We start from the raw sequence: 72,089 nt of genomic DNA on the forward strand, positions 1-72,089 counted from the left end.
GATGAGGAGCAGGAGGCCTCAATCTGGGCCGGCTCGGGGAAGGCGGAGCTGGGCCGGGGCAAGGCTCTGGGCAAGCCGGCCCACGTTGCCAGCATGGGGAGCAGCCCAGGCGACGCTGGAGCGGGGCGCTCGGGCGGCTCGTCTCTCCCTCGAGAAGACACCGCCATGGCGACGCAGAGCTCGGGCCTCCGGCGGGAATCGCTGCACGAGGGTGGTTGGCGACGGAGGGAGGCACAGCCGGCCGGATCTGGCCGGTCTTCGCCGGATCTGGCCGGCGGCGGGGGCGAGGCAGCAAGGCGGCGCTGGGGCGCTGCTGCGTGCACGGGATGGTCGGCGGGGCTCGATGGGAGAGGGTCTCCGGCTGGCGGCCCCGGGTAGAGGACGGCGCGGGACTCCGGCGAGCTGCTGGCGGCGGGCATGGGGTAGGCGGCGGAGGCGCTACAGGGAGGCAGTGACGGCGCAACGAGGAGGCTCGGCGCAGGGACGAGAACGGGGCGGCGGCGGCGGCGGCCGGATGGGCCTGCCCGGGCCCGATCTGGGCTCGGCGGGCCCGCGGCGGCTGGTGGGAGAGGCTGCAGATCTGGCTAGGGTTAGGGTAGGGTCGCACGGAATTCGAGGAGGGGCCTGTCTAAATTAAGAGGGGATCTATATATAGACAAACGGGGGGGGGGGGGGGCTAGGTTAGCCGGAATCGCGTTCCGGATCCAACCGCGGGGTCGGATTCGGACGATTCCGAACGCGGGTATGGGTACGTGGCCGTGTAGAGGGAATATCGGGAGACGAGAGGGAGAACGGGCGGCGCGGCACGAATTTTAAAACACCGACAGACGTCCGACGGTAGACCGAATACGGTGCCGCTACGGTCGACCGTTCGGGTACTAGACGGTCTCCGATCGCGACGAAATTCGACACGCGGTCTAGCGATAACTAATTAAGACCGCAGGTCAAGCTTCGACTCAATCAGAGAAAGTTTTAAACGCACTTTAAAAACAGGGTTTCGACGGTGCCGCAGGCGCGTGCGAGTGCGGTCGGGCTCAGAACGGACGACGACGCGAACCGGCAACTAACAACGGATGCAAGTTTGAAAACTGGCGGCAACGGAGATCCGATGCAATGCAGATGATGCGCAGGATGTGATGATGATGCGACTAATAAAATAAGCCACACGACGAAAATGGAAAGAGAGGGGAATCTTTTGGAACGTCGGCATCGGGCTGTCACAACTCTCCTACACTACAAGAAGATCTCGCCCGAGATCCAAGAATGAAAGGGGGAGAGGATGAGAAAGAAGAGGTAAAACTTAGTCGCTTCTTTGAAAAACGAGTGAAACGAACGATCCTTGAAGGTTGCAAAGAGATGCGGAATGATATGAGGAAGAAGCAAGAATTCACGGAAAATTTCGGCAGCACTTCGGTAGGAAAATGGGACAAAAAATTCGATAAGATGGAAGAAATAGACGATATTCATAACAAACAACTAAATAGAGCAAGGGAACACCACAATCTTGATAGAACAACATAATAGACCCAAAAGAGCAACATCACCAAGCCTCCGGAACAAGAGAATATGAACTAGCTCAAGCAGAAGAAGAGAATGAAGAAAAGAATGACAACTATATCACAAATGAACTGCAGAGCCTCCGGACAGAGAATTGACTTAGAAGTTGGAAAACCAACAACGAAAAGAACAAGATAGTAGTGGGCTTACGAAAATCATCTCAACAAATATGAGGTGACAACCAACCACTACAAGAACCAAGGATAGAAGAAAGCACAGATATCAAAACTCTTAGACCAAGAGGGTGCATTGAGAACTGGGATTACTGACAAGCACCATGATAGCAACAATTCATAGGAAAAGCTTTAGGTGAAATCCAAACCAAGATAGCTCAATGAAGAAATCATGGGTTGAAATATCTCATGACCATAGAATTGGTGGATTTAATTATCTCATTCTTGAAAGGAAAACTCTTCGAGGCTCCTACACTAACAAGAATGCTATAATACCACCTCAAAGGACAAAGGAAGAACAATTTGCACATAGAAATGCAAGAGAAAGGATACTCGAGGTTCTCCAACAAGAATCTTGAAGAACACTTAAGAAGGAATGAAATCTTGATGAACCACCATGAAGGACCACCGTATACGAATGAATGATGCAAAATTATGAAGGTGGAAAAGAATAAGATTATGAACTGCCAAGATTTAGATGAAGCTACACAAAGAGATAGTTGATAAAACTTGGAACTCCGGAAAAGAAAAGATAAGAACACTTGAGAAAAGAATTGACATCATGAGACACTCCGGAAGAAGAATTCAAAATACTACGAACAAGAATAAGAATTATGTTAAGCTTATCCTTCATCAATTTAAACTGATGACAATCAACGGATTTAGCATACCACTTATTCTTCTTGGAATGATCTTGAAGAGACAAAGAGATAAGCACCACTTGAAGCATAATTGAAGAAAGCACCGGTAAGAATTCACAATTGAATGGGAACACCACGAATTAATGGATATACAAGAGAATGTAAAGATCATGAGCCACCTAACAGAAAACTTGAACAAGGCACCGGATAAACGAGAGACAAACGAAGAGACAACAATTGAGAAGAATTGAGGATGAAAGCTGAAAGCTGAGAACGAAGAAGTCTTCTGAAATGATGGCCTTCGGAGGAACGGGAAATAAAAACAACTCAGAAATGCACCGGATAGCACGAAAGGGATTACTCACGATAGAAACAATTGAGAGGAAAACACGAAGCTGAGATGATAATCTTCACAAGAATGGAGCAAGATTGAGAATGATGACGAGAAACAACCCACGAATAACTGAGACACTCCGGAATAAAGAAAATTGCAAGGTTGAGCCAAACATGAGAATTAATCCAAATTGATCTTGGAGAAAGAATATGACTGATGAAAAACATACTTACGTCATAGTTGAAAAGAATTAAGGATCTACGGAAAAAGATTAAAGAGACAGGTAAGATCCTGGGAAAACCTGTGGGTTATGGGCCCACTCAAAGAAAATCACCGTTGAAACAATAGCTAGAACGAGAGATATTGCACCGGAATAAGAAAACTAGATGAGGTTGAGAACCTTGAAATAATGAAAGACCTGAAACAAGAAACTCTGAGGTATCTTCAACGCTCCGGATGGAATAGCGATAACTGAATAAACAAGATAGGCTGAAACGAATCTCCAACATAGGAAAGAATTACAAGCACGAAAAGGATATGATGAACACGGACAACTAAATTAAATTCACCGGATAAGAGAGAAAAGAACAGACAGCGGGAGCACAATGAAAAGAAAACTCTTGGATGAAAATTGAATCACTGAGAAAAAAGGTGGGAGGGCGGGGAAAAACAAAGACAACTTGGGACGGATGAGATGAACTCCGGATGGAATAAGAGAATGATCTTGCAAAATAGGAGAGGATGGAATTCACTTGAAGAGAAACACACCGGTTGAAAAAGAATTGATATGGCGACTCCGATTGACAAAATTGATGAGGCAATTGATTGAGCAAAAGGATTAGCACTCTCACATAAAAATATGAGAACACCTCTTAGAAAGGTCTGAAATCACCACTTGACATCGAAGCAACTTGAATTACCATATTCAACAAAACAAAGGGTGCGGCTTATGAAGCAAGCCAGAACAAACTCATGAGAAAGATTTCCATTCTATATTTTCGTGGACAGGATCGCACGGGCACGATTTACAGAAGCCATCAAGTGCAAGGCAGTGCACCTGACATACGAAGCGTCCCCGAGTCATAGCAAGCTACAAGGACTCTTTAAGACACAACGTGTACCGCTGTAAGTCGACTGTGAACAAATGAATCCACTAGATGTCGAACCCCAACCTAACATCATTCATTTGTTGGAAGATTGTCCTATAAGAAACTACTTGAATTCCCACCTATGAATTCCCGAAATATCTGGTCATGCAATCTGGTACACGGATACAAGGAGTAATAACACACAACTCCTATACTAACCCGTCACTTGTATCACATCCGTCAACACACGACCAGAATCTCGGACCTTCATCTACAACAGACCCTCGTGATCACAACGATACAAAGTATGGCAGTACTCCCGAACAATCTGCACCAGTACTGGGGACATCGGGGCTATCTCGCCACTACTAGTATTGAAGCAATTACGAACATCCTTCGTTCTGAGATACTAAGAAATCTGAATGATAACGATGTGCTCAAGTATCCCCTGGAGCTCAACTCCCCGGAAGAAAATCAAGTCAGACAGGAGGCACCAAGACAGAACTCCATCACATCGGCATCATATAGATTCCAAATATATCCGCGTGATCCTAAAAAAAATTTGAGTGAGAAAAGGAGTAGAGAAAATTATCACGTCAAGATTCCTCACAAAGCATAGAAGAGGAGAAAAAAGAATCCTACTCTCCGATATATAACTAGACTCAAAGTAGTTTTTTACTAAATTCGACTCGGCCAAGTTCGATCAATCAAGGGGGCTCCTAGGTTGGTACGGCTCTGATACCAACTTGTCACGCCCAAGATGCGACCCTATCCTCAATTTGGCACGAGGGCCTCGTCAGGGATAGAAGCGCATCTCGTCGTGTCACAAGAATGGATATCGTCACAAGTACATGTACTGAAAAGAAGAGATATATATAGGGTTGGCTTACACTCGCCACAAGCTACATCAGAGTCACATCAGTACATTACATAATCAGCAAGAGTAAGAGCAGGGTCCGACTACGGATGAAAACAAACGAGAAAAATAAGAACGACGCCCATCCTTGCTATCCCAGACTGCCGGCCTGGAACCCATCCTAGATCGATGAAGAAGAAGAAGAAGCAACTCCAAATGAACAATCAACGCGCTCGCGTCAAGTAACCTTTACCTGTACCTGCAACTGGTGTTGTAGTAATCTGTGAGCCACAGGGGACTCAGCAATCTCATTTCCAAAGGTATCAAGACTAGCAAAGCTTAATGGGTGAGGTATGGTTAAGTGGTGAGGTTGCAGCAGCGGCTAAGCACATATTTGGTGGCTAACTTACGAGTACAAGAAATAAGAGGGGGGATGATCTACGCATAACGGACGTGAACTGCTGGTGATCAAATGAATGATCCTGAACACCTACCTATGTCATACATAACCCCACCGTGTCCTCGATCGGAGAAGGAACTCACGAAAGAGACAGTCACGGTTACGCACACGGTTGGCATGTTTTAATTAAGTTAACTTCAAGTTATCTAGAACCAGTGTTAAACAAAGTTTCCACGTTGCCACATAACCGCAGGCACGGCTTTCCGAAAGATTTAACCCTGCAGGGGTGCTCCAACTAGTCCATCACAAATTACCACAAGCCGCATAGAAATCCTCAATCACGAAGCTCGCGATCTCGTCGGATTCCCTAATGGAAAACCTCAACTCTGGGATTACCCAAAGCATCACCGGAATCCCGATGCACAAGATATCTCGTCAAAGGTAAAACTAATCCAGCAAGGCCGCCCGACGTGTCGACGTACCCGATAGGAGCCGCGTATCTCGTTCTCAGGACACGACGGATGGAACTAGCTACGAGTGCCAAACCTCGAGTTTCCTCGCGGTGGCCCCGCAGGCAGACCGTTTGGGACCAACACCATCAACACTGGCCCCCCTGTTTATGTGAAATTACTCCTCGGGTAGCGCTAACTCCCTATGCATTTCAATGTAACAGAATTATTATGTTGGGCAAAAGTAAAACCAATGTTGGGCCTTGCCAGACCAGCTTTAATCTAAGACGAATTATCAAGGGGGTCCCCATAACAACCCCGATCGTGTTAGGAGCGCTCGTTTATGGAACGTAACACCGGTAGCCGAAAACTAAGGGGGCAAAGGTGGAACAAAACACCAGGCTAAAAAGGCCGAGCCTTCCACCTTTTACCAAGTATATAGGTGCATTAAATTAAATAGCATTTAATATGGTGATATAACAAGGAACCCATGTTTTCACATGGAAGCAACTGCACCTGCAACTAGCAACGCTATCAACAGGGTGAAGCAAGCAGTAACATAGCCAATCAATGGTTTGCTAGGTCGAACAAGTTGATGGTAATCATGGCATTGTTGAGAGGCTGGTATTTAACAAGTGGTAGGTAACGAGACATAAACGATAGAAGCGATAAACTAGCATGGCAATGATAGTAATGGTATCTGGGGAAATGATCATCTTGCCTGAGATCCCGCTTGGAAGAAGAATGCCTCCGTGAAGCAGACGAACCGACGTAGTCGAACGGGTCCTCACAATCCGGCACGCTGCGGAACTCTATCGAGACGAAGCAAACCGGAAACAAAATCAACACACGAAATTCACCACACGATGCACAACACATATGATGCATGAGCTACTGAATACATGCAAGTCACGGCATGACAAATCACACAATCAAACACTACACATTAAGTGAAGCTCAATATGCACGAGTTGCATATTGACGAAACTCCACGTTAATTATTTAGTTCACTCCCGGTTATCTACACGGCAATATTAATGTTGTCAAACATGCAAGAGGTGAAGCGGAAGTTAAACTACCTATCTAGGCATTTTAAGTGAGGTCGGAAATGACATATAGCACCTCCGAAACGACCTCACATGTTAATTTACAATTCTGTCCGGATCTGAATTAACACCTTTAATTAGTTGTTAAACAGCTAAACAAATAGGTTCACGTGATTCTACGCGTCAAGGCAAGCAATCTACACAAAAAGAACATCTCCAACGGAGCTAGGTTCAAAAGATACAAGCACCGCAAGATATGATGGCATGAGTGCAAAAATGTGTGCAACGGCGGCTACGAGCACTTCAACACATACAAACAGCAAGAGAAAATGAAACTACACGAGATTCTAAGAAAGTTTCATGTAGGACACGATCAAAACGAAGCTACGGTTCGAAAACTACGAGCAAAACAAGAAAACACTACAATCTGCCAAAATCAGCCACATAGCACTTTCTACGCCCCACAACTACGAGCTACACAACTCCGATATGCTCAAGCAAGGCATGACACGGAAGAGGGCAAGAAGCACTACTACAAACAACTAACAACAACTAGCTTGGCAGCAAGGAGCACTAGGAAAAGAAGACACAAAAAGGCATCTCACACACTATTTCACACTTAGTGAAAATTACACCTCATGAAAGTGCAGTTTTCGATCTGAAGCAATATTGACAGCAGTAAAACATATAGCTACAGGACTCCAAATGGCATGAAACTTCACAGCATGCTAGAGAAACACAAGGGTTACAACCTACTCCATTGGACCAACCTGAAAAGAGCTACAGATCACAAGATGCAAGCAAGACAAGACAGCAACAAAATATAACAGATTCCAGACTTAGAAATATTTCAGCACGTCCAAAACAACACTATTTCTAGCAACTTGAGAGCAAGCAAACCACACCTAAACATGCATTTCTATTGCAACTAAAAATACCAGGGGCTAAACAAAACATCCAAGATCAACTCTCTAGTTGACAACTCCGTCAAACGACGCACGGAATAAATCCCACGAATTAATCAAAAGGGCAACATGGCAAAATATCTCCCGAACTAACTTGCTCAAAAGCTAAAACTAATTGCACAGGAAATAAATGCGGGAAACATATAAAATATGTGGGGTTTGCAACACAAAATAAAGCCACACGAAAATGCGGGAAATAAACCTAGACACGAAAAATAATCTAGCGGCAAATCCCTACACGCAAAAAAAAACCAAAGACCGCTCTAAAATGCATGCAAAAATGATTCCTAAAACATGGACATTTCTATCATGGCATTCGAGCAATTCAAACACGCGCGGAAAATAAATGCGGGCACTTTCCTATTGAGACAGCACGGTAAACAGTGCATTTGGCACGTTAAACTAGTTCAAATAATTATGCAAGTTTGATAAACGGGTTCTACTCGAGAAACTGCACGTTTTACATATATAATACTCTCCGATCCGACTAACGGAATAAAAGATACGGCGTTTTAATATCCGACAATTTTCCTGGAATTAAATTAATTCCAAAATCCTAAATAAACTAAACGGGCCAAACTGGTGGGCGCAAAATTGCAACATGGTGCATGGGGCGCTGGTGAGAGGGGCTCACTTTCGGGCCAAAGTAGGCCGGCCTGGGGCGGATGAGGAGCAGGAGGCCTCGATCTGAGCCGGCTCGGGGAAGGCGGAGCTGGGCCGGGGCGAGGCTCTGGGGAAGCCGATCCACGTTGCCACCGTGGGGAGCGGCCCAGGCGGCGCTGGAGCGGGGCGCTCGGGCGGCTCGTCTCTCCCTCGAGAAGACACCGCCATGGCGATGCAGAGCTCGGGCCGCCGGCGGGAATCGCTGCAGGAGGGTGGTTGGCGAAGGAGGGAGGCACAGCCGGCCGGATCTGGCCGGTCTTTGCCGGATCTGGCCGCCGGCGGGGGCGAGGCAGCAAGGCGGCGCTGGGGAGCTGCTGCGTGCACGGGATGGTCGGCGGGGCTGCGGGGCTCGACGGGAGAGGGTCTCCGGCTGGCGGCCCCGGGTAGAGGACAGCGCGGGACTCCGGCGAGCTGCCGGCGGCGGGCATGGGGTAGGCGGCGGTGGCGCCATAGGGAGGCGGCGGCGGCACTACAGGGAGGCAGCGGCGGCGCAACGGGGAGGCTCGGCGCAGGGACAAGAACGGGGCGGCGGCGGCGGCCGGATGGGCCTGCCCAGGCCCGATCTGGGCTCGGCGGGCCCGCGGCGGCTGGTGGGAGAGGCTGCGGATCTGGCTAGGGTTAGGGTAGGGTCGCACGGAATTCGAGGAGGGGGTTGTCTAAATTAAGAGGGGGTCTATATATAGACAAACGGGGGGGACTCGGACGATTCCGAACACGGGTATGGGTACGTGGCCGTGTAGAGGGAATATCCGGAGACGAGAGGGAGAACGGGCGGCGCGGCACGAATTTTAAACACCGACAGACGTCCGACGGTAGACCGAATACGGTGCCGCTACGGTCGACCATTCGGGTACCATACGGTCTCCGATCGCGACGAAATTTGACAGGCGGTCTAGCGATAACTAATTAAGACCGCAGGTCAAGCTTCGACTCAATCAGAGAAAGTTTTAAACGCACTTTAAAAACAGGGTTTCGACGGTGCCGCAGGCGCGTGTGAGTGCGGTCGGGCTCAGAACGGACGACGACGCGAACCGGCAACTAACAACGGATGCAAGTTTGAAAACTGGCGGCAACGGAGATGTCGATGCAATGCAGATGATGCGCAGGATGTGATGATGATGCGACAAATAAAATAAGCCACACGACGAAAACGGAAAGAGAGGGGAATCTTCTGGAACGGCGGCATCGGGCTGTCACACTCCTCCCCTCCCTCCCTCCTATATATACTAGAGATTTTAGAGGGAAGAGCTAACCATAATTGCCACGTGTTCCCTCTATTTCATCTAGATCGGTTTCTCCTCTAGTCTAGTTCGGCGGTGCTTAGGCGAAGCCCTGCTGGATTAGTTCACCACCACCACCACCACCACCACGCCGCCGTGCTGGAGAACTCATCTACCTCTCCGTCCCTCTTGCAGGATCAAGAAGGCGGGGATCGTCATCGAGCTGTACGTGTGCTGAACGTGGAGGTGCCGTCCATTTGGCACTAGATCGGGATGGATCGTGATGGGATCGCATGACGGATCGTGATGAGATCGCGGGATGGGCTGCGATTTGGATCGCGAAGATGTTCCACTACATCAACCGCGTTATATACGCTTCCGCTTAGCGATCTACAAGGGTATGTAGATTCACTCTCCCCTCTCGTAGATGATCATCACCATGGATAGGTATTGCGTGTGCATAGGAATTTTTTTATTTTCCCATGCGACATTCCCCAACAATTTACCTAGGAGAGAGGACTAGGTCCTATGATAGACGAGTTTTTCTGGTTTATGACATTATGTAGTAGTGGTAAACTTGGCATGATTAACATGATGATGACTTGTTAGATGATTAAAAGGATGATAAGTTATATGATATATGAGATTAAAGTGGGTAATGAGCTATTATATGACATATATTAGATTAAAGTGAATGACACAACATCGTATTTTTCTGTAATTCAACTTGGGCACTTGGATCCATTCATTTTACTCTAATGTTCTCAACATTGTAGTTTCCTCCAATTCACATTGGTCTGTTGCATCCATCTACTTTAATCTAAATGATATTTCTTCCATAATTATTATTTATATTTTATATTAATTTGTATAATCGTGTGAAAATATAATATAAATATAAAAAAATACACGCAATTAGTAATGGCGCGGGGTATAGACACACACTGCTAATAGTTAGCAGTAGCGATGATACAAAACATACTATTGTTTTCTCGAGTAGAGTGAGGACGATGACGCGGACGCAATGAAAGCAGTCGGATAAGGTGTGGCTTGGTGAGGCGGACGGCGAAGAAGGAGTGCGCGAGGGCCACTTCTTTTCTCAAGTTCCAATAGCATGTGGAAAAAATCCCTTATAAGGAGGTTCAATGTTTTTCTACACTAGCGGGATATGACTAAACTTCTCACCTTCATCATGACACCTCAGAAGCATAGGGTATCTAATGAAAAATCAGTATTCCAAATATATAAGTCATCATGCGTGGAAGAAGCTCCTCATTTCTACCGATCTTTAATTTTCATTTTATATGTTGCTATTTTCATCGGCTGACCCATTAATAGGAGTTGCATGTTGTTTTTTAGAAATTAATTATATGAAAAATAATAGAGTTGTTGGCTCCTTCCAATTTTCCAAACAGGTCAGATAGAAATCATCATTGTCATTGATTTTTATTTTAATATTCTTTTTAATATTCTCAATCCAGTCTTTATGTATCTAGGTTGCGATGTAACTCTTTAGATGCCCTATGCACCTGAACGAGTAAATTGCCAAAAACTACCACATTTCACGCAAATGTAATAAGTGGCTACCAATTTATGGTTATTAGCGAAAAACTATCAAAAATTTTCTAATCCGTTGCTAAAAACTATTAAAAATTTAACTGTCCGATTTAGCTCTTTTAACCTTTTTTCTGGCAAGGCTGGCCCACAAGTCACATGCCAGCATGACCCGTTGCATTTTATCGAACACCTTCAGCGCGCGTTGAGGTCGTGCTCCAGCCCGTGGCCGACGAGGAGCCGGGCGGCGCCCACCAGCGTCAGTCTCGTCTTGGGCGAGGTGGCAGAGGAGGACGCCAACGCCATGGCCGCGGTAGCGTCGGCGAGGGCGGTGACCTGGAGGAAGACGGACATCGATGCGGCCGCCGTGTCGCTCACGGCCTGGGCCACGGTTCGCGCTACCTCGACCCCTGACGAGGAGGAGGAGGTGGCGTGGGTATGCACGGGCGCGCAACGGGCGACGGCGGCGGCGAGGCCGGCAAGGTCCTTGGCGGCGCGGCGCTGAGCGCGGGCTGCGGAGGCGAGCTTGACGGGGTCACGGCGGCGAACGGCTGCGCGGAGGTCGGCGGTATGGCCGCGGAGCGCGAGCAGGGCGGCCAGGAAGGAGCCGTAGGCGTCCGCGAGGGCGAGGAAGCCGTCGAGCAGGGCGTCAGCCGGGGCGAGCGCGAGCGGCACGTACGAGTGCTCCAGCAGCTCATCGGCTCACACTTGGACAGCGGAAGCGGAGGATGCTGTCCAAGACCGAGCTCGGCGTGCAGTTCGCGCAAGAAATCAGCCGCCGCCGCCGCGTTCTTCATCTGGTTGGTGGGAGATTCGTTGGGGCCTCGGGCGAGACCACCAGGGCCACGAGCGGCATCCTGGAGCGCGAAGAAGGCGCCGGCTTCCTGCACCGGAGCGGCACGGTGGGCGGCGTCCTGGAGCGCGAAGAAGGAGTCGGCTTCTTGCACCGGAGCGGCACGGTGGGCGGCGTCCTGGAGGGCGAAGAAGAGGCCTGCCGGCTGCGGCGAGGACACGCACAGGGACGCACATAACCTGTTCGATGTAATGCACATGAGGATGAAGAGAGGTGGAAGAAAGGTCTAACGTGTGGGTCCTATCTGTAATAACGGTCAAAGCTAACAGTCAATCTGACATGTGGGCTTGTCAGAAGAACGATTAAAAGAGCTAAATCGGGCAGTTAATTTTTTTGATAGTTTTTAGCAATGGATTAGAAAATTTTTGGTAGTTTTTTGCTAATAATCGTAAAGTGTTAGCCACTGGACACATTTACGTGAAATGTGGTGGTTTTTGAACGGAGGGAGTTGTTAATTATCCAACAACATATTAATCAGCACTTATATATGATCGTGGATGCACCAGGTGCAATACCAACCACACTCTTATTACAATAATTTCACAAGCACTTAAGGATCGGGGTTAGCTCTTTGGAGGCCGACGCCGAGGGCTCCATCTGCTCCCACCCCTGCCTCCCCAGCCTCATCTCCAGGCTCGGAGCCATAACCATGGCCACGTCGTGCAGCCCACGGTCGCGTGCACAATCCCCATGGCCATCGTCGTCGTAGCGCCGCGGGGGCAACGCCAAACATCCGAAGCTCTCGGTCCCATCGACGTCGTCGCTGCTGCTGCTGCTGGTGTTGCTCGCTGACGGCTTACGACGGCGTGGGGCTGCTGGCGGCGCCATTCCGTTCTCTGGCATGATGTGTTCATGATCATGAGGTTCGGAGGTCGTCAGGTAAGGTGGCACCATTGCTGCTGCTGGTGCTGCCGCTTGTCTCCTCCAAGCATCGTGATGGTCTTGCCCTCCAGCTGGTGACTCCGACCTCCTGCATGCAGTACGAATCAATCAGTTAATGCACACATATATGAGTCGGAGCTTCACGTCGAGGGGTGTCAGGTGTGGCGTCAGGCAAACACCAGAAACATCACCATACGGTGGCCTCTGTAAAATTACCCTAGACCATAGCTAGTAGCCGGACGTTCAAAGGTACCATCTGGACGGATTCCAGCTTTACAGACTCGTTCCTTTTCCTATTTTATTTTACCGACATATTGAGCATCTTCAACCCGACTCTCAAATTGTCCATATATGTGGGCGAAGACACTTTTGGATCCACCACGGGAGTAACTCTCGGGCGAAAGGAGGCGATCGGTAGGCGATCCCGGGCTGCCGCTAGGGTTAGGGTTTCTCGCCGGGGGTGCGAAGGGTTCCGGTGGGGATCTGGATGACGACTGCGTCCTCCAAGATCACCGACCGACGCGGGATAGGCTCTCCTGAGGGAGGAGCTATGGCGGAGAAGGAAGACAGGAGGAAGACGGTTTCACCGGATGGCCAAGGTACGAAGCCGAGACAGGAGGTAAGCCGGGGATCCAGGAAAATAGGAACGCCGGTGAAGGAAAGGAAGGAGAACGCAGATGGGGTATCGCCGGTGACCAGTAGGACTCCGGACGCATCGGCTAGCCTCTCGGCAAAACTTGGTGGGATGGCATTGACGGAGAAGGAAGCGCAAGGTTTGATGTTTTCGGGAACCAAGGAGGCCGCGCCGGCGGCGAAAAGATGGACGTTGATTGGAAAAGCTTGCACCCCTAGGGTCATGAATTTCGTGGCACTAGAACGATCACTGAGGAGAGCTTGGGGCCTGCATCATGATGCGCAGTTTCGTGATCTCGGGAATAACCTATTTTTGGTCCACTTTGGAGGGGAAGGAGATTGGAAGCATGCTAGGAACAATGGGCCGTGGCAATTTGATTTCAATGTCTTAATTCTTAAGGACTATGATGGGAAGACGAGGCCGTCGGAGATGATCTTTGACACGGTGGATGTCTGGGTCAGAGTAGAGGATCTACCCCTAGATAAAAGAACCAAGGAATTTGGGGAGGTCCTTGGGAACTGGCTTGGGGAGGTTGTGAAAGTGGATGTGGAAAGCGATGGATTTGCTAAAGGGAAATACCTTAGAGTTCGGGCGAAGATATTAGTCTATGAGCCGCTGGTTCGATACTTCAATCTGAAGGAGTCAAAGGAAGATGACGAAGGAACATGGTTTAATTTCTCCTATGAGAAAATTCCCCACTTTTGCTTTGAATGTGGAAGACTTGTGCATGCAGAAGGAAAATATGACCCACCAGTAGACAAGTCTGCCCAATGGGGCGAATGGCTGAGAGCATCCCCTGGCCGAATCTCGATTGGCAAGGGAGGAGGATATGGAGGGGCTGCTAGCAGTAGTTTTAGTGGGGAGAGCTCTCGCACTGGCGCGAGCGACCCGATTAGATTCCCGTCAGCTAGGGTTCGGGATCTCCCAACAAAGCGCAACATTCAGAAAGAATTATCGCAGGCGAGCTACTCTCACACTGGTGAGGGTGTGCAACGAAATAAAATTGAGGTAAACCGCCCGGCTAGAGGGTCGCGAGGAAGCAGTGAAGCAGGATCAAAAGATCTAAGACATGCTCTAGAGAGGAGGGAGCTGGATTTACGTCAGGAGCTGATAAACAAAAAAGGTGGAGTAGATGAGAAGGTTGCTGGCCAGGAAGAGATGCAGAGATCAGATCCTATGGACTATGACGCTCATCCAAAGGCTCGAGAGATAAGGAAGAGGGGTACATTCACACGCAGGCCAAGACCCAACGAAGGGATCTATCGGCCGAAGGTAAGGGCGGAGCACCTCCCCAGAGAGTCACGTAAAAGGAGACTGAAGCAACTCTGGGTGGTGAAAGGTGATCAGGACAAGCAAGTCTCACAGGATACTTTCATTCGGGAAACAAGGCTAAAACCAAATACTGTTTTTGAACGACTCGATGCTCCTAATGATACATCGGCGGACCCTGCGAGCCAGGGCCGCCGGGATCAATGAATTGCCTTGCCTGGAACTGCCGTGGTTTGGGGTTGGACCCGACAGTTGGCGAATTAAGAGACCTGGTAAGGTCCTACAACCCAGTGGTGGTGTTCCTCAGCGAAACTAAGAAGAAAGCACGGGCTATGGAGAGGATTAGATGGAGCTTGGGGTTCCCTAATGGGATCTCTGTTGATTGTGTGGGCAAGAGTGGGGGTTTGTCGCTTTGGTGGAGAGATAATGTGCAAGCCACCATCAGACCATGGAGCCAGTTCTTCATTGATGCAGAGCTTTGCTTTGATGGGAAATCCTTCAGATTCACATGATTCTATGGAGAACCCAGGACAAAGCTTAGAGGCAAATCATGGGAAGCCCTCCGTTATTTAAAGGCACAAAATAATTTACCTTGGTTATGTGCAGGAGATTTCAATGAAATACTCACTCTGGAGGAACAAAAGGGGGGGGGGTAATCCAAGACCTTTTTCTCAGATGGAGAAATTCCGAGATTGCCTGTCCGACTGCGGACTGGCGAACATGGGATCCACGGGTTACTATTTCACATGGGATAATAAGAGACCGGATGGGGATAATATCCAGGTTAGGCTGGATCGAGCGTTGTGTAATGTTGACTTCATGTCCTTATACCCAGCTTCGAGGGTGGAAAACATTGTTACGGAGGAGTCTGATCATATGGATGTTCTTATCCGGGTGTTGGAGACTGCTCCGGACACTGGAAGGAGAAAGGATCGGCCATTTCAATTCGAGGAGATGTGGACAAAGCATGATGGGTATGATCCAATGGTGGAACAAGCATGGCGACAACAGGGACAGTGCATGGGGCCGAATGAACTATGCACGAAACTTGGACACATCTCAAGGAAGATGCAACAGTGGGGTAGCTCGGTATTTGGCTCAGTCACACGACAAATCAGACTACTCAAGAATCAACTGAAGGATGCGAAAGAAAGAGCCCTATTATCAGGTTATACTCAGGAGGTTCGTGACATTGAGAGCAATTTAAAAGACATCTTTGAGAGGGAAGAGGTTATGTACAAACAGAGATCAAGAGTTGCCTGGCTGAAGGAAGGAGACCAAAATACTAAGTACTTTCAGAACAGGGCATCACATAGAAGGAGGAAGAACACTGTTAGGGTTTTGAAGGGAGAGAATGGTGTGAGCTGCTCGTCGGATGAGGGTATGAGGGAACTAGCTGCTAGGTTCTATGAAAAACTTTTCCAAACGGAGGGGTGCAACCAGACGGAACACATTCTGGACCTCTTTCAAAACCTCATCTCCCCGGCTATGAATGAGAAACTTACGGAAGTGGCTACGGACTGTGAAATAGAGATTGCTCTATTCCAAATGGGACCGACAAAAGCACCTGGACCGGACGGACTACCAACGCTATTCTATCAACGTCACTGGGCGTTGATAAAGGAAGAGGTTTGTAGGTCGATTCGTGATTACCTTGATGGAACTGAGCCGGTGGAAGGATTAAACGAAACGGTTCTGGTGTTGATCCCCAAAATCAATTCACCGGAGCTTCTCTCACAGTTTCGGCCCATCAGTTTATGCAATGTTCTGTATAAAATCGCGGCAAAGGTCTTGGCTAACAGATTGAAAATTATTCTCCCGCTCCTTATCTCTGAAGAGCAAAGTACGTTTGTGCCGGAACGCCTCATTACGGACAATGTGCTAATTGCTTATGAATGCGTGCATGCTATTAGAAAGCGGGAGCGGAAGAAGCCACTTTCTGCAGTCAAGTTGGACATGATGAAGGCCTACGATAGGGTGGAGTGGGATTTTCTCCAGCTAGTTATGGCCAAACTTGGCTTTGCTCCAAAATGGATATCTATGATCACGCGATGCATTAGTAGTGTTCGCTTTCGTGTCAAGCTAAATGGGGGACTATCAAGGAATTTCCAGGCTACAAGGGGACTCAGGCAGGGGGATCCCCTGTCCCCATATCTGTTCTTGTTCTGCGCTGAAGGTTTCTCGGCACTGCTTAAACAGGCGCAAAATGAGCAGTGGATCCATGGTGTTCAATTTGGGAGCACTGGCCCCCATGTCACCCATCTTTTATTTGCTGATGACAGTATTGTGTTTCTGGAAGGGTCAGAGGATAATCTAAACACACTCAAGGAGATTTTGCAACAGTACCAACATGCCTCGGGATAGAAGGTAAATCTTCAAAAATCGGCTATCTTTTTTGGCAAAGGGTGTAGGGAGACAGGTAAGGAGGCTCTTAAGCAAGTAATAGGAATTGCATCCGAAGCATTAAGTGAAAAATACCTTGGTATCCCCACAGTAGTGGGCAAATCAAAGGAGGGATCCTTCCAGTATGTCAAAGAGAGTGCAAGGAGTAAAGTATCAGGATGGAAGGGGCAAGGTTTATCCAAAAAAGCACGAGAAATTCTGATAAAATCCGGGCTTCAATCCACTCCAACGTTCACCATGAGTTGCTTCCAACTATCCAAGAAAATGTGCGGGAACCTGACATCAATCTCTTCAAACTTTTGGTGGGGAGCAAATCAGGGCGTGAGGAAGGTGCATTGGATTGCCTGGGATAAAATGTGCTTACCTAAGAGGGATGGAGGGATGGGTTTCAGAAATTTTGAAGCGTTTAACCAGGCTTTGCTCGCTAAGCAAGCATGGCGGTTACTCCAATTTCCCTCATCGCTATGTGCCCGAGTTCTTAAAGCCAAATACTATCAAGACTGCTCGATCATGAATGCTACATGTCCAAGTGGGGCCTCGTTTACCTTCAAGAGCATAATTCATGGTAGGGAACTCCTGAGAGAAGGCATCATCTGGCGGATTGGCGATGGCACGCAAATCAGTATTCACCATGAGAATTGGATTCCTCGTGAAGGTAGCTTAAGGCCTCTCGGGCAGTCCTATATACCGGGAGTAACGCGAGTTTGCGACTTGCTTACTACCGATGGATCTTCATGGGATTATGAGAAACTGCACCTGATGTTCTCGGAGGATGATGCATGCGATATAAAGCAAATTCCCGTCGGGGGACTGAACTGCAGCGACCATCAAGCTTGGAACTTCACCAAATCGGGTCAGTTCACTGTCAGATCGGCCTATCACTTGTGCATGAGGAAGAAATAATCTATTGCCGGACGGCCGGAGCCATCATCATCGCTATCCAGACACCAAAGTTGGTTAGCACTATGGAACACCAATGCACCTGGTAAAGCTAAGGTTCATATGTGGCGGCTGATTAAAAACGGGCTGGCAGTTGGAGCGGAGTTGCAACGCAGAAGGATAAAACCAGGGATCTTATGTATGGTATGTGGCCGAGAGGAAACCACTCTGCATAGATTCTGGCGATGCCCACATTCTGCTATGGTTTGGGAGGTGCTAAACTCTGAGAAGGGTGCCCTGGTGACTTTGCCGCCGGTCCCGGATGGAGATCACCGTGCTGTAGCTTCCTGGCTGCTAAGTTGGCTAGCACAGGCAGGCGAAAGCGAAAAGGAACTAACAATCCAGGCATTGTATGGACTTTGGCTAGCTAGAAACGAGGCAAGAGATGACCAGAGGATTGCTGATCCAAAAAGTGTTGCAAACAACATCTACCAACACACTATGGAGTGGTTAAACATCCACGCTCGTCAGCCTAGGAATGTTACTCCAACGCTGGTGGCGAGATGGAACCCACCTGAACGAGGATGGTTGAAGGCCAACTCTGACGGAGCTTTAGCCAAAGCGCGCAATCGTGGAGGGGGGGGGGGTGTAGTTCTTCGTGATCATGATGGAGCCTATAGAGGAGGCGCCTGCTATGTGTTCAAGGATGTTTCTCATCCTGAGGTGGCGGAGGTACTTGCTTGTCGGGAGGCGGTGCAGCTGGCAATCCAAACGGGAGCGCTGAAGGTGCACGTCGAAGTTGACAGTATGGCAGTAGCGGCTATGGTGAACGAGCAGGCCAAGAATTTAAGTCTGCTGGTACTATCATGGAGGAGATTAAGTTGATGGGTCGTACTTTGCAGGGATTCAAAGTGTCTTGGATTAGACATACGGGTAATAATGCTGCACACTTACTTGCTAAAGAGGGCATCTCTAGGGATAGTAATAGTTTCTGGCCTAATGACCCTCTGATTGTATTCTTCATGTAATATCGGATGAAATCCCTGTGGGAGGAACTTAAATAAAGCTGGATGGAGATTCTCAAATTTTTTTTGTCCATATATGTCCGGTCGGACAGCCAGGACAGGGTCCGAAGAAGGGAGGGAGAAAAATAAAACGTAAGTGTAACTCCAACGGGCCGACCCAAACGGACGGTGATTTTGTCCCTTTTTTGTACGTTTGGATCGACCGCCGGCTCCGCGTCCGCCCACTTTTCTTTTTGGGTCGGCCATGCGCCTAATGCGGGCGATTCATTTTATGTCCGCACATTAGATTAAAAATGCTTCATGTCAACGCCCAAGAGTTCATGCCAGCGGCTGACATACATTGCCAGCCTCCATAAAACCACTACGTAGTTCATGCTGACAAACTTGCCACCGGCCAGCACATGCCAGCACACAAAAAGCCGCGAGAATTCGACCACGCCCGTGGTCATGATAGCACACTTGCCGACATACAAGAAAGCATGACGTGTATGCCTTCGTCCGCTTGCTATTGCACTTCGGCTTAGCCCCGACAGAAGTTTGGTTGGCGAGCTCCTCCTCGAACAAAGGCTCCTCGTCGATGTCCATGTCATCGTCCTCCTCCTCAAGGCCGTAGTCCTCCGAGAACTCATGATCGAGCGGGAAGCCGTCTAGGCCGACCTGATCTTGCATGAAGGCGTCATGTAGATCATTGGTGGCTTGCGTGAACGACGCTCGACCTTTATGACTTTGGGTCTCATCGGGATCGTACGCACCAGCCGCCGGTGCAACTTCGAAGGTCACGTTTTCCAGGAAACGGTTGGCCGTATCATCATTGACGGCCGCCAGCATTCCGTTGGATAGATTGCAGGCACCGGTGAGCATGTCGGCTGGTATTTCGCGCTAGTGTTTCCTCATGCCTCCGGACGATGATCCGCCTACCACTGGCGCTGCGTTGAGGTCGATGGTCACCGACGCGGGCGTGGAAGGAGGCATGATGGTCACCTCCGGCGAGCATTCCTCGGAGAAGCGGCTGCCTTGCGAGGTAGACGTGGAAGCCGGGAATCGATTGCGTGCAAGACGCGAGCGGCGACTCTGGCATCATCATCTCAGGATATGTTGACGAGCCCGTACTGACCACGGCCGTGGCAACGGCAGTGTTGACAAGCCAATGTTGGCCAGGGTTTACCTCTAGGTACAACAAGGCCTCCATTGTTGCCGCCTTCACCCGGGCATTGGTTTCTTCCTGCTGCGCGGCGGCGGCGGCAGCTGCCTCGCTCTTGCATTCGGCGCGTGCCTTCGACCCTTCCTCTTGGCCGACTCCACGGTCTTCTCCTCGGGCGTCAACTCCTTCTTCTTCTTCTCAGGCGGAGCCCCCGCCTTACGGGGGGCGCGGGCCTTTCCTTTGCCTTCGGCGGCGACGACGGACGTCTTCATTGAGGCAATGGCGGCGGCGGCCTCGAAGTCGTCATCCATGACGACGGGAGCGGGTGCGGGAGTGAGGGCGAAAGTTTGGGGAAAATGGAGGAAAAAAGTGGCCGCTTTGTCGCCGACTTGCAGGCCACGGAGGGAAGTAGGCGCACGCTGCGCGCGTCCGTTTTATGTCCGCGAATATGCAAATCAAGCGCAAAATTAGGCCGGGAGTGGGTCGGCAGGCAGACAAAAACGTTTTGTCCATTGGGGTCGGCGCGTTGGGCCAACTTTTTGTCCGCGCCGACCCAAACGAACGGCGACACATGAAATGGGTCGCCCCATTGGAGTTGCTCTAACCTAACCTCCGGCCAATTCTAGCGCATGACTCCAAACAGACGCCCGCTTTGACCTGCTTTTGTCCGTTTGGGGCGTCAATGAGGAAGCCCATGTCTGGATAGGGACGTTGTCGGATCGGTGCACCCAACGGACAGCCGCGCCCCAAATCATGTCGTGGTGGACATGATATAAAAAATATCTCATCTCCTCTCTGACTTTTTTCATGCTCTCTCGCTCGCTTGCTTGCTGCGAGCGGAGGGGGCCTGCTCCGGGCTCCAATGAGTCGAATTGCTCTGCTCCGGGCTGGGACGATGAGGGAGGAGGAGGAGCCCAGCTGGTTCGCTCTCTTCGACGAGGACCTGCCGGCGCCCGACGAGCTCATGCCGCTCTCGCAGTCGCTCATCACCCGCGATCTCGCCGCCACCTTCGACATCCCTATGCACGGGGGCGGCCCGCTCAGCCGCGCGGCAGAGCACCGGCGTCGCGGAGATGAACGGCGGGGCCTCATCGATCGCCGGGTCCAGTGGCGACAACGGGGGCTGCAACGACGAGGATCCGACCAGGACTCTCAAGCGCCATCACCCCATGTGGACGCCACAGCTGCACAAGCGCATGCAGCGCCTCGGCAACGGCGACGGCGGGGGAGGCAGCCACGATGCTGCTCCTCATGCTCTGTGAAAAAGAGGAGAGAAAAGGATGCGTGGGTGGGCCCCATGAGTTTCAATGACAGACGGGCCAGCCCTCACATGCAACAGACACAACTCGGATGAGGAGTGCCTAGAAAGTGTGTGCGTGTGTCCGCTTTGGCCTCAAATTCAGATCAAATTTGGTTCACAAATGGGATAGAACGGACATGAAACAGACAATATGGATCCAGGCCGTCGCGCGCTGAGCCATGAGGTTTGTCCATTTTGCCCCAAACGAACAGGACCGGACGGGATGGGGTTGTGTGCTGGAGTTGGCCTCCCAAATCGTCCCATGTGTCGAGTGGCGAATCTTGAAAGAAAATGAAGGGATGGCTTAAAGTTAACGGTGTGTAGAAAAGTCAAAAAATACCAATTTTTTATTGTAAACAAGGTTAAAATTTTGACAGAAATACTAATAATTGTTTGTTTTCAATTTTTGGAGGGGGGCTTTTTTTTCCAAGGTTAAAATTTTGACAGAAATACTAATAATCGTTCCAAGGTTAATATACTAATAATCGGTTCACCCACCTAGTACTACTTTTTTTTCCCTTTCTTCTTCTTCTTATTCTCTCCCTTTCAATCCCCACCAATCTTATCGGACATAAGGTTGACAAGAAAAATAAAATCCAAGACCTGAAATTGGAGGATCTAGGCAGCTATTCATGAGATATGACCATGTAGCAAGGAGAGGAGAGTTGGAGTCTTGGAGAGACATGCATGGAGGTTTCCTAACAAAAAAGGCCACCACACCACACATCAGTCTGGCATTGCTAGTGTACGTGCTGCCAAGTGGCTTGTCCATGCTCGCCACTATTTCAACAAATGGCAGGGCAGGCTTTCCCCCCTGGTCAAGGCCAATGGAGTTGCCCTTGTCTTCTTCCACCTGTTGTTTGCGAGATTCCAACAGACAATGGCGCAACCCTTGATAGGGCCGGCCACCAGAGGCGGAGGGACAATTGATATGGATCTGAATCGTCTGATCTGATCAACCACAAACACAACCGCACGCACCGCAGCTGCATGCTCTGATCACTCCCGCAGAAAAAACCACGGGGAGCATTTACTTCCCTGCGAATTATAAGATGAGGAGAGGAAATGTCGCCCCGATCATCATGACTCACAAGGAGCATCGTGCAACTCAAAAGGGGGAGAGAGAGGACTGAGAAGGTTGAAAGTGTGCTGCATGCATGCATGCGTGCATGCTTGGGAGTGTGAAACCAGGGGCACACGGTACAGTGGCAGTGCAGGAGACAAGCACAACTGCCTCCCTACAGCTAGCTAGAGGCATGCCGAGGTTAGCGAAAGAAAAATGCTGATCGATGGGGGTGGATTGAGGGGTGACCCGGTAAAGCGTATTATGATTGAGATTTTCATCATTTCAGCTGACAAAAGGAACCGATATGATAGAGGCTGGAAAGGCTGCGCGTCGCTATGTAGGAGTACCTCACAATGCATGCATGGAGCACTCTGACGTGTTCAAGATAGTAATCAAATTATATATGCTCTAGTTTTATTTAATGTCAACACACACACTCATGTTGTTTTTAATGATGTGGCATTAGACGCCGCAGGCCAATAAGATCAACTACACACACATATAGTAACTAAATTCCCGGCGTTCCTTTTCTAAGCAAAAACATTAATTCATGTCAAACCAAGCGCAATATGAAGGTAAAGATCGTTTGCTGTTAATTCAACCGAGTAGCAAATGCATGCATGCGTTTGCATTGACATCGTCAAATAATCAAATAATGTATGGATGTGTGCATCTATTGATGTAGATACCAGGAGTGTTATCCTCCTTTTCCAAAATAAATAAATGCATGCATGGGTACTTGTGAATATGAAATGTGGCAAAGCATACCAATTGTGCATGCCAATCCTTTGTCCAGAAGGCCGTTAATTAACTACTCAATTGTGCATTATCAAAACCCAAAACCTCAGCCTACTTAAGGACTAGCTGGATTCTGCATCATATGATAGATATATAGTCCAAGCTGACCACATCGACTAAATAGTGCATTCAAAATTCCTTTAGATGCCGACATCCCAATTTAATCTCTACACATATTCGGCTGTCACACAAGGCGAACAGAGTATTAAAATGAACACATGTGATGTAAATGAAAGCACAACGCATGCATCCATGCTCCAAATGCATCAAGGTTGCAGACTTGGTGTTACACAAAGACCAAGAGATATGAAACAAAAACAAAACACCATTATTAATTAGTAAGAACTATATTTAATTAATAAATCCAGTCAGATCATACCAGATTAATTTACAAACCTAGGAGTTGTATTACTGGAAGTGGTGTTGACCATGTTGCCGTTGAACCCATCAAAACCATTGATCAGTTCATCACCAGCGACAACCCTTCTCAGAATACCCATACCTCTGGTCTGGCCATGGCCTGCAAACACACCCATATATAGTTAAATTAGTGCATGTGTCTTATCACACTACAAAATACAAACATTTGTGTACAAGTTAGCTATAGTTGTGCCTTATGGGGCACACAGCTAGCTACAGATGACACGCACTTATCCCATTCCAATAATTCACCACTGTGTGTGACATGACCTTGGATAAATTAACTCAAGCCATGAAATTAATTCCAAGGGCATGCAACGAGGTGTGTTAAGGATCTAGGCACCATGTGTTTTACCTGCAACGCATGATCGGTCTGTGCCCTTCACTGTTCTATACATCTGCATGCAAGAAAACAAGTAGAAAAATATGAAGATGGTAATTAATTAGCTTAATCTATTATGCTTCCATTTGGTTTATATTTTCTCAAGGACATATAATTCTAGAATAATTAGTTATGGGGTGTAGATATATTTAGGGCAGAAGACTAGAGACAAAAAAGGACAAGAGGTACTCGGTATCAACTAACAACAAGAAGCTACTATATGCATTCCATCCTTTTGTTTTTGAGTGATCGGAAGATAGCACACTGAGAAAAGGAAGTTTGAGCTAGCACAGTGAGAAACTTGCCTGCAGGTGGCTCTTAACATGAGCGAGTGTAAGATCCTTCACGTTCATCAGTTCCAATACTGACTTTGGTGTTGCTCCTACAAGATGTTGTATCAAATAAAAATGGAAGCGAGTTTTAGAGACCAGCAAGGGTTAATCATGCATAGATGGAGATTAAAATCAGTACAAACAGACAAGTTTGAATGAATTTGTATGGCACTCTTATTCTTTTGATGACAGCAAAGAACCATAGGATATAACCTTCTCGGAAAATCAAGATGTAGAAAACACTAAAGATCAAACAAAAGGCACCAAAGGAAACACCATGCAGCCTCCCCAAAGGCAATTGGCAAGAGGTCATCTGATTATATCCGCTACTAATTAATCAATTACCCGTTCAGGCTGAAGAACCCACGTTGCTCAAATACCAGCAAGGAAACAAAATCATCACATCAAACACTCACATCTACTGGTTTAATAGTAATTAGTAAATACCCTATTGTTAGTTAAACAATCTTGAGTTTGTAAATGAACATACTCTCATGGCCACCAAGGAGCTCCACTGCACGCACAAAGTGTGCGTGCAGCGCTGTGGTCCACCGCATCCTAGGAGCCCTCGAGCTCCTCTTCCGGCCACCAGCTGCTGGCCGTGCCACAGCACCGCCGGCGGCAGGACAGGAGCTCTTTTTGAATCCATGGGCGTTGTTCGGCTGGTGCAGCACCTCCTCCAGGCCACGGTGCCTCTTTGCCGCGGCCTCATGGAGCCCCAGCCGCACCTCGCCTTCGTTGCCCACCGCCGGACAAGGCGACGGAGGGCTGTGAAGGGAGAGATCAGGAGGAATTGCCGTGGTAATAGAACAAGCCTCGGGAAGAGGGGGTGGAGGAGGAGTGTTCATTGTAGCTAGCAATGGAATCTTGTTGTGTCCGTATCAGAAGGAAAAGAAGGATTGGGTGATTAGGTCATGAGTGCAATATCATTTTTGTGTTGGGATTTGTACATGTTGAGAGAAAGAGAGAGATGGTGGAAAGGGAAGATGCTATAGGGATATAGATGGAGATTTTTCAATCAATGCTATGCTGCTATGGTGATAGAGGAGGGGAGAGGGGATGGCATTTGGCAGTGCCCCAGGTTGGGAATAAGGATGGGAGAGAGGGGCAATCATGAAATGGGAAAGGGAGACAGAGCGTTTGGATCGTGACATGCTCTAACGGAATGGTCGTATTTAAGGGATGTACACAACCCTTCCAAAAGTTTAAAAATGGTAATATTGTCCTTTACAACTAATTACTACTCCCTCGATCTTCTAATATAAGAGTGTGTTTTTAACACTAGAGTGTACTGTCAAAAGAAAACTTTTGGTTCCTAGGTGTATATACATCCTATATAAATAAATTAACAACTCAATAAAAAGTTAAAATGTTTTGAAATAAACTTGACCTTCCATTATACTTATGAAAAAGAATCACAAAAGAAAAAGTACACTTTTACTTCTATTAAAAAACAATTTTTTGAAAAATAGTATGAATAGTGACATATAATAATAAATAAATTTTGTCCTTTTGCCAAGAAGTCAATACTGGTGTTTTTTCATGAAAATTTATATACTGATGCAAAACAAAATAAAGTTTAATCTAAAATACTTATGAACTAATTTAACTTTTCATTTAATTATAAAAAAGTCTTTATATAGGGTGCATATATTCAAACCAAAGTGTATTTTCCATTAAAAATGCTTTTATATTATGAGAGGGAAAGTACCTGCTAACTGGGATTAGAGTAAGCTGGCTCCTATACATTACTCATGTGTTCATGTATGGACCCATATAATCGTCACTCCTTCTGAAGTATGTAGTGAGACTCCTGCTTCGTTGGAGTCTTTTTTTTTTCGAGGCCTCTCAATCAGGAGGATGCGGATGCATACAATCATGTATTACTAGTGGCTGGGGCGTGCCATTGGCATGCCTCCTGATTGTTCATGTGCGTACTTATCTAGCTTACGCACTTCTATGGGTATATGTTGATCCTTGATAGCATTTATATATAGCAAAAAGGATTTTCAAACAAGTGAAAGCCTCGATGCTTATGTGCTAGGAAAAGATCAGTCCCATAAAATACGACTTGCTACTTTTGGATGAACACAAGTTCATGTACAGGCATGTGACCGATGTCGATTTGATAACACATTCATTAAGAACAATAAACGTCTTCTGCTACTCTTATGTTGAACTGTTGCGCAGCAAAGACTCCTGCGAGGAGTCACCAGGTCTAGGATAGACACCATAGCAATAGACAAAAGGGCAAGGCTAGTATTCGTTGTACATAAGACTACACAATATTTTTTTAGAAAAAGAGGCAACGCCCCGGCCTCTGCATCGAGAGATGCATGCAGCCCTTTATTAATTAAAAAGAAACTAAATCCGGAATGAGTACAACAATGCTGAGAGTAAAGAACAAGAACAAATCGATACAAAGCGCCCAAAGCGCGCAAGCAGCGAAAGTATAATAAGTAGATGCCTAGCCACCTATCCTATTAGCTTGCCGCCATCCAAACCGGTTGAAGATAACCTGTGCTACCATCTCCCAGCGGATACACCCAGTAACCATAAGCTCCCTGGAATCCGCAGGAGTGAGTAATGACCACGTGCGGGTCAGTGCGGTAGCCCTGTATATAACCTGCAAAAAATGTATAGATGTGCATCTGTTAAAAACTAAATCATTCCTGCAGTTCCAAATTGCCCATAGTAATGCGCAAGCTCCAACCCGGATACTCTTTGCCAAATGACCACCAACTCCCTGTACCCACGTCCCAAACAACGTGTTGACACTAGTGGGGGGGTGATATTAAAAGCAATGTGTATAGAACGCTACAAGATTTTAGCCATCGGACATTGGAAAAAGAGGTGCTTGATAGTTTCCTTGTTGTCACAAAAGTTGCATCGCTGGTTACCTTTCCATTTACGTTTTGCCAAGTTGTCTTTCGTGAGGATAACACCTTTGTGAACGAACCACATAAAGATCTTTATCCTCAACGGAACTTTGACCTCCCAGACATGCTTGGATCTTGGAATGTACACTGAATCGATAAGATGAAGGTACATAGATTTTACCGAAAAGGATCCATCCTTAGTTAGCTTCCAACGAATAGTGTCGGGCCTATCCGACAGTTGGATTTGCATTAATCTTCTAACTAAGTGTAGCCATCTGGTCCATCTTTCACCGACCAAAGATCGACGAAACCTGATATTTAGAGGCGTGTTGCTCAAGACTGCCGCAACCGACGCTTGTCTGCGTTGCACAATATTGTATAGCTGCGGATATTCCAGCGCTATGGGGCACATCCCCTAACCATGTATCCTCCCAGAATCTAGTTGATTCACCATTAGCAATGACAAACCTAGTCTGGTTAAAAAACACGTTCTTACACCGCATCAATCCTTTCCAAAATGCAGAATCATTGGGTTTAACGGTCACCTGAGCTAAGGTCTTATGTTGCAAGTACTTATTCCTTAGAATTTGCACCCACATGCCTTCGGTTTCTACCGAAATTCTAAACAGCCATTTACTTAGCAAGCATATGTTTTTAACCTCTAAATTCTCCACCACTAAACCTCCTTGATCTCTAGGTCTGCAAATTATGTCCCATTTAGTAAGCTTATACTTTGTTCTCACTTCATCACTTTGCCAAAAGAAATGTGACCGATAGAAATCTAACCTCTTCCTTACCCCTTTAGGTAACTCGAAGAAGGATAAGAGGAACATCGGCATACTGGTTAATACTGAATTAACAAGTACTAGACGTCCTCCATAAGATAGAAGCTTGCCTTTCCAGCAACTTAGCTTCTTTTTGAATCGGTCTTCGATGCATTTCCACTCCTTGTTTGTAAGTTTCCGGTGATGGATAGGCACCCCCAGATAAGTGAACGGAAAAGTCCCACACTCACACCCAAACAGTTGGTTGTAAGGATGCTGTTCCGCCTTTGCCCTTCCAAAACAAAATATTTCACTTTTGTTAAAGTTAATCTTTAACCCAGACAACTGTTCAAACAAGCATAAGATGACACAATATGGTAAAGACCTATAACTTTTAAAAGATAGAAGTATAAATAATAAAATATACTCTGTACATTACCATACATGAAATTAATAAATAATAAGGTCATGTTGTTGATGATTAAATTTGTTTCAAGCACAAACACAATAACTGAACCATTTGACCGTCTCATATCAGGTTTGATCATAAGTTTGCTTTCGTAGTTCAGGGCGAGTTGTAACATCATCCTCAATGTGTGCTACCAACTACCAAGTTCTCCCAACTTTCGTCCACCAAAAGCACAAAAAACAACTTTTCGTTTTCTAGTATAATGCACCTTTTAAGTCTATAAACCTTTTACGATCTTATCAGAGAAGCCTGGTGTGGCAGAGCTGGTTATAAATAATCAAGAACTTGTGAACTTATAGTAAATTCGTAAACAAAAAATACTTTTTGAAAAGAAGAAACAATTTGACCTTTGCTAGGCTAAACAAAAGATAAAAGATCATGATAATATTTAAATGACAACAAAGATGGTTAGGTACATACGTTTTTTGATAGGTCACTGCCTATCTCCATGGTACGCAAGCACAGAGGAATTATTTCAGTTTGTAGGAGAAAGCCGATAACCTCAGTATCATCAACATGCATGCATAATAAGAGGGTCAAAAAACTTCTTGCAAAAGCAAGAAGAAAACATTTGGTATTTAGAAACACATGCAACTATTCCAAAATCAAGAAGAAAACATTAGATAGAAAATTGCTTATTTATAAGTCAATTGTAGTAAGCAGCATCTAACCGTTAGTATGCAATAGAAATATGATTGACAACGGAAGTGTGACAATCCGAGACCGACGTTTCAGAAGATTCCCCTTCTATTCCGTTTTCTTCGTGTGTTTATTTTATTTGTCGCATCATCATCGCATCATGCTGTTGGGGAACGTCGCATGGGAAACAAAAAATTTCCTACGCGCACGAAGACCTATCATGGTGATGTCCATCTACGAGAGGGGATGAGTGATCTACGTACCCTTGTAGATCGTACAGCAGAAGCGTTAGTGAACACGGTTGATGTAGTGGAACGTCCTCACGTCCCTCGATCCGCCCCGCGAACAATCCCGCGATCAGTCCCACGATCTAGTACCGAACGGACGGCACCTCCGCGTTCAGCACACGTACAGCTCGACGATGATCTCGGCCTTCTTGATCCAGCAAGAGAGACGGAGAGGTAGAAGAGTTCTCCGGCAGCGTGACGGCGCTCCGGAGGTTGGTGATGACCTTGTCTCAGCAGGGCTCCGCCCCAGCTCCGCAGAAACGCGATCTAGAGGAAAAACCGTGGAGGTATGTGGTCGGGCTGCCGTGGAAAAGTCGTCTAAAATCAGCCCTAAAACCTCCGTATATATAGGTGGGAGGGAGGGGACCTTGCCTTGGGGCTCAAGGAGCCCCAAGGGGGTCGGCCGAGTCCAAGGGGGGAGGACTCCCCCCCCAAACCGAGTTGGACTTGGTTTGGTGGGAGGGAGTCCCCCTTCCTTCCCACCTCCTCCATTTTTTTTTCTTTCCTCTTGATTTTTCCTTCTTGGCGCATAGAGCCCTTTTGGGCTGTCCCACCAGCCCACTAAGGGCTGGTGTGCCACCCTCAAGGCCTATGGGCTTCCCCGGGGTGGGTTGGCCCCCCGGTGAACTCCCGGAACCCATTCGTCATTCCCGGTACATTCCCGGTAACTCCGAAAACCTTCCGGTAATCAAATGAGGTCATCCTATATATCAATCTTCGTTTCCGGACTATTCCGGAAACCCTCGTGACGTCCGTGATCTCATCCGGGACTCCGAACAACATTCGGTAACCAACCATATAACTCAAATACGCATAAAACAACGTCGAACCTTAAGTATGCAGACCCTGCGGGTTCGAGAACTATGTAGACATGACCCGAGAGACTCCTCGGTCAATATCCAATAGCGGGACCTCGATGCCCATATTGGATCCTACATATTCTACGAAGATCTTATCGTTTGAACCTCAGTGCCAATGATTCATATAATCCCGTATGTCATTCCCTTTGTCCTTCGGTATGTTACTTGCCCGAGATTCGATCGTCAGTATCCGTATACCTATTTCAATCTCGTTTACCGGCAAGTCTCTTTACTCGTTCCGTAATACAAGATCCCGCAACTTACACTAAGTTACATTGCTTGCAAGGCTTGTGTGTGATGTTGTATTACCGAGTGGGCCCCGAGATACCTCTCCGTTCACACGGAGTGACAAATCCCAGTCTTGATCCATACTAACTCAACTAACACCTTCGGAGATACCTGTAGAGCATCTTTATAGTCCCCCAGTTACGTTGCGACGTTTGATACACACAAAGCATTCCTCCGGTGTCAGTGAGTTATATGATCTCATGGTCATAGGAATAAATACTTGACACGCAGAAAACAGTAGCAACAAAATGACACGATCAACATGCTACGTCTATTAGTTTGGGTCTAGTCCATCACGTGATTCTCCTAATGACGTGATCCAGTTATCAAGCAACAACACCTTGTTCATAATCAGAAGACACTGACTATCTTTGATCAACTGGCTAGCCAACTAGAGGCTTGCTAGGGACGGTGTTTTCTCTATGTATCCACACATGTAAATGAGTCTTCATTCAATACAATTATAGCATGGATAATAAACGATTATCTTGATACAGGAATTATAATAATAACTATATTTATTATTGCCTCTAGGGCATAATTCCAACAGTCTCCCACTTGCACTAGAGTCAATAATCTAGCCCTCACATCACCATGTGAATTACATTGTAATAAATCTAACACCCATACAGTTCTGGTGTTGATCATGCTTTGGCCGTGGAAGAGGTTTAGTCAGCGGGTCCGCTACATTCAGATCCGTGTGCACTTTGCATATATTCACGTCCTCTCCCTCGACGTAGTCACGGATGAGGTTGAAGCATCGTTTGATGTGTCTGGTCTTCTTGTGAAACCGTGGTTCCTTTGCTAAGGCAATGGCACCAGTGTTGTCACAGAACAAGGTTATTGGATTCAGTGCGCTTGGCACCACTCCAAGATCCGTCATGAACTGCTTCATCCAGACACCCTCCTTAGCCGCCTCCGAGGCAGCCATGTACTCCGCTTCACATGTAGAATCTGCTACGACGCTTTGCTTGGAACTGCACCAGCTTACTGCACCCCCATTAAGAATAAATACGTATCCGGTTTGCGACTTAGAGTCGTCCGGATCCGTGTCAAAGCTTGCATCGACGTAACCTTTTACGGCGAGCTCTTCGTCACCTCCATACACGAGAAACATCTCCTTAGTCCTTTTCAGGTACTTGAGGATATTCTTGACCGCTGTCCAGTGATCCACTCCTGGATTACTCTGGAACCTACCTGCCATACTTATGGCCAGGCTAACATCCGGTCTAGTACACAACATCGCATACATGATAGAACCTATGGCTGAAGCATAGGGGACAGAGCGCATATGCTCTCTATCTTCATCAGTTGCTGGGCACTGAGTCTTACTCAATCTCGTTCCTTGTAGAACTGGCAAGAACCCTTTCTTGGACTGTTCCATTTTGAACCTCTTCAAAACTTTATCAAGGTATGTGCTTTGTGAAAGTCCTATCAGGCGTTTTGATCTATCCCTATAGATCTTAATGCCTAGAATGTAAGCAGCTTCTCCTAGGTCCTTCATAGAGAAACTTTTATTCAAGTAATCCTTTATGCTCTCTAAAAACTCTACGTTGTTTCCAATCAGTAATATGTCATCCACATATAATATTAGAAACGCCACAGAGCTCCCACTCACTTTCTTGTAAATACAAGATTCTCCAACCACTTGTATAAACCCAAATGCTTTGATCACCTCATCAAAGCGTTTGTTCCAACTCCGAGATGCTTGCACCAGTCCATAAATGGATCGCTGGAGCTTGCACACCTTGTTAGCATTCTTAGGATCGACAAAACCTTCGGGTTGTATCATATACAACTCTTCCTTAAGGAAACCGTTAAGGAACGCCGTTTTGACATCCATCTGCCAGATTTCATAATCGAAAAATGCAGCTATTGCTAACATGATTCTGACGGACTTAAGCATTGCTACGGGTGAGAAAGTCTCATCGTAGTCAACTCCTTGAACTTGTGAAAAACCCTTTGCCACAAGTCGAGCTTTATAAACGGTCACATTACCGTCAGCGTCCGTCTTCCTCTTAAAGATCCATTTGTTCTGAATGGCCTTGCGGCCCTGAGGCAGTACCTCCAAAGTCCACACTTTGTTCTCATACATGGATCCTATCTCGGACTTCATGGCTTCCAACCATTTGTTGGAATCTGGGCCCACCATTGCTTCTTCATAATTCCCAGGTTCATTGTTGTCCAACAACACGATTGATAAGACGGGATTACCGTACCACTCTAGAGCAGCACGTGGTCTCGTCGACCTGCGTGGTTCGACAGAAACTTGAACTGGAGTTTCATGATCATCATCATTAACTTCCTCCTCAACCGGCGTTGCAATGACAGAGGTTTCCCCTTGCCCTGCGCCACCATCCAGAGGGATGAGAGGTTCGACAACCTCGTCAAGTTCTATCTTCCTCCCACTCAATTCTCTCGAGAGAAACTCCTTCTCGAGAAAAGCTCCATTTTTAGCAACAAACACTTTGCCCTCGGATTTGAGATAGAAGGTGTACCCAACTGTCTCTTTTGGGTAACCTATGAAGACGCACCTTTCCGCTTTGGGTTCCAGCTTTTCAGGCTGAAGCTTTTTGACATAAGCATCACATCCCCAAACTTTAAGAAACGACAACTTTGGCCTTTTGCCATACCACAGTTCGTATGGTGTCGTCTCAACGGATTTTCATGGTGCCCTATTTAAAGTGAATGCAGCTGTTTCTAATGCATAGCCCCAAAATGATAAATGCAAATCAGTAAGAGACATCATAGATCGCACCATCTCTAATAGAGTACGATTACGACGTTCGGACACACCATTACGCTGTGGTGTTCCAGGCGGTGTTAACTGTGAAACAATTCCACATTGTCTTAAGTGAGCACCAAACTCGAAACTCAGATATTCACCCCCACGATCAGACCGTAGGAACTTGATCTTCTTGTTACGATGATTTTCCACTTCACTCTGAAATTGCTTGAACTTTTCAAATGTTTCAGACTTGTGCTTCATCAAGTAGACATAACCATATCTACTTAAATCGTCAGTGAAGGTGAGAAAATAACGATATCCGCCGCGTGCCTCCACGCTCATCGGACCACACACATCGGTATGTATGATTTCCAACAAGTCACTTGCACGATCCATTGTTCCTGAGAACGGAGTCTTAGTCATCTTGCCCATGAGGCATGGTTCGCACGTGTCAAGTGAATCAAAGTCAAGTGACTCCAAAAGTCCATCAGCATGGAGTTTCTTCATGCGCTTTACACCAATATGACCTAAGCGGCAGTGCCACAAAAATATGGCGCTATCATTGTTAACTCTAACTCTTTTGGTCTCAATGTTATGTATATGCGTATCGCTATCAAGATTCAATATGAACAATCCTCTCACATTCGGTGCATGACCATAAAAGATGTTACTCATAGAAATAGAACAACCATTATTCTCAGACTTAAAAGAGTAACTGTCTCGCAATAAACAAGATCCAGATATAATGTTCATGCTCAACACAGGCACTAAATAACAATGATTTAAGTTCATCACTAATCCTGACGGTAACTGAAGTGACACTGTGCCGACGGCGATTGCATCAACCTTGGAACCATTTCCTACGCGCATCGTCACTTCATCTTTCGCCAGCCTTTGCCTATTCCGCAGTTCCTGTTTCGAGTTGCAAATATTAGCAACAGAAGCGGTATCGAATACCCAGGCACTACTACGAGAGCCGGTTAAGTACACATCAATAACATGTATATCAAATATACCTGATTTTTCTTTGCCCGCCTTCTTATCTGCCAGATACTTGGGGCAATTGCGCTTCCAGTGACCCATACCCTTGCAATAGTAACACTCCGTTTCCGGCTTAGGTCCAGCTTTGGGTTTCTTCGTCGGATTGGCAATAGGCTTGCCGCTCTTCTTCGAATTTCCCTTCTTGCCTTTGCCGTTTCTCTTGAAACTAGTGGTCTTATTCACCATCAACACTTGATGCTCTTTACGGAGTTCAGACTCTGCGACTTTCAGCATCGCAAACAACTCGCCGGGAGACTTGTTCATCCCTTGCATGTTGTAGTTCAACACAAAGCCTTTATAGCTTGGCGGCAGTGATTGAAGGATTCTGTCAGTGATAGCTTCTTGCGGGAGTTCAATCCCCAGCTCAGCTAGACGGTTTGAGTACCCAGACATTTTGAGCACATGTTCACTGACAGATGAGTTTTCCTCCATCTTGCAAGCATAGAATTTATCGGAGGTCTCATACCTCTCGATCCGGGCGTTCTTCTGAAAGATAAACTCCAGCTCCTGGAACATCTCAAATGCTCCATGACGCTCAAAGCGACGTTGAAGTCCCGGTTCTAAGCCATACAAGACTACACATTGAACTATTGAGTAGTCCTCCTTACGTGCTAACCAAGCGTTCTTAACATCCTGATCAGCCGTAGCGGGTGGTTCATCTCCTAACGCAGCATTAAGGACATAATCCTTCTTCCCAGCTTGTAAGGTTAGCTTAAGATTACGAGCCCAGTCTACAAAGTTGCTTCCATCATCTTTCAACTTAGCTTTCTCTAGGAACGTATTAAAATTCAGGATGACTGTCGCGTGAGCCATGATCTACAACACAAATATATTCAAAGTGGACTTAGACTATGTTCAAGATAATTAGAGTTTAACTTAATCAAATTATTCGCTAAACTCCCACTCAAAAAGTACATCTCTCTAGTCATTTGAGTGGTTCATGATCCACTTACACTAGCTCAAGTCCGATCATCACGTGAGTTGAGTATAGTTTCAGTGGTAAGCATCCCTATGCTAATCATATCATCTATATGATTCATGATCGACATTTCGGTCTCATGTGTTCCGAGGCCATGTCTGCACATGCTAGGCTCGTCAAGCTTAACCCGAGTGTTCCGCGTGCGCAACTGTTTTGCACCCGTTGTATGTGAACGTTGAGTCTATCACACCCGATCATCACGTGGTGTCTCGAAACGACGAACTGTAGCAACGGTGCACAGTCGGGGAGAACACAATTTCGTCTTGAAATTTTAGTGAGAGATCACCTCATAATGCTACCGTCGTTCTAAGCAAAATAAGGTGCATAAAAGGATTAACATCACATGCAATTCATAAGTGACATGATATGGCCATCATCACGTGCTTCTTGATCTCCATCACCAAAGCACTGGCACGATCTTCTTGTCACCGGCGCAACACCATGATCTCCATAAACGTGTTGCCATCGGGGTTGTCGTGCTACTCATGCTATTACTACTAAAGCTACTCCTAGCAAAATAGTAAACGCATCTGCAAGCACACACGTTAGTATAAAGACAACCCTATGGCTCCTGCCGGTTGCCGTACCATCGACGTGCAAGTCGATATTTCTATTACAACATGATCATCTCATACATCCAATATATCACATCACATCATTGGCCATATCACATCACAAGCATACCCTGCAAAAACAAGGTAGACGTCCTCTAATTTTGTTGTTGCATATTTTACGTGGTGACCATGGGTATCTAGTAGGATCGCATCTTACATACGCAAACACCACAACGGAGATATATGAGTTGCTATTTAACCTCATCCAAGGACCTCCTCGGTCAAATCCGATTCAACTAAAGTTGGAGAAACCGACACTTGCCAGTCATCTTTGATCAACGGAGTTACTCGTAACGATGAAACCAGTCTCTCGTAAGCGTACGAGTAATGTCGGTCCAAGCCGCTTCAATCCAACAATACCGCGGAATCAAGAAAAGACTAAGGAGGGCAGAAAAACGCACATCACCGTCCACAAAAACTTTTGTGTTCTACTCGAGAAGACATCTACGCATGAACCTAGCTCATGATGCCACTATTGGGGAACGTCGCATGGGAAACAAAAATTTTCCTACGCGCACGAAGACCTATCATGGTGATGTCCATCTACGAGAGGGGATGAGTGGTCTACGTACCCTTGTAGATCGTACAGCAGAAGCGTTAGTGAACGCGGTTGATGTAGTGGAACGTCCTCACGTCCCTCGATCCGCCCCGCGAACAATCCCGCGATCAGTCCCACGATCTAGTACCGAACGGACGGCACCTCCGCGTTCAGCACACGTACAGCTCGACGATGATCTCGGCCTTCTTGATCCAGCAAGAGAGACGGAGAGGTAGAAGAGTTCTCCGGCAGCGTGACGGCGCTTCGGAGGTTGGTGATGACCTTGTCTCAGCAGGGCTCCGCCCGAGCTCCGCAGAAACGCGATCTAGAGGAAAAACCGTGGAGGTATGTGGTCGGGCTGCCGTGGAAAAGTCGTCTCAAATCAGCCCTAAAACCTCCGTATATATAGGTGGGAGGGAGGGGACCTTGCCTTGGGGCTCAAGGAGCCCCAAGGGGGTCGGCCGAGTCCAAGGGGGGAGGACTCCCCCCACCAAACCGAGTTGGACTTGGTTTGGTGGGAGGGAGTCCCCCTTCCTTCCCACCTCCTCCTTTTTTTTCTTTCCTCTTGATTTTTCCTTCTTGGCGCATAAAGCCATTTTGGGCTGTCCCACCAGCCCACTAAGGGTTGGTGTGCCACCCTCAAGGCCTATGGGCTTCCCCGGGGTGGGTTGCCCCCCCCGGTGAACTCCCGGAACCCATTCGTCATTCCCGGTACATTCCCGGTAACTCCGAAAACCTTCCGGTAATCAAATGAGGTCATCCTATATATCAATCTTCGTTTCCGGACTATTCCAGAAACCCTCGTGACGTCCGTGATCTCATCCGGGACTCCGAACAACATTCGGTAACCAACCATATAACTCAAATACGCATAAAACAACGTCGAACCTTAAGTGTGCAGACCCTGCGGGTTCGAGAACTATGTAGACATGACCCGAGAGACTCCTCGGTCAATATCCAATAGCGGGACCTGGATGCCCATATTGGATCCTACATATTCTACGAAGATCTTATCGTTTGAACCTCAGTGCCAAGGATTCATATAATCCCGTATGTCATTCCCTTTGTCCTTCGGTATGTTACTTGCCCGAGATTCGATCGTTAGTATCCGTATACCTATTTCAATCTCGTTTACCGGCAAGTCTCTTTACTCATTCCGTAATACAAGATCCCGCAACTTACACTAAGTTACATTGCTTGCAAGGCTTGTGTGTGATGTTGTATTACCGAGTGGGCCCCGAGATACCTCTCCGTTCACACGGAGTGACAAATCCCAGTCTTGATCCATACTAACTCAACTAACACCTTCGGAGATACCTGTAGAGCATCTTTATAGTCACCCAGTTACGTTGCGACATTTGATACACACAAAGCATTCCTCCGGTGTCACTGTGTTATATGATCTCATGGTCATAGGAATAAATACTTGACACGCAGAAAACAGTAGCAACAAAATGACACGATCAACATGCTACGTCTATTAGTTTCGGTATAGTCCATCACGTGATTCTCCTAATGACGTGATCCAGTTATCAAGCAACAACACCTTGTTCATAATCAGAAGACACTGACTATCTTTGATCAACTGGCTAGCCAACTAGAGGCTTGCTAGGGACGGTGTTTTCTCTATGTATCCACACATGTAAATGAGTCTTCATTCAATACAATTATAGCATGGATAATAAACGATTATCTTGATACAGGAATTATAATAATAACTATATTTATTATTGCCTCTAGGGAATAATTCCAACACATGCGCATCATCCGCATTGCATCGGCATCCCGTTGCCGCCAGTTTTCAAAACTTGCATCCGTTGTTAGTTGTCGGTTCTCGTCGTTGTCCGTTCTGAGCCCGACCACACACGCACGCACCCGCGGCATCGTCAAAACCTGTTTTTAAAAGTGTGTGTATAATATTCTCTGATTGAGTTGAAACTTGTCGTGCGGTCTTAATATATTATAGGTAGGCCGCCTGCCAATTTTCGTCGCAATCGGAGTCCGTCTGGTACCCGAACGGTCGACCGTAGCGGCACCGTATTCGGTCTATCGTCGAACGTTTAATCGGTGTTTTAAAATTACGTTGTCGGGTGTCCACTTCCCTCTCATCTTAGCTAACACCCCTCTACACGGCCTACACCTAAACCACCTAACCCTAGGACGTTTCCGGAGTGTCCGATCTCAATCGGAAGGTCCGAAACCGCTAAACCTAGCTTGTTTTTCTATAAATATGAGTCTCCCCTCTCTCCTCCTCGTTTTTCGTGCCACCAGCAACCCTAGCCGCCACCTGAGACAGCCTCTCCCTCCTACCACCTCGAGCCAGGCTCGCCTGGGCCCGAGAGAGGCCCGCCCGAGCCCATCTGGGCCCGAGCAGCAGCGCCCCTTGCTGCTAGATCAGGAGGAGCCCCGATCCAACAGCCTCGCCTCCCGTGGGACCTCGCCGGCCGGCCACCGGAGCACAACCGCCGCCCCTCGTCCTTCCCGTCAGATCCGCCGCCGGCCCCGCGTCGCACCTCGAGCCTCGTCGCCCCGCTGATGTCCTCTGGTGGTCGCCGTCGTCTGCCCCGAAATCCGCCGCCGCCTCAAGGCCACCCCGGCCGGATCCGGCCAGATCCGGTCCGGGGACCCCATTCCCAAGCTGCGCCGCTCCTTCCCCGTTGGATCCCGCCGGGGACCCGTGCCGCCGCCGCCTGTGAGCCGGCCTGCCGCCGTTATGGCCGCAGCCCCTCCTGTTCGTGCGAGAGGACGGAGGAGAGCCGTCCCGTGACCGGCCTCGCCAGCTCCTGGGCCCCGAGCCGGCCCAGGTGGCCAGCTCCGCCCGGACCGCGCCAAGCCAGGCCGCCTCCTCGTGGGCCGGCCTCCCGAGCGCCTCGCCTTGGCCCAGATCCACCCCAAGCCTCGGCCCACCTCCCTCTCCAGACCAGTCCGGCCCAAGTGCCGCTAAGGTGAGCACCCGAGCCTATCCCCCGCCCTAGGCACCTTTTAGTATGTTGCGCCTCTTAGTTCGACCAGTTTAGATTTCAGATTTTGCGAATTATATTTCAGGAGTTATGTTAGATATTAAACAGGCCATAGAAAACTATCTGTATGTCGGATCAGAGTCATTTAAATACGTAACTTGGGTAGTTTTCCGCGTAGATTAATAATTTGCAACTTGCATGCATGTTTGAAATAATTTGACCCGCCGAATGCCTAGTTTTGCATGGTGTCCCAATAGGTTAATTGCCCCGTATTATTTTTCGTGCGTGTCCGGATTGCTCAAACCCCGTAGATAAAATGCGCATGTTTTTAGGGACCCTTTGCCATGTATTTTAGAATAGTTGTTTGTATTTTTGCATGTAGGATTCCGTCGCTAGTTTATTATACCGCATTTAGGACATATTCCTGCATATATGTGTGGCGTTGTTTTTTTTGCTTTGCAACCCCACATGTTATATATGTTTTCGGGGTAGAAAAATCCATAGAATTTAACTGTGTATTTTGTTTTTTTTTGAGCAAGTTAGTGCGCGTGATATTTTGCCATGTTGCCCTTTTGCTTATTTTGTGGGATTTAATCCGTGCTTGATATGAAGGAGTTGTCAACTAGAGATTTGCCCTTGGAAGTGTAGACTAGCCCGTGGTAATTTTGATTGCAATAGAAATCCATGTCTAGGTGTCATTTGCTTGCTCTCAACTTGCTAGGAAATAGTGATGTTTTGGAGATGTTGAAATATTTCTAAGTCTGAAATCTATTATATTTTGTTGGTGTCTTTGCATGAGTTTATCTGGTGATCTGTAGCTCTTTTGAGGTTGGTGCAATGGAGTTAGTTGTAGACTTTCGGATTCTCTAGCATGCTGTCAACTTTCATGCCATTTGGAGTCCTGTAGCTTATGGTTTTTCTGTTGTCAATATGCCTTCAGATCGAAAACTGCACTGTCATAAACTGACATTTTCACTAAGTCTGAAAGTGTCTGTGAGAAGCCATTTTGTGAGTTCTTTTCCTAGTGATCCATGCTTCCATGCTAGTTGTTGTTAGTTGTATGTTGTAGTGCATCTTGACCTCTATTGCCTCATGCCTGGGTTGAGTATTTTGGATTTCTGTAGCTCGTAGTTTTGGGGTGTAGAAAATGTTATGTGCCTGATTTTGGCAGTTTGTAGTGATTTCTTGTTTAGCTCGTAGTTGTTGAACCGTTGCTCCGTTTTGATCGTGTCCTATATGAAACTTGCTTCGAATCTCATGTAGTTTCATTTTATCCTACTGGTTGTGTGTTTTGAAAGGCTCGTGACTGTCGTTGCACACATTTTGCATTCATGCCATCATATCTTGTGGTGTTCGTATCTTTTGAACCGTAGCTCTGTTGGATATGTTCTCTATGTGTAAATTGCTTGTAACGACACGTAGAATCACGTGAACCTATTTATTTTTCTGTTTAACAAACGTTTAAACGTGTTAGTTCAGATCTGGACAGAATTGTAAATTAACATGTGAGGTCGTTCCGGAGGTGCTATATGTCATTTCCATCCTCATTTAAAGTGCCTAGATAGGTAGTTTAATTACGCTTCACCTCTTGCCATGTTTAACCACATTTAATATTACCGTGTACCTAATCGGGATAGAACTAAATAATTCGTATGTGGAGTTTCGTCAATATGCAACTCGTTCATATTAAACTTCATTTAATGTGTAGTATTTGGTTGTTGTGATTTGACATGCCATGTCTTGCATATATTCAGCTGGTCATGCATCATATGTGAGTTGCATCTTGTCGTGCATATTCCGTGGTGAATATCGTGTGTTGATTCTTGTTTCCGGTTCCCCTCTTCTCGATAGAGTTCCGCAAGCGTGTCGGGAAGTGAGGACCCGTTCGACTACATCGGTTCGTCTGCTTCACGGAGTCATTCTTCTTCCAAGCGGGATCTCAGGCAAGATGACCATTTCCCCAGATACCATTACTATCATTGCCATGCTAGTTTTATCGCTTCTATCGATTATGTCTCGTTGCCTACCACCTGTTAAATATCAGCCTCTCAACATTGCCATGAAAATCTTCAACATGTTCACAACCTAGCAAACCATTGATTAGCTATGTTACCGCTTGCTTAACTATGTGTTAGCGTTGCTAGTTGCAGGTGCAATTGCTTCCATGTGATAACATGGGTTCCTTGTTATATCACCCTATTAAATTCTATTTAAATTAATGCACCTATATACTTGGTAAAAGGTGGAAGGCTCGGCCTTTCTAGCATGGTATTTTGTTCCACCTTTGACGCCTTAGTTTTGGCTACCGGTGTTATGTTCCATAATTGAGCGCTCCTAACACGATCGGGGTTGTTTTGGGGACCCCCTTGATAATTCGTTTTAGATTAAAGCTGGTCTGGCAAGGCCCAACATAATAATTCTGTTAATACATGTGTGCATAGGGAGTTAGCGCTATCCGAGGAGTAATTCTACGTAATACAGGGGCCAGTGTTGTTGGTGCTGGTCCAAACTAGAGCCGGTTGCGGGGCCAACCCGGGGCAACTTGGGAGATTTCTATCAGGCCACTGTACGCTGCGCTCATCCGTCGTGTCCTGAGAACGGGATCGTCGACACGCCGGGCGGCCTTGCTGGATCAGTTTTACCTTTGACGAATGTCTTGTGCATCGGGATTCCGGTGATGCTTTGGGTAATCTCAGAGTTGAGGTTTTCCACTAAGGAGTCCGACGAGATCGCGAGCTTCGTGATCGAGGATTTCTATGCGGCTTGTGGTAATTTGTGATGGATTAGTTGGAGCACCCCTACAGGGTTAAATCTTTCGGAAAGCCGTACCCGCGGTTATGTGGCAACGTGGAAACTTTGTTTAACACTGGTTCTAGATAACTTGAAGTTAACTTAACTAAAACATGCCAACTGAGTGCGTAACCGTGACTGTCTCTTTCGCGAGTTTCTTCTCCGATCGAGGACACAGTGGGGTTATGTTTGACGTAAGTAGGTGTTCAGGATCATTCATTTGATTATCAGTAGCTCACGTCTGTTATACATAGATCTTCCCCCTTCTTAATTCTTGTACTCATAAGTTAGCCACCAAATATATGCTTAGTCGCTTGCTGCAGCCTCTCCATTTAACCATATCCCACCTATTAAGCTTTGCTAGTCTTGATACCTTTCGAAATGAGATTGTTGAGTCCCCTGTGGTTCACAGTTTACTACAACACCAGTTGCAAGTACAGGTAAAGGTTACTTGACGCGAGCGCGTTGATTGTTCATTTGGAGTTGCTTCTTCTTCTTCTTTATCAATCTAGGATGGGTTCCAGGCCGGCAGCCTGGGATAGCAAGGATGGACATCGTTCTCCTTTTCTCGTTTGTTTATCCCTGATATCCATTCTTGCGAAACGATGATATGCCCTTTTATCCGTGACGAGGCCCTCGTGCCAAATTGAGGGTAGGATCGCATCTTGGGCGTTACAGGAAGGTAGGTGAAGCACAACTATACGTGATGGACCAAGAAGGCATGCACGAACAATGGTATGGAGAAGTTGATTGTTAGTTGATGATGCAGGACCTGGTAGATCTTGTTTATCCGGACATCGAAAGCTGAAGCAAGAACATGACAACATATATTCCGAAATTACAAAGTAGAACTGGCTAGAAAAGTAAATCAGTCTCAGATGCTACATCAAACAAACAAGTACGAAATCAAGATATGCTCTAGTTTAGCGTTGAATCGGTAGCCTTCACACCTACCTTGCTCTAAATTAATGAAAAGAAATAGGTATATGTGCAGCATGTGAATGTAGCATATCTTAAAACATCACCTAAACCTTTGATGGGAGGTCCAAACTTTAGAACTCATGTACCCAGGAGCATGGGTCCAAGAGGGGAAGATTGGGCCAGACATCTAAATCGTGATGTATCGACAATTCACCGAGCTTTTCATGGTAATGAATTCGCAACTCAGAAATTTGGGGTTGTCGATATACAAAACAATGCAAATATATCACAATCATATAACAATAATGTCGTGAATGTATCTAACATGTAAAATAGTATATATCCTCAATCATGGCGGTGTGAAAAATAAATATGATGGATGGTCATATTCTTATCTTATTATGTGCACTAAATACATAATATATGTTAAAATTATGCACCATTGTCTTTCTGAGCCTGTACTTACAGAATTCAGGATATCGTTCTAAAAATCTACAAGTTGTGCATTATCTAAACTGAGTAAAAATTTTGAATACACCATTGTTTCCTAGTTGCACAGACTTGAGTACAAAAGCAAGCTCACTAAATTTCCTACAAACCTTGTGGAAGAATTTCAGCAAAAAAAACATACCAGTTTAGATTCTTTGGATGCCACGGTTGCTATATATTGATTATTCCCATTTGACAAAATATGGTCCAACATATCTTGCATAGTTCACATGTGCAGCCCTGTCAGAGATACGGAGGGCCCTTTCTTTCAAAGATTGTGTAAATGCTTATGGTCCCACACATCTTGCATAGCTCACATGTGCAGCCCTATGAGAGATAGAGGACCCTTTCTTTAAATGATTGTGCAGATGCTGAATTATCCACATGAAGGACAAATTTAACGAAGCAACAAGCTCATATTCTCTCACCCATCTTTTTATATCATCCTGTAGTTTTCCGCTGAAGATGAGAACTTGATTATTCTTTAACATCTCTTTCTTGGAGCTAACAAGATGAACCTTTACAATAAGATCCAGAGCAAGACAGAGATGACTAAATATTTCGAAGCATGTACACGATGTTTGCAGTCAATAAAACCAATAAATATAATTTAAAAGGGCTGCAAGTTCTTATAAGCTTTAAACATCAAATAGCTTCCCAATTTTTTCATGGAGTAAGGAAAAAGAGAATCAAAACAAGAATTTATACCAACCTCACTTTCAACATCTTTGTTCTACCCGAGAATGTGTTCATCATAATTCTAAATGTAAAGGCCTACTCCTATCATAAACTGCAGGGGTAAGTTTCATGTGTACCATATGCACATGGAGGAGTTAAAACATGAGATAATGAAATACAAGATAGAGGTTCCAATTGAATCCTTGTGATTAGCAGTTCCCGGAAGATATATGAGGAGCAAGAAAGTAAAGAGTAATACTAACACGCTCAGTGCACCGCCTCCCTTCGCATAACCATTCAATTTCATGACAGCTACATCACCAAGTGAAGCACTTTGTTCCAATGCTTATGCCTAATAAAAAGCAGCCTGACCTATGCTGCCATCCATCACCAACATCACCAGATCACGTTACTATGGAAAACCCATAAAAAGGTCAGTGAAAACTACAATAAAAAAAGATAACAATAACAGTACAAGACTATGATAGTGTACATATCGTTGCTTCAGCAACTTGACACATTTCTTCGAAAAGCGCATCGTCCTGCTTATTACTCCCGTTGGTGTCGGCAATGATGAGAATGAAATAATATTTCACTTCCCTGAACCTTTCCAGGCCCTCAACTCAAATCTTCTTCATAGTATCTGATTCCATGTAGCCGCAAAGGCGACAATTTTATTTAGCGCAGATCTTGGGGAAAAGCTTTTAATCCATATGACCTTGTGTTAGGGCTGCAGTAGTCCAACTGCCTGCCGGTGTTGTCGAAGACGAGGAGGTCGACTTCCGCCTCGCAGAGCACAGAGAGCTCATGCGCGTCCCTCAGCTGATTGTCGCTGTGCTCGCTGAAGGTGCCTAACCATGAGGTGTCGTCATCGACCATCTCGCGCCCTATGATGAGGTGCTTGTTGGTGCTCGCGATCTGGTACCTCTTTTCGTCGGCTACACCCTCGCCGTTGACCTCCTGGCGGCGCTGCTGTCACACCTCCTTCTCCGCTGGTGCAGATGTGCTAGAGGGGTAGGAAGCCGATCAGGGCTGGGGGAGGCGGTCAAGCAGCTACGGCTTGCAACAAGGAGGTGAGGTAGCTCCGAGGTAGACGCGAAAGAAGGCGAGACGGCGGCGGCAACCTAGAAATCCATTATAGGAAGGAATGGAGAGAATTTTAGGAGAGGAAAGGGATCACGTGAGTGGGCAGAGAAGGAGCTCGATGTTTTACCTTGCGTGGCATGGTCGACAGTGCTCCGAGGGGTTCGCTCTTCCATCTGAGGGAGGTGTTACCTGGGTACAGTAAAATCACCACGTGGATAGTCCCGCTTTTATCCCTGACGAGGCCCTCGTGCCAAATTGAGGATAGGATCGCAACTTGGGCGTTACAGGAAGGTAGGTGAAGCACAACTATACGTGATGGACCAAGAAGGCATGCACGGACAATGGTATGGAGAAGTTGATTGTTAGTTGATGATGCAGGACCTGGTAGACCTTGTTCATCCGGACATCGAAAGCTGAAGCAAGCACATGACAACATATATTCCGAAATTACAAAGTAGAACTGGCTAAAAAAGAAAATCAGTCTCAGATGCTACATCAAACAAACAAGTACGAAATCAAGATTTGCTCTAGTTGAGCCTTGAATCGGTAGCCTTCACACCTACCTTGTTCTAAATTAATGAAAAGAAATAGGTATATGTGCAGCATGTGAATGTAGCATATCTTAAAACATCACCTAAATCTTTGGTGGGAGGTCCAAACTTTAGAACTCATGTACCCAGGAGCATGGGTTCAAGAGGGGAAGATTGGGCCAGACATCTAAATCCTGATGTATCGACAATTCACCGAGCTTTTCATGGTAATGAATTCGCAACTCAGAAATTTGGGGTTGTCGATATACAAAACAATGCAAATACATCACAATCATATACAGTAATGTCGTGAATGTATCTAACATGTAAAATAGTATATATCCTCAATCATGGCGGTGTGAAAAAAATATGATGGATGGTCATATTCTTATCTTATTATGTGCACTAAATACATAATATATGTTAAAAGTATGCACCATTGTCTTTGTGAGCCTGTACTTACAGAATTCAGGATACCGTTCTAAAAATCTACAAGTTGTGCATTATCTGCATTGAGTACAAATTTTTGAATACACCATTGTTTCCTAGTTGCACAGACTTGAGCACAAAAGCAAGCTCACTAAATTTCCTACAAACCTTGTGGAAGAATTTCAGCAAAAAAAAAAAACCATACCAGTTTAGATTCTTTGGAGGCCCCGGTTGCTATATATTGATTATTCCCATTTGACAAAATATGGTCCAACATATCTTGCATAGTTCACATGTGCAACCCTATAGATACGGAGGGCCCTTTATTTCAAAGATTGTGTAGATGCTTATGGTCCCACACATCTTGCATAGTTCACATGTGCAGCCCTATGAGAGATAGAGGGCCCTTTCTTTAAACGATTGTGCAGATGCTGAATTATCCACATGAAGGAAAATTTTAACGAAGCAACGAGCTCATATTCTCTCACCCATCTTTTTATATCATCCTGTAGTTTTCTGCCGAAGATGAGAACTTGATTATTCTTTAACATCTCTTTCTTGGAGCTAACAAGATGAACCTTTACAATAAGATCCAGAGCAAGACAGAGATGACTAAATATTTTGAAGCATGTACATGATGTTTGTAGTCAATAAAACCAATAAATATAATTTAAAAGGGCTGCAAGTTCTTATAAGCTTTAAACATCAAATAGCTTCCCAATTTTTTCATGGACTAAGGCAAAAGAGAATCAAAACAAGAATTTATACCAACCTCACTTTCAACATCTTTGTTCTACCTCAGAATGTGTTCATCATACTTCTAAATGTAAAGGCCTACTCCTATCATAAGCTGCAGGGGTAAGTTTCATGTGTACCATATGCACATGGAGGAGTTAAAAAACATGAGATAATCAAATACAAGATAGAGGTTCCAACTGAATCCTTGTGATTAGCAGTTCCCTGAAGATATATGAGGAGCAAGAAAGTAAAGAGTAATACTAACACGCTCAGTGCACCGCCTCCCTTCACATAACCATTCAATGTCATGACAGCTACATCACCAAGTGAAGCACTTTGTTTGAATGCTTATGCCTAATCAAAAGCAGCCTGACCTATGCTGTCATCCATCACCAACATCACCAGATCACGTTACTATGGAAAACCCATAAAAAGGTCAGTGAAAATTACAATAAAAAAAGATAACAATAACAGTACAAGACTATGATAGTGTACATATCGTTGTTTGAGCAACTTGACACATTTCCTAGAAAAGCGCAGCGTCCTGCTTATTGCTCCCGTTGGTGTCGACAATGATGAGAATGAGATAATATTTCACTTCCCTGAACCTTTCCAAGCCCTGAACGGAAATCTTGTTCATAGTATCTGATTCCATGTAGCCGCAAAGACGACAATCTTATTTAGCGCAGATCTTGGGGAGAAGCTTTTAATCCATATGACCTTGTGTTGGGGATGCAGTAGTCCAACTGCCTGCCGGCGTTGTCGAAGACGAGGAGGTTGACTTCCGCCTCGCAGAGCACAGAGAGCTCATGCGTGTCCCTCAGTTGCCTGTCGTTCTGCTCGTTGAAGGTGCCCAACCACGAGGTGTCGTCATCGACCATCTCGCGCCCTATGATGAGGTGCTTGTTGGTGCTCGCGATCTGGTACCTCTTTTCGCCGGCTACACCCTCGCCGTCGACCTCCTGACGGCGCTGCTATCACACCTCCTTCTCCGCCGGTGCAGATGTGCTGGAGGGGTAGGAAGCCGATCAGGGCTGGGGGAGGAGGTGAAGAAGCTACGGCTTGCAACAAGGAGGTGAGGTAGCTCCGAGGTAGACGCGAAAGAAGGCGAGACGGCGGCGGCAACCTAGAAATCCATCCGAGGAAGGAATGGAGAGAATTTTAGGAGAGGAAAGGGATCGCGTGAGTGGGCAGAGAAGGAGCTCGACGTTTTACCTTGCGTGGCATGGTCGACAGTGCTCCGAGGGGTTCGCTCTTGCATCTGAGGGAGGTGTTACCTGGGTACAGTAAAATTTCCACATGGATAGCCCCATTGGTCGCCCTTCATGTGTAGGTTAACGTGTTTGATTATTGTTCAGAAACAAAAATATGTGATTAATTGTATAGGAGGGATGCCTCCGAGGAGGTGTCTGTTGAGGGAAAAGGTGTTTTCCCAACACACCCATCCATCTTGTATATAAGTGGGTCTCCCACATTGCAATGGAACTAGTGGATCATTTAAACTCTTTATTTGTCTCTTTGCTTTCATTCTACAATACGTTATCAGCGCGTAGTGTCTATCAAAATAGCAGCGTGGCCATCTGATCCGGCGAGTTGCTTGACGAGGAGCACGGCGATGCGCGATCCTCGACACGAAGAGAACGGGGCCTCATACGGCCAGCAGCGGTTACCAGTGGATAACACTCATGCACACACGGGATTAGGAATTGCATATTCTCTGTGTGGGCATCACGCTAGCATCAAAAGAATTGATCTAATTGCTACAGGATAAGGCTTTTCCTAGGATCGATCTCTGGCATGGTCCCAGCCGGCCACGGCTCCTTGCTGAACGGCGGCGGCACACAGTAGAGGCCGGAGGCACCGAATCATTGGACTAGGGTTGCGTTCCTTCAACAAAGGCGACGAACAAGTTTGTCCACAACAAAAGGATCAGCATGCATGCATTTGCACGGGAGAAAACAAACAGGAGAACACTAATTTGATTTCCTTTGTGTGGTCATACAAGTATTCATCCGCTCACATGCATCCGTGCAATAAATTGACTGGAAAAAAGTTGTTTATGGATTTAAGATCTACTAATCACTATTGCGCAATTTCTATTCATCTATGATGCATATACTAATCGCTTGGATCGAGCGTAACCTACTCCAAGAAAGAAAGGGAAGACCTTCACCAAGCGGCCTAGTACGGAGCAATCAAGAGCAGCGGATTACTTGACACTCGTACACGGCAACATAGATGAATTCCCATTGGCATCCTCCGGATACGACCCTCGGTTCCGTCGTAGTGCAAGACACGACCGCGCCAAGACAAACAACCATGTGAGGTTAGTTGTGCAAGGCAACGCGCTCCGACGCAGAAGTGGTCGCTCGTGGCCGCGGCCTCTCGGAGGTGGCGAATGGCCGATACCCCCGTCGAGCGGTGCCCTTCAGCGAGATGGCATCGGTCTCTAGGCTACCGGCGGCGGTTAAGAGGAAATTCCCCTTGTGGATTTGTAACCGTACGGGGCGAATAAGTCTATCTCCTTGACTATTTTTAAAATGAGTCATGGGATTAAACTATGATCCATTATAAGTCTCTGCAGTTTCTGTTTCAGCCTTTAGGCTTATAAGACCGTGAGGCTTAATCCTCAATCTTATTGAAAACTGCAAACGAGTCATAATCCTCGTTGGACTTAACAATTTAGCCCCAGACAAACAATTTTTGTAGTATTTTAATCATATGGTTATCAATATTTGCGTTTTATGCCCCGAGCATTCAAAGCAAATATACATGATAGACTACAAGGTCTTGCTGAATTGCATAATAGTTGATTATGCATCATTTTACATCATGTAAAATGATTGTTTGAGGCCCAAGTCCTCATATATGTTGCACAAGTATGTTAATACTTTTGCATTTATTTGTATTACATGAGTAATACTGTTGCAAAGCATTATGTTGATTCCATTATTCATATAGAATATGGAACTTGCTTGTAAATTTGGAAAACATGAGGTAGTGAAGTGTTTGACACTGCATGGTTATGTCAAATTTACATTTGTCACACGGAATCGACAAATGGTACCTACTGCTTAATCGCAGATTATACAATGTTGTTGTGAGGTCTATATTATGTCATCTCGACATAATGACTACCTTCAATTTTGCACACAACTTATGGGTTACGTTTATGGCAACAAATTAAATTTCGTTCACAACTGCGAGGTCTACACCACCATGTGGTGATTACCTTCAATGTGTTTTAAAACATAAGGTTGTGAGAAGCTCCATAAGAATGAGGGCTACACTACTCTATAGTTATTATCTCCATGTGTTCAAAGCAAAGTGAAGGCACAAAACTTATGACATAATCATTATGAGGCCTACACCCTTGATGCCTAGCTTCATGATGTTTTTCCAAATACTTGTCAATTTCATAGCACTTGTCATTGGTTGTGGCTACAGTGTCACATGCTCCATCAGGAGAGGAACCCAAGGCATTAGTGGCGACTATGCTACATATTATGCTATGAAGATAATTATGCAAAATACTTGCATATTTTGGTGATTACCTTCCACGAGTACACAACTTATGGGATATAATCATAGCAACGAATTAAATTTCATGCACAACTGAGAGGTTTATGCCACTTCGTGGTAATTACCTTCATGTGTTTTAAATAACGTAAGGTTGTGCAGAGGCTGTGATTGAATAAAATATCCATAAGAGTGAGGCACCACTAGGTGGTTGATTACCTCTGTGTTTTATGGGAATTAAAGATTTATTCTTTATGAGGTGACTATACCTTTAATTTGAAGAACTACATCATATTGTGATGAGTATCTTCTTGTGAAGGCTTGCTCATGAGTCACTAAGAATCACCATGATCATGATTATGCTTAGCCATAGCATTTTCATTATACTTAATTTACTGAAGGTAAATTAATGCATAAGCATTTCATGCAATATGTGGCTGACCTTTTTAAAAAGGAAATGTGTTGTGATGACACAAGGTGGACGTCATGATTGAACATGGGTCATGGACATTATTATTTTGTCAACCCGTGGCCTTGTCGCCACTGAAACTCCACCTACAAAGAATGTCATGGCTATTTATAAATAGCTGAAATGCACAAATTTGCATTTATGTGACATCGCAATATCTTGGTTCTTAAACTGAGTATTTAAATGGATGATGAATAACCATTTTCCCTTCGGGACTACCTTAGGGAGAGATATATTTTCATAATCATCACACGAATGACTATTCATTTGTGTTCAAGACTTGAAGTCCTTTGATGCTTATAATTCGGTTGTCTATAAATCAACACTAAGTTGAGATTATGTGATAAGAAAGTCTCAGATCCTGATCTGATTGTATGTCCTTACTGCACTTTACATTCTCCTATGATGATAAAAGAATACCATCTTCATTTCAGGGTAAAAAATATGATGAACTTCTTGTGAAGAGTCATCTGGTACACCCTAATGGGTGCTATATCATTACCTGAAATTTGTGCTAGTCCTTTCAGTACTAAGAAATGTGTGGTTAGAGAACCATGAGGAGTTGAAAGTAAAGTAAAAAAAGACAAGCAGAAATGGAGTGTATATCTCACAAAGGAATGGGTCATTTAAATAAATGATCACACTGACAACTCCCAAGTTTGTCAAAGAGGTGGTTGTACGGAATATCGTACTAATGATTACCAAACTATGAAGTTTTTGGGTTGAATCATGTCATCGACTCATTGGAGAAGGCGAATGAGTTAAATGGGATAAGTTTGGAGTTCTACTTCAAATGGACAACCAGGAAATATTTTGGCGTGGTAGAAGGAGAATACACTCCTCTACATTGATGATATGCTTGGGGAATGACATTCCCAAAATATTTTGGAGATCTTATGTAATCTCCTTGTTATCCCAAGATATCATTAACCTATAATTGTACTACAATAGGTGGTATAATTAGGAACGTCTTGTCCATGTGACATGATAGTTGTGAGAAATTGAGTGTATGAATCAATTCATACTCAATATTGTTGCGTACACAATAGTTTTCCTCCTTTACCAGTTTGGTATGAGGACGATTAGAAAAATTATTGATAATTCTGTTGGCCACAACAATGTTGCAATATTCCTGACAATCGAAATATTTATGTGCACTACATGTGCCATAGAGGAATTAATTTTAAGGCACTCTCACCTTAAAATTTGAATGTGCCACTCATTATTATTGAACGGATTCAAGAATGATGAAAAATATTCAACCATTGGCTGGGTTACTTTGGTACTTCATGGTATTCATAGACACATCTTGAAGATGGTCTTAGGTGTGTATCATCCACACAAAACCATGTGTTTACTGAATTAAGTGCTCAAATTGACGAATTTGGAGCATATGCATGGGATAATTCCGTCGGAATGGAAATATCGTTGAATTTGATTCACGAGAAATTCATGGTCTTCAGTACGTCATGTACCTACCCAGAATGGTGTGGCTAGATCTCTTGTCAAAAAGAGTCAAGTTGCATGGCCATTGCTACAAAATTGTGATGATCCAACATTTTGTTGTTGATAACATGCGGTCTCACACGCCGCATATTTGGTCTAAATGAGATCAAATGCATTTAATATTGTATCCCCTTACGGTCTGTACGTGAAAATCAGTGAAGTATTTTCCATCTGCGATAATTCGGTTGCACACCGATATCACCACCCCATCATACATTACGGCCTTCACATATATTTGGGATTTATGTGAGGAATAACTGTGGTATGACTATTAATCCGTCAAATACCTTAACCCTAGTGAAGGAGTTATTTGCAGCTCGTATGCTGATTGCTTTTGCAATAAGGACATTTTCTGGCATTAGGGGGAGAAATGTACCACATAGAATGCGAGGAAATGCAAGAGAAATGTCATAGACATTTTGTCCACGTACTTAAGAATCTAAACTAGAGACTCAGATTATGAGAATTTGCAACATATTGCAAATAATCTGCCATATACATTTACTGATGACAAAGGTGTCACTGAATTTTCGTATCAGAACGAGTGGAGGTACCTAATAACCACTCGTATCCCCGGATGAGAGCAAGATGGGGAGAATTCTGGTCACATGAGATTAAGTTCTCATATGTTTCTGCGGAAATAGAGGAAATGGTCTCCTCAGTCAGTAAATGTGATTCAACCTCGCATTGAATGACACCTGATGGATGCGCGTCATCCATAGCCCATCACCGATGTGCACACATTTTTTATGGTGTTGGGGCATCGAAACATGTTGACTCCATTGTTGTGGGAAATCACAAGGAGTTAAGAGGCATAACGAGAATTCCAGAAATGATATTGAATCAAGAGAATCGTATACTGAAAGTCTACATATGTCGACATAAATTTCTTCTTGAGAATTGCAGAAATCCTTTTGGGCCCTGAACCAAAATCTATGGGAAGTGTTGTTGACACTTATATTGGTTCAAATGAAAGGAAGCAATTAAGAAGAGTATCACTCGCTCATCAAAAGAGAGGTGCTTACCATAGTAAAACCTGCTCCCCATAAGTATCTTCCGAAGTGAAGAGAAGTGATTTTTCGTTCAGAAATGAAATAGATGAGGTGGTGAGGAAGCGAGGTTTTTAGCACATGGGTTTCCGCAGAGACCCGGCATCAGCTATGATGTAGCATACTGATAACCCACAAGTGTAGGGGTCGCAACAGTTTTTGAGGGTAGAGTATTCAACCCAAATTTATTGATTCGACTCAAGGGGAAGCGAAAGAATATTCTCAAGTATTAGCAGCTGAGTTGTCAATTCAACCACACCTGAAAGATTAGTATCTGCAAGCAACGTATCAGTAGCAAAGTGGTATGCTAGCAACGGTGCCAGAAAAGGGTCTGTTGAAGGCAGAATATTCCTAACTTGTTGTATCAATGGCGCCAGAAAAGTCTTGCAGCAGGTAATAGCAAAGTAACAAGTAACAGCAGTAGTGACAGCAACAGCAAGTAACAACAGTAGTGACAGCAGTAGCGACAGAGTAACAATAGCAGCAGTGACAGTAGTAGCAGCAAACTAACATAGCAAGGACCAGTAGTAAAAGACTCGTAGGCATTGGATCGGTGATGGATGATTATGCCGGATGTGATTCATCATGTAACAGCTATAACACGGAGAGATATGTAACTAGCTCCCGTTCGTCAATCTAATGTAGGCATGTATTCCGTATGTAGTCATACGTGCTTAGGGAAAAGAACTTGCATGACATCTATTGTCCATCCCTCCCGTGGCAGCGGGGTCCTAACGGAAATTACGGGATATTAAGGTTCTCCTTTTAATAAAGAACCGGACCAACGCATTAACACTTGGTGAATACATGAACTCCTCATACTATGGTCATCTCCGGGAGTGGTTCCGGCTATTGTCACTCCAGGGTTGCCGGGTCATAACACATAGTAGGTGACTACAACTTGCAAGATATGATCTAAAACACACATATATTGGCGACAACATAATAGGTTCAGATCTGAAATCATGGCACTCGGGCCCTAGTGACAAGCATTAAGCATGGCAAAGTAGTAGCAACATCAATCTCAGAACATAGTGGATACTAGTGATCAATCCCCGTCAAAACTAACTCAATTACATGATAGATCTCATCCAACTCATCACCGTCCAGCAAGCCTACGAATAGATTACTCACGAACGGTGAAGAGCATCATGGAATTGGCGATGAAGGAAGGTTGATGATGACGATGGCGACGATCTCCCCTCTCCGGAGCCCAAAACGGACTCCAGATCTGCCCTCCAGATGAAGAACAGGAGGTGGCGGCGCCTCCGTATCGTAAAACGCGATGAATCCTTCTCCTTGATTTTTTTCTAGGCAAGACGGGATAAATAGAGCTGAGTTTGGAGGCGGTGGAGCCACGTGGGCCCCAAAAGCCTGGTTGGTGCGGCCTGGGGGGTGGTCGCGCCGTCTGGGCTTGTGGCCCACTGGCTCACCCCTCCGATGGATCTTTGCGCAAGTATTTTTCATTAATTCCAAAAAAAATCCGTAAATTTTCAGGTCATTCCGAGAACTTTTATTTCTGAAAAAAAACAACACCATGGCAATTCTGTTGAAAACAACGTTAGTCCGGGTTAGTTCCATTCAAATCATGCAAATTAGAGTCCAAAACAAGGGCAAAAGAGTTCAGAAAAGTAGATACGAAGGAGACGTATCAACTCCCCCAAGCATAAAGCCTTGCTTGTCCTCAAGCAATTCAGTTGACAAACTGAAAGAGACAAAAGAAAAACTTTGACGAACTTTGTTTGATCTTGTTGTTGCAACTATGTCTAACTCATATCTAGAGTTTCAGCAAGATCACAAGCAAACCACATAAGCAAATGACATCTAGGTCTCACATAAACTCATATCAATTGCATAATCAACTAGCGAGCAAATAATAGTAAGTCTCAAACGTCAACACTTCAATCAAAACAACATGAAGCAGTACGAATAGATGGTATCTCGCTAGCTTTTTCTGAGACCGCAAAACATAAATGCAGGGCACCTTCAAAGACCAACGGCTGACTAAAAATTGTAATTCATGGCAAGGAAGATCTAGTCACGGTCATACTCAACACAGTTAAAAGCAAAGCATAAAAATGACAGAGGTGCTCTCTAATTGGTGCTTTTATAAGAGGAGGATGACTCAACAGGAACATAAATAGACAGGCCCTTCGCAGAGGGAAGCATTGATTTGCAAAGGTGCCACAGCTCAAGCTTTGAAAATAGAGATAATAATTTTGGGTGGCATGCTTTCATTGTCAACGCAATGACTAAGAGTTCTCAACATCTTCCACGCTACACATGCTATAGGCGGTTCCCAAACAGAAAATTAAAGTTTTGACTCCCCCACCACCAATCAATCACACTCCACGGCTAGCCGAATCCTCGGGTACCGTCCATACCAACATCAATCCTGGGGGAGTTTTGTTTGCAATTATATTTTCGATTTGAGCATGGAACTGGGAATTCCAATTACCGGCCCCTTTCTCGTGAATGATAGTGAATAAACACATATCGAGGATAACACGCCTAGTATGGAAGATACTAATAGCCCCCTGTCACCACATGAGCGGTTCGGGCATGCAAAACAGATTATTTCTTGAAGATTTAGAGAGTGGCACATGCAAATTTACTTGGAACGGCAGGTAGATACCGCATATAGGTAGGTATGGTGGACTCATATGGAACAACTTTGGGATTATGGAAGTGGATGCACAAGTAGTATTCCCACTTAGTACAAGTGAAGGCTAGCAAAAGACTGGGAAGCGACCAACTAGAGAGCGACAACAGTCATCAAAATGCATTGAGATTAACTAACATTGAGTGCAAGCATGAGTTGGACATAAATCACCATGAACATGAATATCATAGAGGCTATGTTGATTTTGTTTCAACTACATGCGTGAACATGCGCCAAGTCAAGCCACTTGAATCATTCAAAGGAGGATACCATCCTATCATACTACATCATAGTCATCTCAACATTCATGTCGGCAACCAAGACAAACCATTATAAGCTCCTAGCTAATTAAGCATGGCATCAACAACTATGATCTCTAAGTTGTCATTGCAAACATGTTTCTCTCACAACAAAGCTGAACTAGGAACAGTGAGATAGTCATATTTACAAAAACAAAATAGATCGAGTTCATACCAGCTTTTCCAGGCTTAGTCAATTCATCATATATCGTCATTATTGCCTTTCACTTGCACGACCGAACGATGTGAACAATAATAAGAGTGCTCGTGCATTGGACTAAAGCTCGAATCTGCAGGAAAAGACAAAGGAGAAGACAAAGTAATATGGCTCTTGATAGCTAAACGGGTATGCATGCGAGAGCCACTAAACATTGTAACCATTATCTTCTACCTTGACCCAAAGAAAAAGAAAACTATCTACACGGGAAAGCTCCCAACAAGCAAGAGAAGAAAAATAAAATCTTTTTGGGTTTTCTCAAACTAGACAAACACACGAAAAGGAAACGAGAAAAATAAAATAAACTAGCATGGATGATACAGTGGCAGAGTGTGAACACCGACGAACAAAGTGAAAGCATAAGCAAGAATGTAAAGTCGGTGAGAAACACGTACTCCCCCAAGCTTAGGCTTTTGCCTAAGTTGGTCTACTCCCAAGGATGGAAATAACCAACTCCGGGGTACTCTGGAGTGGACTGAGGATGCCACTGTTGTGTGCGCTCCTCTGGCTCCCACTGATAAACTGGCGTCTGGTAATCGACGGGGGCTCGGGCACGGGCACCTGTGGTTGGGCTAAACCCCAATATGCGTAGATGTCCGAGGGAATAATAATGTGCCTGCCTGCATGAAGATTGAACAAAGAAGGAGCAGACAAAGTAATAGTCTCACGAGTACCCTGACTAAATACCAGGTTATAAATCATCCTTCTATTTATATCTCTATCAAGAAAGTCATGGCGAACCATGCTATCATAATCTAGATATCTCTCGGGAATAAGACTCTCTTCTTCCTCTTCCAGTCTAATAGATATCTCAAAGTTTCTGGCAAGACGGGTAGCATAGATACCTCCATAGACAACGCCTTTAGAATGGTTCATGTTCAATCGTTCAGCTACTATAGCGCCCAAGCTATAAGTTTTATCGTTATAAAGGGCTTCGCACAAGACCGCAAGATCTGGGGAACTAAGTGACCCAACTTTCCCATGGCCAATCAAACATTTTCCCACAAATAGTGAGAAGTATCGAAGCACGGGAAAATGTATGCTAGCAGCTCTAGCGCAAGACACTCCTCTCTCCTCTCCTACAGCAATTGTATCGATGAAAGCTTCCAAGTCCCGTGGACGAGGTTCATGAATATCCCCAACAAAAGGCAATTTGCAAACATTGCAAAAGTCCTGGAGTGACATGCGCTCGGGGATATCATATAATTTGAAGTCAACCATAGGAGGATTCTTCCTCGGATAGAAGTTAAAGCTTTGTACGAAGATATTAGTGAGGAGGAGGTATTGCGGACACTTATCTTCAACGAAGGCGGTAAGGCCTGCGTTCTCCACCAAGTGATAAAAATCCTCATAAAGTCCGGCGGCGCGTAAGAACACATCGCTTGGCCACTCGCACGCTCGAACTTCTGCGACTCGAGGGACCGGATACTTGGGCTTGTTCTCACTTCCATCATCCTTGGGGTCATGGCTTGATGAGCCTCTTAAGAACCTCCTCATCTTTTCCTTTTCGTATCTCTGAAAATTTTCTAAAATTTTTAGTGATTCTAAGGAAAAGTGAATAAGGCTCAACAAAACATATAGAAACTACTCCCACAAGTGCCTAGAGGCCATATTACGCATCAAAACTACTTGGGACCAGCTAAAATTAGCATGCAAAGCTCAAGAATAGGGTCACCAAGGTAGCAAAAATACGCGGAGTATAAGACACTAGAGCAAAAACTAATTGGACCAATGGAGGAGTCACTTACCAAGGATTAATTTCCCCAAAACAGTTCGAAGAATGGTGCTTTGAGCAAAGAGATCGAAAATCCCAGCAAGAAGAGCAAGAACACGGGTTTGAGCTGCGAAACGATTTTTTCTAGAGGTAGGAGAACCAGATGAGAGCAAGAATGAGTGGAGGAGGTGCCTGTGGGCCCCACAAACCTGAGTGGCGCGGCCAGGGGGTGCCCGCGCCCCCACGGCTTGTGGCCCACTGGTGCAGCCCCCACACAAGCTCTTTGTCCGAGTATTTTTCAAAAAATCCCGAAAACATCATACTTGATTTTCAGGACGTTGGGAGAACTTTTATTTTCAGGGTACTTTTCCACGGGACGCTAAAACAGAAAACAGGGAAAACTAAACTAAATCTATCATTTCTCTTCTAAGCAACCGAAGCTGAAAGCTTAAAACAGAGGTTTGTGACTCCTTGATTCATCCATCTCATGGTCATCGAAAGAAATCCGTCAATGGGGTTGATCAAATCCCCTCGACAAAACTTTCTCGAATCGCAAAAGAAGACGGAGAATTTTTCGAATAGTCACTAGGTCACTGCTACGGCAACAAAAGTCCTTCCTTGGCGCTAGGAATTCTTCTTGTTACTTCTCTGGTTTGCGTCGGTTTTTCCCTTGAAGAGGAAAGGGTGATGCAGCACAGGAGCAGTAAGTATTTCCCTCAGTTTGAGAACCAAGGTATCGATCCAGAAGGAGGGTCTCGTCAAGTCCAGAGTACCTGCGCAAACACAAACAAGCTTGCACCCAACGCTTCAAAGGGGTTGTCAATCCCTTCAAGATTGTTTGCAAATTCAGATCTGAAGGCGGAAAGTGCAATGAAGTAAAAAGTGTAAGGCTGAAAATATGGTGTGGAGTAGACCCGGGGGCCATAGTGTTCACTAGAGGCTTCTCTCAAAATAGCAAATATCACGGTGGGTAAACAAATTAATGTCGAGCAATTGATAGAACCGCGCAAAGTCATGACGATATCTAAGGCAATGATCATACATATAGGCATCACGTCCGAGACAAGTAGACCGATACTTTCTGCATCTACTACTATTACTCCACACATCGACCACTATCCAGCATGCATCTAGTGTATTGAGTCCATGACGAACAGAGTAACGCCTTAAGAAAGATGACATGATGTAGAGGGATAATATCAAACCAATGATGAAAACCCCATCTTTTTACCCTTGATGGCAACAACACGATGCGTGCCTCGCTACCCCTTCTGTCACTGGGTGAGGTCACCGCACGGTATGAACCCAAAACCAAGCACTTCTCCCATTGCAAGAATCATAGATCTAGTTGGCCAGACAAAACCCACAACTCGAAGAGAATTACAAGGATATGAAATCATGCATAAGAGAGATCAGAAGAAACTCAAATAAGATTCATAGATAATCTGATCATAAATCCACAATTCATCGGATCTCGACAAACACACCGCAAAATAAGATTACATCGGATAGATCTCCATGAAGATCATGGAGAACTTTGTATTGAAGATCCAAGAGAGAGAAGAAGCCATCTAGTTACTAGCTATGGACCCGTAGGTCTATGGTGAACTACTCACGCATCATCGGAGAGGTCATGGTGTTGATGAAGAAGCCCTCCGTGTCCGAATCCCCCCTCCGGCAGGGCACCAGAACGTGTCCCGGATGGGATCTTGCGGCGGCGGAAAAGTACTTTCGATGATCTCCTGATTTTTTGGGATTTTTAATGAATATATAGGCGCAACCCCTAGGGAAGAGGGCGCTCATGGGGCCCACAAGCCTGTGGGCCGCGGCCTACCCCCCTGGCCACAGGGTGGGGGCTTGTGGGTCCCCTGAGGCTCCCCTGCCTTGGCTCTCAAGCTTCCCAATCTTCTTTCGTTACGGAAAAAATCTTTTCGGGGATTTTCTTCCGTTTGGACTCTGTTTCAAAATCTCCTCTGAAAGGGGTCAAAAACATGGAAAAAACAGGAATTTGCACTTGGCATCGAGTTGATAAGTTAGTCCCAGAAAATATATAAAAGGCATGCAAAACATCCAAAGTTTGACAAGATAATAGCATGAAACCATCAAAAATTATAGATACGTTGGAGACGTATCAAGCATCCCCAAGCTTAACTCCTACTCGTCCTCGAGTAGGGAAGTGATAAAGAATGAATTTTTGATGTGGAATGCTACCTAGCATAGTTGTCCTTTGCAACTTCTTTCACGTGACATGAATGTTCTGATCCGTAAGATTCAAAACAATAGTTTGCTATTGACATGAGAACAATAATACTTCAAGCAAACTAGCAAGGTAATCATGAACTTTCAAAATAACAAGGCCAAGGAAAGTTATCCCTACAAAATCGTATAGTCTAGCTATGCTCCATCATTCTCACACAACTAATGTAAATCATGCACAACCCCGGAATTGGCGAAGTAATTGTTTTCACACTCTTACTTTCTCAAACTTTTTATAACTATCACGCAATACATGACCGTGAGCCATGGATATAGCACTATAGGTGGAATAGAGTGTGGTGGTGGTTGTGAGACAAAAAGGAGGAGATGGTCACATTGAATCGGCGTATCAAAAGGCTATGGAGATGCCCATTAATAGATATCAATGTGAATGAGTAGGGATTGCCATACAAGAGATGCACTAGAGCTATAAGTATGTGAAAGCTCAAAAGGAAAACTAGTGGGTGTGCATCCAACTTGCTTGCTCACGAAGACCTAGGGCAATTTTGAGGAAGCCCATCATTGGAATATACAAGTCAAGTTATATAATGAAGATTCCCACTAGCATATGGTAGTGACAAAGCAAGAAGCTCTCAATCATGAAGAACATGGTGCTATTATGAAGCACAAGTGTGGAAAAAGATAGTAGCATTGTCCCTTCTCTCTTTTTATTTCTTTTCTCTTTCATTTGGGCTCTTAGACCTCTTTTTTTTCTTTTATTTTTTTCTTTTATTTTTTTCTTTTTTTTGGGATCTTTGGCCTTTTTTCCTCACATGTGACAATGCTCTAATAATGATGATCATCACACTTTTATTTACTCACAGCTCAAAACTCACAATGATGACTCCATAGGAAATGCCTCCGGCAGTGTACCGGGATGTGCAACGATCTAGCATGGCATATGACGTTGAAACATCTCGCTAGCTATCTTACGATCATGCAATGGCAATATGAGAGTGACGGCACAAGTCATGAGACAGAACGGTGGGAGTTGCATGGCAATATATCTCGGAATGGCTATGAAAATGCCATAGTAGGTAGGTATGGTGGCTGTTTTGAGGAAGGCATATGGTGGGTTTGTGCACCGCCGAGAATTGTGCGGCACTAGAGAGGCTAGCAATGGTGGAAGGTGAAAGTGCATCTATACCATGGACTCACATTAGTCATGAAGAACTCACATACTTGTTGCGAAAGTTTTTATTAGTAATCGAAACAAAGTGCTAAACGCATACTCTGAGGGGAAGGGTTGGTAGGTTTTAACCATCGCGCGATCCCAACCTCAACATAAAGGATGACAATCAATAGATCAATTATGCTCCGACTTCCTAACATAGCGGTTCACCATACGTGCATGCTACGGGAATCACTAACTTCAACACAAGTATTTCTAGATTCACAACACCCTACTAACATAGCTCTTAATATTACCAAATCCATGTCTCAAAACAAATTGAGAGGAATCAAAACTTCTCTTTCTACTCAATGCACATGAAGATGGAGGTTTTTGCGTCCTCTTTGGGTACCTATGACATTTGGGACTACTTTCATTGCATAAGGCAACTACCAAATCACGCACCGCCGTGCTCTAAAGATATAAGTGAAGCACTAGAGAAAAAGTATCTAGCTCAAAAGATATAAGTGAAGCACTAAGAGCAAAATTATCTAGCTCGAAAGATATAAGTGAAGCACAAAGAGCAAAAGTATCTAGCTCAAAAGATATAAGTGAAGCACTATGAGCATTCTAGCAAAATCACGATGAGTGCATGTCTCTCTCTCTCTGAAAAAGGTGTGCAGCAAGGATGATTGTGACAAAAAAAAAGGAAAAGACTCCTAAGATACAAGACGCTCCAAGCAAAACACATATCATGTGGTGAATAAAAATATAGCTCCAAGTAATGTTACCGATGGATTGAAGACGAAAGAGGGGATGCCTTCCCGGGGCATCCCCAAGCTTAGGCTTTTGGTGTCCTAGAATTGGCTTGGGATGCCTTGGGCATCCCCAACCTTGAGCTCTTTCCACTCTTTATCTCTTTGTCCATGAGAACATCACCCAAAACTTGAAAACTTCACAACACAAAACTTAAACAGAAACTCGTGATAACATTAGCACAAGAAAACAAACTACCACTTCTTTTGGTACTGTAGAAAACTTGAATTCTATCTATATTGGTGTTGGGCTACTGTATTTTCACTTTTCCATGGCTAGTACCCCCCGATACTAACCATAGTTTCATCAAAACAAGCAACCAACTCAACAAAAATAGAATCTGTCAAAAACAGACCAGTCTGTAGCAATGTGTATACTTCGTATACTTCTGGTACCTCAAAAAATCTGAAAATTACGATGGCCTAGGAAAAAGGCATATCAACCACCAGCAAAAAGAATCAACTCAAAAGCTCTTTCTAAATAAAAAGGAAAAATCATCTCGTGAGCGAAAAGTTTCTGTCTTTTTCCAGCACGATCAAACAACCATTACCAAGACTAGTCATAAAGGTTTTGCTTGGCTCAAACACAAAAAGAAACACAAAAAACACAATCACAACAGAATTGTGAAGGTGTGGACGCAACAAAACAGAAAGAAAAATATAAATTCATTGAGTTGCCTCCCAACAAGCGTTATTGTTTAACGCCCTTAGCTAGGCATAAAAGCGATAGAATCACGTATCGTCGTCTTTGGTGCTCAAACCATAAGTGGCCCTCATCATGGATTCATAAGGCAATCTTATTTTCTTTCTAGGAAAGTGTTCCATCACTTCCTTAAAGGAAATAGAAATCTAATATTCCCTTCCTTCATATCGATGATAGCACCGATAGTCCTTAGGAGAGGTCTACCAAGAATAATAGGGCATGTAGGATTGCAATCAATGTCAAGCACAATGAAATCCACGGGTACATAGTTCCTATTTTCAATAATAAGAACATCATTCATCCTTCCCATGGGTTTCTTGACAGTAGAATCACCAAGATGCAAATTAAGAGAACACTCTTCAATCTCATTAAAACCCAGAACATCAAATAAAGACTTTGGAATCGCAGAAACACTAGCACCCAAATCACACTAAGCATTCCATTCATAGTTTTTGATTTTGATTTTGATGGTAGGTTCCCACTCATCGTGAAGCTTTCTAGGGAAAGAGACTTCCAATTCAAGTTTCTCTTCAAGAGATTTTATCATAGCTTCGACGACATGATTGGTAAAGGCTTTGTTTTAGCTATAAGCGTGTGGAGAGTTTAACATGGATTGCATCAAAGAAATGCATTCAATCATGGAGAAACTATCGTAATTGAATTCCTTGAAATCCACGGTAGCAATTTCATTACTACTCAAAGTTTTACGTCTTCTACTCCACTTTCAATGCTTTTAGCATCAAGATAGATGGACTCCGAATCATTGGGGCACTTTTCAACCAAAGTGGATTCATATCCAGCCCCATAATCATTAGGTTTGACACAAGAAAACAAAGATTCAATGGGAGTCACACCAAGCACTTTAAGATCTTCGTGATTCTCATCACGAGAACACGCCTTTTTAAGCCATTCATGTCTAGAACGAATTTGGGCGGTTCTTTCTTGGCTCTCAATCATGGAAACACGCATAGCTTTCAAAGTTTCATCCATGTTGATTTTGGGAGGAGCACATCTAACTTTCAAAGCATCAACATCACTAGAAATTCTATCAACGCTCTTAGCCAAATCGTCAATTTTGAGTAGTTTTTCCTCTATGGACGCATTGAATATCTTTTGAGAGTTGATGAACTCTTTTATATTACTCTCTAGATCAGATGGTAATTTATTGTAATTTCCATGAGTATTGTTGTAGGAGTTGCCAAAATTATAAGAGGAGTTACTAGGAAAAGGCGTAGGAACATAGTTTCCTATTAAAGCATTGTTGTTGCCAAAGTTATTCCTACCAACAAAATTAACGTCCAAGCTAGTGTTGCTACTCTCAATCAAAGAAGACAAGGGAATATCATTGGGATCCAAAGGAGCACTTCTACTAGCAACCAAATTCATTAACTCGTCCATCTTAGCACTCAATGAGTTAATTTCCTCTATAGCGTGTACCTTCTTACTAGTAGGTGACCTTTCAGTGTGCCACTGAGAGTAGTTTGTCATGATGTTGTCTAGGAGTTTTGTGGCTTCCCCTAACGTGATTTCCATGAACGTTCTACCTGAGGCAGAGTCCAATATATTTCTAGAAGCGAAATTCAAGCCAGCCTAAAAGATTTGAATAATCATCCAAAGACTCAAGCCATGAGCGGGACAATTTCTAATCATTAATTTCATTCTCTCCCAAGATTGTGCAACATGTTCATTATCAATTTGCTTGAAATTCATGGTATCATTACGGAGAGATATGATCTTAGCCGACGGAAAATACTTGGATATATAAGCATCTTTGGACTTATCCCAAGAATCGATACTATTTTTGGGCAAAGAAGAAAACCAAGTTTTTGCGCGATCTCGCAACGAGAAAGGAAAAAGCTTCAATTTAATCACGTCATTATCCACATCTTTCTTATTTTGCATATCGCAAAGCTCAATGAAGGTATTGAGATGGGATGCGGCATCTTCACTAGGAAGGCCAGAGAATTGCTCTTTCATAACAAGATTCAGCAAAGCGGCATTGATTTCATATGACTCCGCACTAGTGGCGGGAGCAATCGGAGTACTAATAAAATCATTATTATTAGTATTCGAGAAGTCACAAAGTTTGGTGTTTTCATTCATGGTGACTTCGGCAAGCAGGCAAGCACACAAGGAAACAAAGAGAAAGGGAGGAAAAAGGGCGAACGAAAAGGCGAACGAAAAAGGCAAACAAAAAAGGCAAATTGGTGAAGTGGGGGAAAGGAAAACGAGAAGCAACTCGCAAACAAAGTAAATGCAAGAGATGAGTTTGAGACACCTACTTGGATGAGTTCTTGACTTGATCTCCCTCCCCGGCAATGGCGCCAGAAATTCTTCTGCTACGGCAACAAAAGTCCTTCCTTGGCGTTAGGAATTCTTCTTGTTACTTCTCTGGTTTGCGCCGGTTTTTCCCTTAGAGAGGAAAGGGTAATGCAGCACAGGAGCAGTAAGTATTTCCCTCAGTTTGAGAACCAAGGTATCGATCTAGATGGAGGGTCTCGTCAAGTCCAGAGTACCTACGCAAACACAAACAAGCTTGCACCCAACGCTTCAAAGGGGTTGTCAATCCCTTCAAGATTGTTTGCAAAGTCAGATCTGAAGGCGGAAAGTGCAACGAAGTAAAAAGTGTAAGGCTGAAAATATGGTATGGAGTAGACCCGGGGCCATAGTGTTCACTAGAGGCTTCTCTCAAAATAGCAAATATCACGGTGGGTGAACAAATTACTATCGAGCAATTGATAGAACCGCGCAAAGTCATGACGATATCTAAGGCAATGATCATACATATAGGCATCACGTCCGAGACAAGTAGACCGATACTATTTGCATCTACTACTATTACTCCACACATCGACCGCTATCGAGCATGCATCTAGTGTATTGAGTTCATGACGAACAGAGTAACGCCTTAAGCAAGATGACATGATGTAGAGGGATAATCTCAAACCAATGATGAAAACCCCATCTTTTTACCCTTGATGGCAACAACATGATGCGTGCCTCGCTACCCCTTCTGTCACTGGGTGAGGTCACCGCACGGTATGAACCCAAAACCAAGCACTTCTCCCATTGCAAGAATCATAGATCTAGTTGGCCAGACAAAACCCACAACTCGAAGAGAATTACAAGGATATGAAATCATGCATAAGAGAGATCAGAAGAAACTCAAATAAGATTCATAGATAATCTGATCATAAATCCACAATTCATCGGATCTCGACAAACACACCGCAAAATAAGATTACATCGGATAGATCTCCATGAAGATCATGGAGAACTTTGTATTGAAGATCCAAGAGAGAGAAGAAGCCATCTAGTTACTAGCTATGGACCCGTAGGTCTATGGTGAACTACTCACGCATCATCGGAGAGGTCATGGTGTTGATGAAGAAGCCCTCCGTGTCCGAATCCCCCCTCCGGCAGGGCACCAGAACGTGCCCCGGATGGGATCTTGCGGAGACAGAAGCTTGTGGCGGCGGAAAAGTACTTTCGATGATCTCCTGATTTTTTTGGGATTCTTAGGGAATATATAGGAGCAACCCCTAGGGCAGAGGGCGCTTAGGGGGCCCACAAGCCTGTGGGTCACGGCCTACCCCCCTGGCCGCGGGGTGGGGGCTTGTGGGTCCCCTGAGGCTCCCCTGCGTTGGCTCTCAAGCTTCCCGATCTTCTTCCATTACGGAAAAAATCTTTTCGGGGATTTTCTTCCGTTTGGACTCTGTTTCAAAATCTCCTCTGAAAGGGTCAAAAACATGGAAAAAACAGGAACTGGCACTTGGCACTGAGTTAATAAGTTAGTCCCAGAAAATATATCAAAGGCATGCAAAACATCCAAAGTTTGACAAGATAATAGCATGAAACCATCAAAAATTATAGATACGTTGGAGACGTATTAGTCACCTCAATGGGGATGTGTATCTCCCCAACAAGCAAATGATACTTCATCTTGACACAAGGAATAGGGCATTCAAAGCTCCCAATAAGAATCGATGAAGTCTTTTCGATAGCATTGACGCAATGTACTCGATATTGTTTCTTTGGAAAGTGCATCGTATGCTCATTACCGTTGACATGGAAAGTGACATTGCCTTTGTTCCAATCTATAATAGCCCCTGCGGTGTTTAAAAAGGGTCTTCCGAGGATGACCGCCATGGCATTGTCCTCGGGAATATCCAAGATAACGAAGTCTGTTAAGATAGTGGTGTTAGCAACCACAACGGGCACATCCTCGCAAATGCCGATAGGGAAAGCAGTTGATTTGTCGGCCATTTGCAGAGAGATTTCAGTGGGTGTCAACTTATCCAGTTCAAGTCTACGATAAAGATAGAGAGGCATAAAACTAACACCGGCTCCAAGATCGCATAACGCAGTTCTAACGTAGTTGCCTTTAATGGAGCAAGGTATAGTGGGCACACCGGGATCACCTAGTTTCTTAGGAGTTCCACCCTTGAAGGTATAGTTAGCAAGCATGGTGGAAATCTCAACCTCATGTATCCTCCTCTTATTAGTCACAATATCTTTCATGTACTTAGCATACGGAGACATTTTGAGCATATCTGTCAGACGCATTTGCAGAAAGACAGGTCTGATCATTTCAAGGAAGCGCTCAAAACCCTCATCATCCTTTTTCTTGGATGGTTTGGGAGGAAAGGGCATGGGTTTCTGAACCCAAGGTTCCCTTTCTTTACCGTGCTTCCTAGCAGCGAAGTCATTCTTATCGTATCTTTTATTCTTAGGCTGTGGGTTATGCTACTGCGACAACAGACCTTCCCTGGCAACGGCGTCAGGAATCCTTCTGCTACGGGCTATGCATGTAGGGACTTCCTTGGCAAATATGCAAAGGATTTCCCCGCGGCCTTGGAGCCTTGCGTTGGTGTTCCCTTGAAGAGGAAAGGGTGATGTAGCACAGCGGCGATAAGTATTTCCCTCAGTTTGAGAACCAAGGTATCGATCTAGTGGGAGGATCGCGTCAAGTCTCAAGTACCTGCACAAACACAAAGAGCTTGCACCCAACGCTATGAAGGGGTTGTCAATCCCTTATAGATTGTTTGTAACGTGAGAACTAAAAGCAAAAAGTAAACAAAGCAAAGTAAAAGTACAAGTGGAGACGATAGTTGTGAATAGACCCGGGGGCCGTAGTGTTCACTAGTGGCTTCTCTCATGAAAGCAAGTAGACGGTGGGTGAGCGAATTACCGTCGAGCAATTGATAGAACCGCTCAAAGTCGTGACATTATCTATGGCAATGATTATATCTATAGGCATCATGTCCAAAACAAGTAGACCGATACTTTCTGCATCTACTACTATTACTCCACACGTCAACCGCTATCCAGCATGCATCTAGTGTATTAAGTTCATAAGAACAAAGTAACGCCTTAAGCAAGATGACATGATGTAGATGGACAATCTCAAATCTGTGATGAAAGCCCATCTTGTTACCCTTGATGGCAACAACATGATGCGTGCCTTAATGCCCCTTCTGTCACTGGGAAAGGTCACCGCACGGTATGAACCCAAAACCAAGCACTTCTCCCATTGCAAGAATCATAGATCTAGTTGGCCAAACAAAACCCAAGACTCGGAGAGACTTACAAGGATATCAAATCATGCATATAAGAAATCAGCAAAGACTCAAATATAATTCATAGATAACCTGATCACAAATCCACAATTCATCGGATCTCGACAAACACACCGCCAAAGAGAATTACATCTGATAGATCTCCATGAAGATCATGGAGAACTTTGTATTGAAGATCCAAGAGAGAGAATAAGCAATCTAGCTACTAACTACGGACCCGTAGGTCTGAAGTGGACTACTCACAAGTCATTGGAGAGGCGATGATGTTGATGTAGAAGCCCTGCAGCTCCAAAGTCCCCTCCGGCAGGGCACCAGGAAGGGTCTCCAGATGAGATCTCACGGAAACGGAAGCTTGCGGCAGCGGAAAAGTTTTTCGTGGATGCCCTGATTTTTTCTGAGATTTTAGGGAATTTATAGGCCAAAGAGCTAGGGCACGGGAGCGCCAGGAAGGCCACAAGCTTGGTTGCTGCGGGCCCCCCTGGCCGCGGCAACATGGCTTCTGGGCTTCCTGTGGGCTCTCTGCCTTGGCCCTCAAGTCCCCCGATCTTCTTATGTTCTGGAAAATTTTATTTTGGGGACTTTATTCCGTTTGGACTCCGTTCCAAAATCAGATCTAAAAAGAGTCAAAAACACAGAAAAAACAGGAACTGGCACTTGGCACTGAATTAATAAGTTAGTCCCAAAAAAGATATAAAAGGTATATAAAACATCCAAAGTTGATAAGATAACAGCATGAAACCATCAAAAATTATAGATACATTTGAGACGTATCAGGTTATCAAGATCAACAGGTTCAATCTCCACATCCTTATCATTGCTAGGTTGAGCATCTTCATGAACATCACAATTGATATTATCATTAGGCTCATGTTCACCACCAGATTGTGTTTCAGCATCAGAGACAGAGGCGTCTTTTGGACTCTCAGGTGTAGCAGCAATAGGGTTGCTAGCATGCAGGTTCCTATCATCTTTCTTCTTCTCTCTAGGATGAATAGGTGCATCAGTGCTAAATCCTTGAGAATCTTGTTCAATTCTCCTCGGATGCCCCTCAAGATACAAAGGTCCCTGGGTCATTCTACCGCCTCTAGTGACGACTCTGACGGAATTGTCATTCAACTCATTGAGCAAGTCATTTTGAGCTATAAGTACTTGTTCTACCTGAGTGGTAACCATAGAGGCATGTTTACTCAGAAGTTTAAGATCATTGGCATTTCTGTCCACACAAGCACTTAAATGACTAAGCATACCAGCATTCTGTTCCAACTGTTTGCTAACATAATCATTGAAAGTCTGTTGTTTGGCAACAAAGTTATCAAATTCATCCAGGCATAGGCTAGCAGGTTTATCAAAAGGAATATCACTCTCATCAAACCTACATAGAGAATTTACTTCTACTATGTGTATCGGGTTATCAAGACCATGGATCTCTTCGATAGGTGGTAGATTTTTGACATCTTCAGATTTAATGCCTTTCTCTCACATAGATTTCGTAGCTTCTTGTATATCTTCAGGACTGAGGAATAGAATACGTCTTTTCTTTGGAGTTGGCTTAGGAGGTGGTTCAGGAATAGTCCAAGCATTCTCATTGCACAAGATGTTATTCAGTAGAATCTCAGCTTGTTCTACAGTTCGTTCCCTAAAAACACTACCGGCACAACAATCTAGGTGGTCTTTAGAAGCATCGGTAAGTCCATTATAGAAGATATCAAGTATTTCATTCTTCTCAAGAGGGTGATCAGGCAAAGCATTCAGCAGCTCGACGAGCCTCCCCAAGCTTGTGGGAGACTCTCTTCTTCAGCTTGAGCAAAGTTGTATATTTCCTGCAAGGCAGCTTGCTTCTTATGGGCAGGGAAATATTTTTTAGAGAAGTAGTAGACCATGTCCTGGGGGCTATGCACACAACCAGGAGCAAGAGAAGTGAACCAGGTCTTAGCATCATCCTTTAGCGAGAAAGGAAATAGCTTGAGGATATAGTAGTGGCGGATCTTTTCCTCACTAGTGAACAGGGTGGCTATATCGTGCAGTTTGGTAAGATGGGCTACAACCGTTTTAGACTCATAACCGTGAAAAGGATTAGATTCGACCAGAGTGATTAACTCAGGGTCGACAGAGAATTCATAATCCTTATCGGTCACAAAGATAGGCGAACTGGCAAACTTCGGGTCGTATTTCATCCTAGCGTTCAGAGACTTTTCTTTCCACTTGCGCAGTAAATTCTCAACATCATAGCTATACTTACACGCAAGAAAATCCTCAGCTATCTCTCCCTCCATAACATAACGCATATCAGGCATATCAGGCAACTCAGGCATAGGAGAGCTAGTTCTAGCAGGCAAAATAGCAGGTTCTACTTCAATAGTATCAACAGTTTCAGAAGTATCATCACATCTAGCAGCAACTCTAGCAAGTTGTGCATCAAGGAATGCACCTAGTGGCAAAGCAGTATCAAGCATAGCATCATCAGGCATAGTATCAAGCATAGCATCTTCAGGCATAGTATCAAGCATAGCATCATCAGGCATAGTATCAAGCATAGCATCATCAGGCATAGGCGACATATCAAGATTTCTAGCAGGAGGTGGTGTCGCAAACTTACTCATAACTGAAGGTGAATCAAGTGCACAGCTAGATGGCAGTTCCTTACCTGTCCTCGTAATTGAGGGCAAGACTTTAGTTCTTGGATCTCTCAGATTCTTCATAGTGACCAGCAGACAAAAATCCCAAGTGACTCAGAGAATATAGCTGTGCTTCCCCGGCAACGGTGCCAGAAAATAGTCTTGATAACCCACAAGTGTATGGGATCGCAACAGTTTTTGAGGGTAGAGTATTCAACCCAAATTTATTGATTTGACTCAAGGGGAAGCGAAAGAATATTCTCAAGTATTAGCAGCTGAGTTGTCAATTCAACCACACCTGAAAGATTAGTATCTGCAAGCAAAGTATCAGTAGCAAAGTGGTATGGTAGCAACGGTGCCAGAAAAGTGTCTGTTGACGGCAGACTATTCCTAACTTGTTGTATCAATGGCGCTAGAAAAGTCTTGCAGCAGGTAACAGCAAAGTAACAAGTACAGCAGTAGTGACAGCAGCAGCAAGTAACAGCAGTAGCGACAGCAGTAGCGACAGAGTAACAACAGTAGCGACAGAGTAACAGTA

At 45.0% G+C, this 72,089-nt stretch overlaps 1 protein-coding gene across 1 annotated transcript; it reads right to left on the minus strand.

Annotated features, from left to right (window-relative positions):
* Window positions 1–12,250: 12,250 nt before the first annotated feature.
* Window positions 12,251–25,429, minus strand: LOC123399308. The gene is made up of 5 exons (XM_045093722.1): window positions 24,821–25,429; window positions 24,304–24,380; window positions 23,972–24,014; window positions 23,593–23,716; window positions 12,251–12,769 (listed from the first exon to the last, which is right to left on the minus strand). The coding sequence occupies exons 1-5, from the start codon at window positions 25,176–25,178 to the stop codon at window positions 12,340–12,342; spliced, it is 1,032 nt and encodes a 343-aa protein (XP_044949657.1). The 5' UTR covers window positions 25,179–25,429; the 3' UTR covers window positions 12,251–12,339.
* Window positions 25,430–72,089: the final 46,660 nt, after the last annotated feature.

Source organism: Hordeum vulgare, chromosome 5H, assembly GCF_904849725.1.
Source record: "Hordeum vulgare subsp. vulgare chromosome 5H, MorexV3_pseudomolecules_assembly, whole genome shotgun sequence".
NCBI classification, from domain to species: Eukaryota; Viridiplantae; Streptophyta; class Magnoliopsida; order Poales; family Poaceae; genus Hordeum; species Hordeum vulgare.

Excerpts from the sequence above, each read along its gene's own strand:
- LOC123399308 (XM_045093722.1), bottom strand. The coding sequence starts at position 25,178 with ATGAACACTCCTCCTCCACCCCCTCTTCCCGAGGCTTGTTCTATTACC. Across the intron at positions 23,717-23,971 it reads AGACCGATCATGCGTTGCAG|GCCATGGCCAGACCAGAGGT; the intron begins GTAAAACACATG and ends GTGTGTTTGCAG. Across the intron at positions 12,770-23,592 it reads TCCAGTAATACAACTCCTAG|GAGGTCGGAGTCACCAGCTG; the intron begins GTTTGTAAATTA and ends TACTGCATGCAG.